This window comes from Glycine soja, chromosome 2 (genome assembly GCF_004193775.1).
Source record: "Glycine soja cultivar W05 chromosome 2, ASM419377v2, whole genome shotgun sequence".
In the NCBI taxonomy this organism is placed as follows: Eukaryota; Viridiplantae; Streptophyta; class Magnoliopsida; order Fabales; family Fabaceae; genus Glycine; species Glycine soja.
The window spans coordinates 22,657,781-22,729,869 of NC_041003.1; the positions used below are offsets into that span (position 1 = coordinate 22,657,781).

Here is a 72,089-nt window from a genome sequence, read left to right on the forward strand (position 1 = left end):
TTATCCTGAAATTGAGAGAAAATGATTATTAAACACACAAAATGGAAGTACTAAGTATTTATTACCTATCTTTAACAAAAAGTAATTACAACACTACAAAACAACCATAAATTGGAGGAGTTTGATACAATATACGCAAGTTTTATACACAAAAGTTAGTCGTGTTCACCGACTAACAATAACATCCTTCTAATTTCTTCCTTTCCATTTTATATTACCTTGTTCATGCTATTTTTTTTTATTGAGGCTGAACCATTGCAAAACTTAGGCCTTTATTTTCTTGTTTAAAAAAAGGGTAGAAACTTATTTTAAAAAAATACTATTTGGGCTGAATTGTTCATGCTATAATAGCTTTCAAAAATTCTTGAAGGTAATATAATTGGTTCTTAGAAGGTTTGAATTACCATTATGAAGTTTAATTCCTTCAAAAAAATCCCATTGTGTAGTTGCTGGAATTTTTTGTCCTTGTTCTAAGCCTTTGTTAGCCTAACCCTAAGCCTTTTCTTTGTCACAAATTGGTGGTTGAACTTTGTGTAAACTTTCTCTTGAATTGCTTTAGAACTCAAGGAGAATTCTAGAGTGGAAAAAGGCAAGAGTGTACAAAATTAAAAAAAAAAGCCATATTTGAGAGTTACACTTGAGTGTGGTGAGGTTCTATTTTCTTTATAACTATTATAATTTTTATTTTGAATATGTCAGGTGGTGGTGAACATCAATTAGATGGGGCACAAAGATTCTTGTTGGATGCTCTCAATTCTCAAATGCAAAACTATTGAGAGAGAACAACGAGGAGTTGTATGAAAGAATTGAGTGATTAGAGAATCGTGAACGTCATGAGGAAGAAAGGAGAGGAGGAAATGGTGGTGGTCCAAGGCCAAACCGAATTGAAGGAGTCAAGCTTAACATTCCTCCCTTTAAAGGCAAAAGTGATCCGGAGGCATATTTGGAGTGGGAGCTCAAGATATAGCATATCTTCTCATGTAACACCTATGAGGAGGCCCAAAAATTGAAGCTAGCAGCTGCGGAATTCTCGGATTATGCTCTTGTGTGGTGTAACAAATTGCAAAGGGAGAGAGAGCTAGAAATGAGGAGCCTTTGGTGGAAACTTGGGTTGAGATGAAAAGGATCATGAGGAAGCGGTATGTGCCGACAAGCTATACTAGGGACTTAAAATTCAAACTTCAAAAGTTGTCCCAAGGTAGCAAAGGCGTTGAGGAATACTATAAAGAAGTGGAGGTGCTCATGATTCAAGCCAAGATAGAAGAGGATGAAGAGGTAACTAAGGCTAGATTTCTTAGTGGTTTAAATAGTGATATCCGTGATGTTGTTGAGCTGCAGGAATTTGTTGAAATGGAGGATTTGCTTTACAAAACAATATGAGTAGAGCAACAATTGAAGAGGAAAGGTGTGGCCAAAATGAGTTCCACTAATTATGGCTCTTCTAGTTGGAAGGACAAGAGTAAAGAGGCTGCCACCTCTAATGCAACACCTATACCATCGAAAACTCCTCCAAAATTCCAAGAACAGTCTTCAAAAAAGAGTTGGGATGTGAAGTGTTTTCAGTGCCAAGGCTTGGGACATTATGCATATGAATGCCCTAACAAGAAAGCCATGATTTCTTAGAGATGGAGAGTACATTAGTGAGTCCGAAGTTGAAAAGGGAGAAGAGAGTGAGGATGATGAGAAGGAAGTGGAGAAAACACTAGAGGAAGAATTGTTGATGATTAGGCGGTTACTTGGCCATCAATTGAAGTCTTTGGAGGAAACTCAAAGAGAAAACATTTTCCACACTAGATGATTGATCAATGGCAAAGTTTGCATGGTGATCATTGATGGAGGGAGTTGTACCAATGTGGCAAGTGCAAGACTTGTGTCTAAATTGAATTTAGTCACAAAACCACATCCTAGGCTGTATAAGCTTCAATGGCTTAGTGAGGATGGAGAGGTGCAAGTAAGGAAGCAAGTGGAGTTGGATATTTCCATTGGGAAGTACAATGATAAGGTGCTTTGTGATGTTGTTCCTATGGAGGCCAGCCACTTACTCTTGGGGAGACCATGGCAATTTGATAAGAGGGCTAATCATGATGGTTTCATCAACAAGATCTCTTTCACGTATCAAGGCAAAAAGATAGTGCTCAAACCATTGAGTCCACAAGAAGTGTGTGAGGATCAAAGAAAAATGAGAGAGAAAATTCTTCAAGAAAAGAGATAAAAAGAAAAAGAGAGCCAAACACTTGAGAGTTCAAAAAGTGAGGACAAAAAGAGGGAAACACAAGAGAGAAAAAAGATGAGTGAAACACTTGAAGTGAGGGAGAATTTCAAGCTACAAAAGGAGAGGTCAAAAGGGTTGTTTCATTCAAAACAGCCCCTATACTTGTTGATTTGCAAAAATTATGTTTTGACCACTAACACTTTTGACAACTTTGCATTGCCTTCTAGTGTGAAAACTCTTTTGCAGGAATTTGAGGAGGTGTTTCCATCAAGTGTTCCAAGTATGCCATCATTGAGGGTAAATGAGCATCAAATTGATCTCATGCCGGGAGCTTCTTTGCCTAATAGGCCAGCTTATAGGAGCAACCCTCAAGAGACCAAGGAGATCCAAAGACAAGTGGAAGAACTCATTGGTAAGGGATAGGTAAGAGATAGCATGAGTCCATGTGCTGTCCCGGTAATTTTGGTTCCAAAAAAGATGGTTCTTGGAGGATGTGCTCCGATTGTAGAGCTTTAAACAATATTACCATTAAATATAGGTATTCAATACCTAGAATTAAATGATTTGCTTGATGAATTGCATGGTGCTTGTTTCTTTTCCAAAATTGATTTGAAAAGTGGTTACAATCAAATAAGGATTAAAAAGGAGATGAATGGAAAACCGCTTTCAAAACTAAATATGGATTATATGAATGGTTGGTTATGCCTTTCGGTTTGACTAATGCACCAAGCACTTTTATGAGATTAATGAACCATGTTTTGAGAGAATTCATTGGTAAATTTGTGGTGGTGTACTTTGATGATATCCTTGTTTATAGCACAACCCTTGATTTGCATGTTGCACACTTAAAATCGGTGTTGTGTGTGCTTAGGAAGGAACAATTGTATGCTAACCTTGAAAAATGAATTTTTTTGCAAAGGCCATGCTGTGTTTCTTGGGTTTGTAGTGAGTTTCAAAGGGGTTCTAGTTGATGAAGAAAAGGCAAGGATACCCAAGAGTGGCCTACACCTAAAAGTGTGACCGAGGTGAGAAGTTTTCATGGCCTAGCGAGTTTTTATAGGCGATTTGTGAAGGATTTTAGTACCTTGGCAGCACCTTTGAATGAGGTAATTAAGAAAAATGTTGTTTTTAAATGGGGGGAGAAACAAGAAGAAGCTTTCAATGCTCTTAAGCAAAAGTTAACCAATGCTCCCACACTTTCTTTGCCAAATTTTTCAAAATCTTTTGAAATTGAATGTGATGCTTCAAATGTTGGGATTGGGGCTATATTGTTACAAGAAGATCATCCAATTGCTTATTTTAGTAAAAAATTAAGTGGTCCTACCCTTAACTATTCTACTTATGATAAGGAGTTGTATGCCTTAGTGAGAGCGTTGAAAACAAGGCAACACTATCTTTATCCCAAGGAGTTTGTGATCCATAGTGACCATGAGTACCTAAAATACTTAAAGGGACATGGTAAGCTAAAAAAAAGGCATGCCAAATGGGTGGAATTTCTTGAGCAATTTCCTTATGTTATTTAACATAAAAAGGGAAAAGGAAATACTGTTGCGGATGCCTTGTCAAGGAGGCACTTTTTGCTTTCTATACTTGAAACAAAAATGATTGGATTTGATTGCTTGAAAGAAATGTATGAAGGAGATGACACCTTTGGTGAAATTTTCAAAAATTGTGAAAAGTTTTCTAAAGATGATTTTTATAGATATGAGGGCTACCTCTTCAAAGAAAATAAATTATGTGTGCCCAAGTGTTCTACTAGAAACTTGCTTGTGTGTGAAGCCCATGAAGGTGGGTTGGTGGGGCATTTTGGGGTCCAAAGGACCTTACATACATTGAAAGAGCATTTTTATTGGCCTAACATGAACAAAGATGTGCAGAAATTTTGTGAGTGTTGTATTGTTTGCAAAAAGGCCAAGTCAAAGGTAATGCCTCATGGTTTGTATACCCCTTTACCAATTTTGGATTCTCCATGGATTGATTTATCAATGGACTTTGTTTTAGGGCTTCCTAAAACAAGTAATGGTAAGGATTCCATATTTGTTGTTGTTGATAGGTTTTCTAAAATGGCTCATTTTATTCCTTGTAGGAAATTTGATAATGCTAATCATGTGGCAGATTTGTTCGTCAAAGAAGTGGTGAAACTCCATGGATTACCAAGAAGCATTGTTAGTGATAGGGACTACAATTTCCTAAGCCAGTTTTGGAGGATCTTATGGGGAAATTTGGGTACTAAGTTACTATTTTCTACTACTTGTCACCCTTAAATAAATGGACAAATAGAGGTTGTGAATAGGACTTTGGGTACGTTTTGAAAAAGAATCTTAAAAATTGGGAAGTTTGCTTACCTCACATTGAATTTGCTTATAATAAGGTTGTGCATAGCACCACTAGTTGTTCTCCTTTTGAGATTGTTTATGGTTTCAATCCACTAACTCCTCTTAATTTGTTTCCAATGCCTAATATTTCAATTTTTAAGCATAAGGAAGGACAAGCCAAAGCAGACTATATGAAAAAGCTCCATGAAAGAGTCAAGGCCCAAATTGAAAAGAGGAATGAGAGCTATGCTAGACAAGCAAACAAGGGGCACAAAAAGGTTGTTTTCCAACACGTAGATTGGGTTTGGGTTCAGATGAGAAAGGAGAGGTTTCCGGAGCAAAGAAAATCCAAGCTTCAACCAAGAAGGGATGGTCCATTTCAAGTACTTGAAAGGATAAATGACAATGCATACAAGATTGAATTGACCGGTGAGTATAATGTGAGTACTACATTTAATGTGTCTGACTTAAATCTTTTTGATGTAGATGGAGAAGCCGATTTGAGGACAAATCCTTTTGAAGAGGGAGAGAGTGATGAGGAAATGACAAGGACTAAGGGAAAGGAACCTTTAGAAGGACTTGGAGGACCTATGCCAAGGGCTAGAACAAAGAAGGTCAAGGAAGCTCTTCAACAAGTGTTAACCATGCTAATTGAATTTAGGCCCAAGTTACAAGTGGAGAAGCTTTGGATTGTCAATTGCACCATGTTCCAAGAAGAGTAGAGGGTGCCACCTTTGTTGAGTGGTTTTATTAGCATTTTGTTAGTTGAAATAAAGGCCTAAACTTTTGTTAAAGTGGCTGTCAATTTTCTTTGGATTTTCACCACCTATGGGCTTGTTTTAATTTAAAGAAATTAAGGTTTAATAAGGTGGAAACTCTAGGCTTGTGGCTGCCTCTTGGCTGACCAAGAGCTAAGCATTTTTCCATATGTTTTTGTTTCTTAATTCTAGTTTAATTAGGTATAATGACACCATCAAGTGGTGTTATTGGTGATCATTTGTCTTAATTCTATTTTTAATTAGGTATAATGGCACCATCAATTATTGTTGTTGGTGATCAATTCATCTTCTCACTTGTGTAAACAACTTGATGTCATTCCTATTTATGGGCTGCACATTTTCTAATAAAAAGCAGACCTTGAATTGAGTTTTAATCACCTTCTAAAGTGTGAGAGTGAATCTCCTTAGTTACTTGAATGATTCAAGAAATTGGTTTATCAAGGAACACCACCATGTGTGTGACACTAATTCCGGAGGAGTGATTCTTCCAACCACCTTCTTCATTCTCCTTATCCATTCCATTTTCTGAATTTCATACAAAAAAAGAAAAAAACCTTTGAAGATCCATCCTCAAACCTTGTGCAAATGGGTTTACATTACTTCCACTTGTAGCCAGAATGTCATCGCATCCTTCTATCCCTCTGCAAAGTGTACAAGGCATATATATATATTAGATAACACATTTTTATTTTAAAACAAAAAATAAATAACATTTTTAATAGAAAGTGGGTCTTTTAACTCTGCAATGGAAAAATGAATTACATCACCTTTGAAGGAAGGGGTTTTCTATGTTGTAACTTTGTCGTTCCTGCTCCTACCTAGATCAGCTTTATTCTCCTCTTGTGCAGATCCAAATTTCGTTCACAAAATGATATTCTTCAAATTTATGAGGTATTCATACGAAAATTGCAAATTTGAGATGAAATGAAGTGTATAGGCTTATTAGTTTTAGCTAGCTTCTATTTTTCTCTTTTATGATGACACTCCAATATATAGCACCATAAATTCAACTTTAACAAATATAGTATTATCTAGATTTCAAATTTCAATACCTGAAAGTTATAAAGAAGACCTTTGTGGTCCTGCAAGACTAAATATATTGTCTATTGTGATAGAAACATAATCTGATCTCAGACTTCCACCTCAAGGAAAATCAGGCAATTCCAAATCAAAGACATCTTCTGTGATTGCAGTTGGAAGGAATGGAGGTGCCTAGGAACAAGCTGTAATTTTAGGGTCAACCAATTCAATGTCAATAGAAATCATGGCATCTCCCATAATTGTGCAGGCCATAAATCATTTTAAGAACTAGGGACTCATTATCCATTTTTCTATGCACCTTTCAACCTTACAAACTTGTGCGCGTCTCACTAGTGATTTTGTAGTTTTCAGTACTTACTCATCACTCATTATTTATCATCTTTATATCAGGTACTTCTCAAACTATTTTCGAGAATTGCAAACAACATACTCTCTTCTATCGACTGAAATTTATTGGAAATAACAAAAAAATTGGGTCTCATGCCTTATTTAATGACCAATGGGGTGAGGATAAATATAGGAAGCCTTATCCCCAAGATGAAAGAGGCAACAACCTTAAAGTCTCGCCTAAGACTAGCCATTAAACTTGGCTTTTATTGGCAATTGCAACAAATTAATTTAAACACCACACATTTTTCATAGTGGAAACTGGAGCAATTTTAGGAACTTAAGCAAGTTGGGAAGAAAGTGCAGTGCACGCATGTGAGGAATTACTATACAAGCCTCCTGATATTTCGGTGAACATGTTATAATCCTTTTGAACAAGACATGCAGTTAGCCTTTTCTTATATGCAGTGTAGGATATTTACCTATAACTGTTTAACATGATCAAGTTCCAAGAAATACACAATTGTGAGTCCTTAGGAGCAAGCCAAGTTTGACAAAAAGGGTTCAAAACTTCCTTTACCTGTGACATGCATGATCTACATTGAGGATGGCACTGTATGCATAATGATGCAGCATGCAACATGCAATAGACCTCATGTTTTGAATAGTGGTTACCAAGCCTTGGATCAATTAATTCCTCAATGGTATATTCTTCCAACAGTGGTCGTGCCTGTTTAATATTCAAAAGTTTACACAATGTCTTTAGGCAAGGCTAGTCATAAAAAACAAAATAAATTCAAGCTTTTATGTTTGTCCATTGGAGTGTCATGAATGTTACTATTTACTCTCTTGAAATGGTTTCATCAACAATCCAATAACATAACAAGTTAGATATTCTCATACTCTTGACTTACCCACTCAGTAAGGCATTGCTGCCCCATTGGCCTAGTGAGATCCAAAACTTTTGTCCTTGTAACAAGCTCCAACAATACCACCTCAAAGGAATTAACATAAACTTTTTCAGTGATTTTGCCACTTTGAGCATATTCAGGAACCAGATACCTACATAGAAATGGCATAGGTTAGTTGTTATCTCACATTGCTTATACAAATTTGAGGATGAAATTGTTTCAAGATCAATACAACACTTACCCAAATGTTCCAATCACTCTAGTTTCCACACCTGTGTCTCCATTAGGCTGCTTGCCAGTCCAAAATCACAAACCTTACATGACATAATTCAGCACAATTACAATACTATTAGAAAATGAAGCAGACATTTGATGCATCTCAAAACACACACTTAAGATTATGATCTCTAGGAAACAGAAAAATTGATGACCCTTTTCCTTTCATATGTATTGTTTTTAAGCAGTCCACAATTACTTTAATGAAGAGAAAATTTGAGGCAAAAAAAAAACTATAGAGAGATGAACATTCAATAATGAAGGAAAGGTGTCTTTCAATATGTAAACTATGACACCATGTTGTACAAAGAAAGGAAAACAACCACCTACCACAGGTTCAAAATTATGAGTTATGAGAATATTGCTAAACCTTATGTCACGGTGGATAATACAACCCACTCTACACTCTTCATGAAGATATCGTAAACCTGGTATCTGTGATGAAAAACATATTTATGACTTTGCCATGACATGTAGTAGATATCTTCACTTTCTTTATAGTAAGTTGTAGCTCACAAAGAACCTTAGTAACATCTGCTACCCACAAATTAGGACATTGATTCATAACTTGGAATACTAATACTACCATTTATACATGTTAGTCATAACTTGGAGGCAAGTTGATATTTGCTTTGAGAAACAAAATCCTTCCCCAATATCCTGCCAGCAATTGACTTTGGAATAGTGTCAATGAAACTCACCTTTCTGACTTGGACTCACTTGAAAACTCTCCATTTTACTTTAAGTAACATATAAAAATAGTTAAAATGATCATAGGAAAGAGAGCTACGTGGCCTGCAACAAATTCAATGACTTGGTTTTCTGAGAGTTTAGAACTAGCTACTCTCACCACATATGCCCTTGGTATCAGTCCAATTTCTTCATCTTCAACTCTGCAAACATATCATTGTTACGACATGAGAAAGTCAGAAATAATGAAAAATGAAAGTGAAAATGTGATAGGGTAGCACATGGTATAAATGCTGCATTAACTACAAGGGGGTGACTTAGCACCACAAATTCCAGTTCTGCAGGAGCCACCTGACACAAGTAATTTGATACCTTGATATATATAACTAGAACAGTTTACTGATTTTCCAATTGAAAATTGAACTATTATGACTTTGAGTACCCGATGATAACCATTGTTATTCACCTTGTGCTTCTGGATGCCATCAACCATAGCTTGGAAGTCATATTTCTACATCAAAATTGTTGTAACCCCAACACACAACAATCCTAATCCAAAGAATACAAGTCCATAGATTTGAAACATTGGAATGAAGGCCAAGAAAACATCATCTTGGGATCCACTTACATCTGTGTCATACCCTAATTTCGTCCGGGGATAATTGTTTGTCAACATGCAGATTTTTGCTGATCAAGTTGAGCTGCTTAACATCAATCACTGCACAATCCTTAGGGTTTTGCAATGTTACGGAAAGAAATGAGCAAGCTACTTAGAATGGGGGCAATTTTTTGTCAACATGGGGTTTTTTTCCAGCCGAGTTAAGCTGCTTAATAGCAATAATGATGCGATCCGTAGGGTTTCACGACGTTTCGGAAGGAAATGGGCAAGAAACTCAAGATAGGGGCAAAATGGTCAATTTTTGGACATTCCTCAGCCCCTGGGCCCACTAGATGACTTAGGGGAGAAGCAACCAAGCTGGCCTGGGCGAGCAAGTTACTTATGGAGTAAGCCACCCGCTCACCTGGGCGACTTGGGTGGCAAGCTCTGTTCGATGGCTGACAAGTGCACCGGCTCGCGCAAGTAGTATAAAACGGTAAGAACCGTGTATCGAACTCTCAGGGAACTTGTTTTACTTGGTAAAGCTGTGGTTCAGTAAATAAGCATCTTGTTGTAAAAGGTTTGTGTGTAGTATGGACACATGTGTAAACTAACTAATCAAAACTAAATAAAAAGGTGAGCAGTGGTGGGTGCGAAGGCAGATGGTGAACATATTGGTCTTCCTACTGGGTGTCTGATGCTACTAAAGATGTTCTCTACCTAACAACATTCCTATGTTCTATGTTGTCTCCTGGACTGCTAAACCCCGATGTCTCGTGCATCTTTAGCCTAATCCTAGCCAAACGTCATCCTCAGATCCCTCTTGTTGGACTAAACTTGACCAGAACTGCATTAAGACATACATACCAACAACTAGGTTACCGTACCCCGATCCCTCATGAAAATACGATAAATTATCCCCGTCCTATCAAGTTCTAAGGATCAAACCATTTCCCAATGTTGAGTGACCCTAAATGAGCATGCATCTACATGATTAAGGCCAAAGCATACTAAAATGAAGTACTGATAGCACAGAGAACACATGCAACATCATTAGATAGATATAAGAGTATTAACATCAAGTACCCCGTAGGAAGAACCAACTGAGGATTTAGCTCTCCATAGCTGGGAAGCTTCTCTTACAAATATGAAAAAGAGAAAATGAAAGATTAGGAAGTACAAGTGGTGAGGATGTCTCCTTCACCTCTAGAAACCCCACAATCACTCAAACTCTCATCCAATACTCCGCATGATAACTTCCTCTTCAATCTCTGCTGTCCCTCAGGATCTTCACACCAGAATTTCTCTCCACCACTTAGCCACTTAGATGAATGCTTCCAAGAACAACGGAAATGCCAAAAATTTTAGAACTCCCTTCCATTTCTGATTGCAGGCTTTAAATAGTGTTGCTGATTTTTGGTTGTTCGCTCAGCCACATTTTGGTTTGCTTAGCTAATTTAAGTGACATTCGGCTTAGCGCGCCTCTTCTTCGCTCAGACTATAGGTGCAAGTGGTGCCCTTAGCGAGTTTGACTCTCACTTAGTGCACCTGTACAGGTCATCTTCTTCCAGGTTCTTCTATGCGCTCAGCCAATTATGCTGCGCCCAGCGGATCATGCGCTTAGTGATTGAGGTCATACCTGAATCAAATAAACATTAGAATGCAGTAACTAGGAAGTGATCCTAGGTCGTTTCCCAACGAGCAATGACTAACCAAATGTTCATAATATGCTTCGTTTTAACAGTAATAATTTGGGGGGGGGGGGATGTTTGTTTTGTGAATTTAAGAACAAGCATATTGGAATACAAAATTAATAGTATTAAAAACGTGTTATTTCCTCTGATTCAGAAGCCATTCTCTTATCCTAGGTTATGAGGATTTCACACCTAGTAGTTAACCACTTAATCCAACCTTAATTTAATTTACTGAGCGAAAATCAATTTAGGGTTGTCAATATGTTATTAAGCAACACATACACCAATTAACCCCTTGTTCATTAAGCACGAACGTAATTTAAGCACAGAGGCAATTAATCAAAAACGAAGCATGCACAGATTAACAGAACACATGTGGGTTAATTGGTGAAGGGAAAACCGACAGGAGAGCAACATTAAAAATAGAACCTCAAAGAGAGTTACGCTTCATCCTCAGAGGGAAACAACACTAGAAATTTAGCCTTCCATAAGTTCAAAAAAAGCAGAAAACGTAAATGAAACTAGAAGCAGAAACGTAAATGAAGCTAAAGGCCGAAAACGAAAATGAAACTAAAGGCAGAAGAAGGAATAGAAACAAAATTGCTATTAGAAGTAGAAAATGGAAAAATGCATTCACGTAAACAGTAATACAAAGCTCAAAACGTAAGACCCTAAAACTCCATGCACTCAGCTTGGGTATTTTCTCCTGAATAATAGAATAAAATTTACATGAATCCCAAGGCTACTATTTATAAGGGTCACTCAAAGTCACTGGGCCCCATTACATTATTTTGGCCTAAAACGAAATAAAAATAACTGAATGCAATAAAAAATGAAATTAGATGAAATCTAATAAAATTGTCTGCTCTCTTCAAGTCCAATCTGGCCCAACCTAATAGCTTATAATTATCCTAAAATTGAATTAAACACCAAGTTAGTCAAGTGGGCCCAATTGATAAAACTGAATAATAAATTTAACAATTAGAGTAAATTAGTAATTAAATTGGTGACAAAAAGGGTTAAAAAATAGGAGAAAATAATGGCACATCAAAATCCCTCATACTTAGCCTTTTGCACTCATGGGCAAAATGAAACAAAGAACAAAATCCAAGGATATCAAAGAGACACAGACAAAAATATTTACATATTTCTCAATGAACATCAAGGAATGAAAGGAATGGGTAACATCTAACATGGAGATCCAAAGAGTCAAGACATTCATGAAAATCATCCAAGCGACCCAATCATGACAAAATAGTTAATCAGCTCAAGTGATAAAGCCTCACAAAATATACACTTTATCTCTCAAGTGTCTAGGCTACTATTTACCCTCAAAGCACCCATGAAAACCAACACCACATAAACTTGGAAAGATTCTAAAATTGACAATCAACCCATAAACACAAGCACATGAGGATCAAAAGGTCTTTTAAGGTTGTAATGGGACCAAGGACAAGGTAGGGAAAAATATGGAATAAGTAGCTAAATCCCAAAGGAATAGAGGAGCAATGGGGAATAAGTGCATATTTAGAAAAAATAAGAAAACCTAAAGATAAAATTTAAACATAAAGAGTAGAATCAAGAGTCTCATCATTCCTTTTCTATTTAAGATCTTATTCACTCAACTTTATTGCTTTTCTTTTTCTTTTTCTAATTGATTCAACTTGAATTTTTTTTAAAGCGTAGCATTTGAGAAATAACATATCATTCAGCATGTCCAACATTTAACCAATATACAATGTACATCAAGTATGGCCCAAAATACATCGTGACGCATAGCCAACAAAACATGTTATCCAATGAAACAAAACCCCCCACACTTATTCCCAAAACAATTCCAAAGCTCCAAAATTTCTTAGAGTGTGTTTGGATGGAGGAATTTAAAATTTTGAGAAATTTTAAATTCTAAGAATTTCAAATACTTCAATTGAAATTATTTTATTTTCAAAATTTTTTGTTTGGATAAAAAAAGTTAAAATTATGAGGGTGAAAAAAAATTAATGAAAAAGAAAAGAAAAGATATGATTGGTGTACTAGTTATACGTGTTCCTCTGGGCCCGATCGATGTTCCACAATCTCAGACGGTGTTTTTTGAAGAAGACGGTAAGAAGAGAATTTCAATTTCTCACTTTTTAGAAGGAAATTGAAATTCCATATTTTTAGTTGTTTAAAATTCTGTTTTAAAATTCCAAAATTTTAAATTCTTCACAAAAAAAACATGCAAACAATGAATTCTAGATTACAAAAATTCAAATTCTCTAATAAATTACTTTCCTCAATTAAAATTCTCTATCCAAACATACTCTTAAGGTTAAGGTGAGATCATGGTTTTTCACTTAAGGCTTGTAATGAGCTTCAAAATAAAGAAAGGGAAACATAGGCTCAAAGGGCTATCAAAGGAATTAATTCAAGGTAAGTCCATTTGGCTAGAGGCTTATAAGAACAAAATTGCCTAAATCATTTCCAAATATGCATGTGAATTAGGAAGAATCAATAAGAATCAAGCCAAGGCTATTGTGCAAGCAATCAATGGGGCAAAACACACCAAATGATTATGATGATGGCTCAAATTCTCACAAAGGTAAAATTATCACTTTCAAATTGAGCTTTCAAAACTATCATGACATGTAGAGGAAAAACAAGGATTTCAAATCACAAAATGTCAAGAGACTTTTATTTTCAAAACAATTAGCCATTACTTGAACATAACCTATAATTCAAAGAAAAACATGCAAAGTTGTACATACAAACAGAATTGACCTAAAATATTAAACTAGAAACCCAACAAAACTAACAAAACCAAAGAACAGTCCCCCCATACATAAACAACACATTGTCTGTTGGATCGAGTGGCCTCAGAATAATTAAGAACGGGGGAGGGGGCGGGGTTTGAATTAATTATTCCTAAACCTTTACTAATTAAAAAATTACTCTTTTAAGGCTTTTACTAAATTGTTAAGAGAATAAGGAGTAGAAGAGAAACTTAATAGAAAGTAAAAGCGGAAATTAAATGCACAACGGAAAGTAAAAGAGTAGGGAAGAAGGAAACAAACACACAAGAGTTTTTATACTGGTTCGGCAACAACCCGTGCCTACATCCAGTCCCCAAGCGACCTGCGGTCCTTGAGATTTCTTTCAACCTTGTAAAAATCCTTTTACAAGCAAAGATCCACAAGGGATGTACCCTCCCTTGTTCTCTTTGAACCTAGTGGATGTACCCTCCACTAGAACTGATCCACAAGAGATGTACCCTCTCTTGTTCTCAGTCAAACCCAAGTAGATGTACCCTCTACTTGTACCACAAAGGATGTACCCTCCAATGTGTTAAGACAAAGATCTCAGGCTGTTAAACCTTTGATACTTTGTGAATGGGGATACAAAAGAATTCTCAGGCGGTTAGTCCTTTGAACACTTTTGTATTTGGGAATGGGAAGAATCAAAAGAATTCTCAGACTATGTCATTTTGAATTCTTTGACAAGGGAGAAGGGAGACACAAAAGAATTCAGGCGATTAGTCCTTCGTTCTTTTGGAAAAGGGAGAAGAGAGACACAAAAAGAATTCGGGCGGTTAGTCCTTGGCGAATTCTTTTTGGCAAAGGGAGAAGAGAATGAAAAGATGAATAGCACAAGTTTTCAAGGTTTAGAAAACTAGAAAACTTCAGAAAGCTTTTGGTAGAAAGAAGAAGAAGAAGTTCAAAGAGATTCAAGGCTTGTAAAGAATTGATTGGAAAAGTATTTAAGATGCTTGAAATGCAAAACAAAGCCTTGTTTTTATAGACTCTTCATGTCTGGTCAAGAAGACCATTTAGAAGAGTTATAACTTTTAGAAAAACTTAAAACCAATTTGAAAAAGTCAAAACCTTTTTGAAGAGTTACATCTTTTGATTTATTCAGAAACAGTCACTGGTAATCGATTACCGAATAAGTGTAATCGATTACACAAAGCTTTTGAGTGAAAGGATGTGAATCTTCACATTGAAATTTGAATTTCAACGTTCAAGGGCACTGGTAATCGATTACCAAAACATTGTAATCGATTACAACTTTTTGAAAATAATTGGAACGCTGTAAATTCAATTTGAAAACTTTTTCAAAACAATTTTGCTACTGGTAATCGATTACAACAATCTGGTAATCGATTACCAGAGAGTAAAAACTCTTTGGTAAAGGGTTTTGTCAAAAACTCATGTGCTATTCAAAGTTTTAAAAAACTTTTTAATACTTATCTTGATTGAGTCTTCTCTTCATTCTTGAATCTTGAGTCTTGAATCTTGATCTTGATTCTTGAGATCTTGAGCCTTGAATCTTTCTTGATTCACTTGAGTTGTTCTTTGATTGATCTTTGAGCTTTTTGTCATCATCTTTTGTTATCATCATTGTTATCATCAAAACACCTTTGAATCACCTTTGATTCACCATGAAACTTTGCTTCTACAATCTCCCCCTTTTTGATGATGACAACTTATGAAATCAAGAAACAGACACACACTTTTTCCTAGTCGATCACTCACATAAATTCTCCCCCTTTGTTTTTGAATCTATGCTTATCTTAACATTAAGTTGATTACTCATGTGAGTTCTTGATTTAATCCTTATTTCTCTCCCCCTTTGGCATCAACAAAAATCCAAAGTGCGTAACAAGTATGAAACATACATATACTACTAATCATTCACAAGACAATTATGGAAGAATATAAACCAATCATGAAGCAAGAAACATGAATAGATCAAATATATATATAAAAACAACATAAATGACATACACAAGAATAGAAAAACAATCAAACAAGATATCTTAACCATTCATCAATATTAGAAAGATAATACTTCATAGAATGTCATATAATCCAGAAAGTCATTCATAATAACCAAATAAAAGTGCATACCTCTAGTCATATATCATTAAAGTAATTAAGTTTAAAAACACACAATCATAAACAACCAAGAGCAAGTCAATATAATCATCATGTTCTGTCATACTAAGCAAGTATTAAAAAAATACTTAAGTGTTCAAATGTCATAAAAACATAGCCAAATACAAGGTTTCAAACCATAAAGAGCCTTTTGCAATTTATAGACATGATTTGGTTTATCCGGGATTTCAAAACCTGGGGGTTGTTCAACATATACTTCTTCTTGAATTAAGCCATTTAGAAAAGCACTTTTAACATCCATTTGATAGAGCTTAAAATCCATTATGGATGCATATGCTATGAGCATTCTAATGGCTTCTAATCTTGCAACTAGAGCATGTGTTTCTTCATAGTCTATTCCCTCTTCTTGATTATACCCTTTTAATACTAACCTAGCCTTATTTCTAATAATTATGCCATGTTCATCTAATTTATTTCTAAAAACCCATTTTGTTCCTATGACAGGATAATTTTCAGGTTTTTCTACTAGTGTCCACACATTGTTTCTTTCAAATTGATTTAGTTCTTCTTGCATAGCAATTGTCGCAACCTACCCTTCGGCGGGATGGCGACGCGTGACTCGCGGGATGCGTGTTCCACGAAAGGAATACGCGCGGAGTCGCCACCAACGTTTATTTGAGGAAAACGTCGGAAAAACCGGAAAAGACGCGATCTACGAACTTTTTAGTGAAAGGTTCGGGAGTTGTATTTACGCACGGGGAAGGTATTAGCACCCCACACGCCCGTCTCAAGGGACGGCAGCCTTTAATCGAATGTGCAAACATGACTTTGATTTTTATGTTCCCTTTTATGTTCTTATATCCTTTATACCCTTTTTCATATTTTTCTTTTTTGCGGTCGACAAGGGTGTTTCCCTTTGCTCCTACGTATTCCTCAATTTGGGATGAGAAAATCAGACCTACGTAGTTCTTTCGGAACAAAGTGTTTGGTTAAGTTGTTTTTGTCTTTTTTGCAAAATATGTTTTTATTGAACAAAAGGTCATTTAAGGTGTTGGACCATTAAACGGTCTTTTGTTTTTGAAAGGAGAGAAACGTTAAGGCATTGGACCATTAACGATCTCTTGTTTTTGAAAGGAGAGAAACGTTAAGGCGTTGGACCATTAACGATCTCTTGTTTTTGAAAGGAGAGAAACGTTAAGGCATTGGACCATTAACGATCTCTTGTTTTTGAAAGGAGAGAAACGTTAAGGCATTGGACCATTAACGATCTCTTGTTTTTGAAAGGGGAGAAACGTTAAGGCGTTGGACCATTAACGATCTCTTGGGGTGGTCGACAAAAGCGGGGCTTTTGCTCCTACGTATCCTCAATGAGGAACTCAGACCTACGTAGTTCTTTCTTATCAAGTGATGCCTTTTTTACTTAAGTGGTGATCATTTTAAGGCATTGGACCTTAAAAATGATCCATTTTACTTAGTGAGAAATTGAAATGACAAACTTCAAAAGCCTATTTTTGTGGACGAGCTTGACTAGGCGAGTTGATTTTAGCCTTAGTTTCACCTTAGTTATTAATCAATTCGATTAAGAATGAGAAATCCCAAAGAGAAAACGTCCGATTGATTTTCCGCTTTATTTTACTAAAAAGATATTTTTTGATTATTATATTATTTTTTTACCTCTTTTTGATTTCCAACGTGGTTACGGCACGACCGAACGGTCGGAATTGATTTTAACCGAAGTTAACGGATAATATCATTCAAACGTTCGGTGGAAATTTATTTTATTTTTTAGTTAAGCGAGAAATGACTTAAGTAAAACGGCTTAAGCACGTCAAGAGGGGGTATAAAAAGTAAACAAAACGAGAATAAAAATGCACGAAACACAATGTGGACCACCATGGGTACATAGAATGAATCGAAAAGCTTGGTTCGAGGTACTTACCCGTTGAAGATCGAAGAACGATGAAGAACGAATGAAGAACGGTCGAAGAACGGTCGAAACCTTTGCGAGATTCCTCACGGAAAACGTTACGGAAACGTTTCGGAAGTGCCTCGGCTTAGATTTTCTTCACGGAAACAATTTTTCCAAGCAAATTCGAAAGAGAGAGAAGTGCCTAAGGGGCTGGACCCCTTCCTTCTTGCTTTCCTCCCCTATTTATAGCAAAATAGGGGAGGTGGTTGCCGCCCAGCTCGCCCAGGCGAGCTCAGCTCGCCCAGGCGAGCAGGGTTGCTTCCTCCAGAAGCAACCGCCTTCTGGAGGAATCTTCTGGAGGGCCCAAGTGGGCCTGGGTGCTATTTGCACCCCCATTTTTACTAAGTACACCCCCCTCTGCTGTTTTTTTGGTGATTCTTTTTTCGTAAAGTTACGGAAACTTACGAATTTCGTAACGATACTTGTTTTCTTTCCGTAATGTTACGGAACCTTGCGGATTACATAATCATCCCCTTTTTGACTTACGGAATGTTACGGAACCTCACTTAATTATGCAACGATGCTTCCATTTGATTTCCGGTGTGTCACGGAAACTTACGGATTGTGCATCAATATTTTTTTGGTTTTTCGGCATGTCCTGAAATTTCACAAATTGCCTAATGATGGGTGCCAAGCACCTCACGAGGACCAAAGAATGGTCGCACGTCATCGAGCAAAGGTCCCCGGACGAAATTAGGGTATGACAGTTGCCCCTCTTTACTTGTCTTTTATTGGAGATAAAAGGAAAGTAAAGATAAGACACTAATTTCGTTCCTCTTGACTTGGCGAGAGTCGCGGGTGACCATAAAATCTCCACATGCAAATGACTTGTTGTTCCCAAAATCACAATTTGCCTAATGATGGGTGCCAAGCACCTCACAAGGACCAAAGAATGGTCGCTTGTCATCAAGCAAAGGTCCCCGAAAATCAATGTATGACACTAATTTCGTTCCTCTCGGTTGACGAGAGTCGCGGGTGACCATGACTTGTCGCTCCTAGAATTTCACAAATTGCCTAATGATGGGTGCCCAGCACCTCACAAGGACCAAAGAATGGTCGCATGTCATCAAGCAAAGGTCCCCGAAAATCAGTGTATGACACTAATTTCGCTCCTCTCGGTTGACGAGAGTCGCGGGTGACCATGAAATTTCCGCATGTAAATGACTTGTTGTTCCCGGAGGAACAAAAGGTGCAGAAGACTATGTCAGTCTCTGCATGCTATCAAGCGTTCTGTCTTATAGATAGCAAAAGAATGTTTATACGGATAACCACTCGGGTATTTCCGCGTATCATCGGGCCCGCCGCCTCTGGATGATACAAGGGTGCAGAATGACCAAACTTGGTCTCTGCTTGTCATCGGGCCCGCCGCCTCTGGATGACAAAAGGGTGCGAATAACCATAAGGTATCTCCGCGTATCATGGGTGCAGAATGACCAAACTTGGTCTCTGCTTGTCATCGGGCCCGCCGCCTCTGGATGACAAAAGGGTGCGAATAACCATAAGGTATCTCCGCGTATCATGGGTGCAGAATGACCAAACTTGGTCTCTGCTTGTCATCGGGCCCGCCGCCTCTGGATGACAAAAGGGTGCGAATAACCACAAGGTATCTCCGCGTATCATGGGTGCAGAATGACCAAACTTGGTCTCTGCTTGTCATCGGGCCCGCCGCCTCTGGATGACAAAAGGGTGCGAATAACCATAAGGTATCTCCGCGTATCATGGGTGCAGAATGACCAAACTTGGTCTCTGCTTGTCATCGGGCCCGCCGCCTCTGGATGACAAAAGGGTGCGAATAACCATAAGGTATCTCCGCGTATCATGGGTGCAGAATGACCAAACTTGGTCTCTGCTTGTCATCGGGCCCGCCGCCTCTGGATGACAAAAGGGTGCGAATAACCATAAGGTATCTCCGCGTATCATGGGTGCAGAATGACCAAACTTGGTCTCTGCTTGTCATCGGGCCCGCCGCCTCTGGATGACAAAAGGGTGCGAATAACCATAAGGTATCTCCGCGTATCATGGGTGCAGAATGACCAAACTTGGTCTCTGCTTGTCATCGGGCCCGCCGCCTCTGGATGACAAAAAGGGTGCGAATAACCATAAGGTATCTCCGCGTATCATGGGTGCAGAACAACCAAACTTGGTCTCTGCTTGTCATCGGGCCCGCCGCCTCTGGATGACAAAAAGGTGCGGATAACCGTAAGGTATCTCCGCAGGCTACCAGCTCTTGAGTTATGGCAACAAAAGGCGGTGTGGTCGACAAAAGCGAGGCTCTTGCTCCTACGTATCCTCCAATGAGGAACTCAGACCTACGTAGTTCTGGATAACTTGTGAGACTTGAAAAAGTCTCGTTGTTTTCTCCACTAAAATGCAAACATGCTTTAGCAAAGAGACAAATATTCCAACTGATTTAGAGCAGCATATGCTTTTTTGAGTGAAAAACAATGCGCCTACCGGGGAAGGAGAGTCCGCTGATGAAATCTCCCATAACCATAAATGAGATTTTGGATGTTAGCATTTCGTTTCTAAATGACCATTTAGAGGAAACACTGGGTTCGACAAAAATAGAAGAAATCCACTCAAAGTGTATCAATCTCGCACAGGTAAGTGTTTCATCCTAATTCCGAACCATAGATATGCCATGACTTGACTTTGCAAATTATTTCCTATCAAACCAAAAATTACATGCGTGATCATGGATCAATAGGGCTTCCCTTGGGAATGGGGTCTTTTGGTGGTTTCTTCTTTCGGCTTTTGTGTGTTTTTGGCTTTTGATTTTCCTGGCTTTTTCTTTTTCTGTTTTTTTTTTGTTTAGTGCGGGGCGAGAAAAAAGGATCGCTAGCGCACGGGATTTTGGTTGGTAATTAAAGGGAGAAGACCATTTTAGGTCGTGGTTTCCTTTCCTTCCTCTTTTGTTCATTTGGTGACAATTCTGTATTGTTCAGATATTGTCCGATCCAAAGACCTCTCTACACATTTCTTCTGGTTTCTTTGACCAAGAGCTTCCTTCTTTTTTACTTTCTTCCATTCTTTGGTTGGGAATTTTCTTTTTTTTCTTTTTTCTTTCTCCCACTCTTTGATTGGGAATTTCCTTTCTTTTCTTTTTTCTCTTTCTCCCACTCTTTGATTGGGAATTTCCTTTCCTTCCTTTTTTGCTTTCTCTTTGATTGGGAATTTCCTTTCCTTCCTTTTTTGCTTTCTCTTTGATTGGAAATTTCCTTTCCTTCTTTTTTTTTTTGCTTCCGAGGGTAAGGTTTATGGTGAGTCAGGATTTTGGCTCAAGGCTTGTAGAATGGCTAGACATGATACATGTCAGGGTTTGGTTTGGTTCAAGGATAAAAAGGGATGCCCCACATTATTTCCAGGACACAAATGCAAAAATGATGATTTGGAAATTTTATGCAAAACTGGTTATGCATGCACCTATGTGGACACTCAAGTGTCAAAATTTTATGGTCATGTGATGCTAGGGCTCAGGATTTATTTCCTCTATTTTAAATCAACCCAATGTTTCCAAAATATGTTCTTTTATCAATTTGTGCATTCATCCGAGTCCATTTTGGGCGTCCGGGAAAACTTTCACAGCATTCACCCTTCAGGTGTATACACATTTTTTTTCAAAAATAGGTTATGATCAATGAATTTTTTCAAAGAAAAGTTGGAAGTCATCTCTTTTCAAAAGCATGTTGGCTTTTCAGCTAGACAACTTATTTTTCTTTTTTCTCTTTTTTTCATTTGTTCATTTCTTTTTTTTTTTTTTTTTTTTTCATGAGGTATTTTGCTACCTAAACATGTGCATATTTTGTGAGGTATTTTTGCTATATACATGCATATCCAAGGTATCTTGCCACCTAAACATACATATATATGTTTTGCGAGGTATTTTTTTGCTACATACACGCACATCTAAGGTATCTTTCTACCTAAACATACATATATATATTTTGTGAAGTGTTTTTTTGTTTACATACATGCATATCTAAGGTATCTTTCTACCTAAACATACATATATATGTTTTGTAAGGTATGACTACCTTCCGAGCTTGTGCTCGTTTTATTTAAATTCCTAGGATCATGAGCAACTAGGTGTGTCCTACTATGAAAAGTGATCAAATAACAAGCATAGATTCAAAAGGTACTAGGTTGCCTCCTAGTAGCGCTTCTTTAACGTCTTTAGCTGGACGCCTTATGACTTGTCAGTCACTGACCTAGTACTTTGCTTACCTTTGGCTTTGGACTTGGTAGCCTGCTGGTCGGCCATGTGTCGTAGGCAACGCTCTAACCTTTTTGCGGATGAGCTGAGGTGAACTCTAGAGGTGGTGGCGGTGTGTCTATTGCCCGCTACCGGCCATCCCAATGCTGCTGTGGTGTTTCGCCCTGCGCCTGCCTAGGGACGCAATACTTCTTGATGAAAGCTCGATCAGTAGGGGGCCTGATGCCCTTGCTGGAGCTTACAGGTACTCTGTAGAACTGACAGAGACCCGTAATTAGAGCTTGACAACTCCAAGACCCTGTTGGACTTCTTCGGGTCCACTGGGTGTCTTGCAGGTGCGATCCCTGCAAACAATTGATGAAATCAGAAATCAGTTGAGCGATGTGCATACTTACCTATGATGACATAACCTTGCCGGGGGGGTACGGGCACCCTGTAGGACTGATAGAGGCCCGTAACCAGAGCTGGAAACCCCAGGGCCCTGTTGGACTTTTCCGGGTCCACTGGGTGTCTTGTGGGTGCGATCCCTGCAAATAATAGATGGTATCAGAAATCAGTTGAACTATATGCATACTTACCCATGTCGGGACGACACAAACCAACTGATACTTTTGCAGGGGGAGATTGGCGTTGCGGTCGCTGGGCAGAATGTTGCTAAGTAGCAATGTCATCTATATCTGTGTAAGAGTGGTCATGTCGGTGCGCATGATCCGCACTCGTCTCTTTGCAGCGGCACGGGTGAAATCTTGCCCCAGTATGCATAGTAGCAGTGTGATAGCCTCCCTCTCTAGTTGTGCTCGCACAGTTGGCCCTCCTCCAATATCAGGGGGTGGCCCAGGAACCGTAAAAAGGAAACTACTGGTCCCTTAACCGGGAGTGCAAGTCTCGGTTAAGCATTTAAGGACAGAGGACCTTAAATTATCTTAAGGTGTGGATATGGAGCCCACTGAAAGTGAGGACGCGTAGTCCTCTAAAGGCGAGGGCGTGTAGCCCTCTGAAGTTCAGGACGTGTCGCCTTTCGAAGGCGAGGGAGTGTAGTCCTATGATGGCAAGGACGTGCAATCCTCTGAAGGTGAGGGCATGCCCCCCTTTGAAAATGGGGAACATGTAGTCCTCTGATGGCGAGGACGTGTAGTCCTCTAAAGGTGAGGACGTGTAGTCCTCTGAAGGTGAGGGCATGTAGCCCTACAAAGGTGAAGGCACATGACCCTTTGACGGCGAGGACGTGTAGTCCTCTGAAGTTGAAGGTACATGACCCTTTGAAGGCGAGGACGTGTAGTCCTCTGAAGGTGAAGGTAACTAGTACCCAAGGTGAGGGCGTGTAGCCCTCTCAAGGCGAGGACTTATAGTCCTCTGGAGGTGAGGGCGTGCAGCCCTCTGGTGGTGAGGACGTGTAGTCCTCTCAACGGTGAGGGTAACTAGTACCCAAGGTGAGGGCGTGTAGCCCTCTCAAGGCGAGGACGTGTAGCCCTCTGAAGACCAGGGTACTAGTACCCGAGGGTCCATCCTTATGAGAAAGCAAGAGATCGACTCATCGAGAGAGCCGGTCATCCCAAATTCAAAAGATTTGGACATTTAGATGTAGGGAATCTATGTAGTTAACATGATTTTGAGGGATGCAGATGCATGCAACCTTTGTTGTGAAATTTGGGTAAATGCGGACTTTATATGAAACAATGCAATGTAATGGAAAGTTGTACAATGTTCATGACATTCTTTCCCTATTTTGTGATTTTGATTTTGATTTAATTTTTTTTTTTTTTTTGGAAAACACAGATTGACTGTCCTTTTGAAAGAGGTGATAATTCATGCAACCTCATCCTATCTTTTTTTGCAAATCTCCCCGGGAACTCCCTCAGAGTGTGTGTTCTGTTTGATCTAGTCACTTGACCATTTTGGAGTGACGGCAATGGAGTCGTTTGATGTTTGACCAATCCATTGAAATCCTAGGGTTTGTTCCCCCTTTTTTTGTTAAAAACATCGATGGGTGAGAACTTTTGATCGGCCCCTATGTTCACTTGAGGCTCATGCACGGTGCCCCTCATTGCCCCAGTGTAAGGCTTTGAGGTATCAATCGTTGCCTTTCGTCATGACCTTGTAGGAGGGAACCTATTGGGTGAGAACTTCTAATCTGCCCCTAGGTTCGCTTGAAGTTTTTGCATGGTGCCTTTCGTTGCCCCAGTGTAGGGCTTAGAGGTACCAATTGTTGTCTTGTTTTCACGACCTCGTAGTGAGGAAGAATGAAAGAAGCAGTTGATTCTTGCAAAAAAGAATTTTCCAAGGACGAGAAATAGTTGAAGGATCTTTCGATGGATTAAGTCAAATGACTCCAATGTAGAAGCAAGATGTTTTGATGTTTTGATGATGCCAAAGGATCAAGTGCTTCCAAGTTTTATTCAAGACAAGAATCCAAGAATCCAAGAAAATCAAGATATATGATCAAGTTGATCTCTAGAATCTTAGGAAGAAGTTTCCAAATTGAAAAAGCAAAAGGTTTGGCCAAAGACTTCTATCCAAATCATTTTAAATTGAGATTTACTCTTTGGTAATCGATTACCAGCAGTTTGAAAATGTTTTAATTCAAATTTTTAAAACCTGTAATCGATTACATAAGTCTTATAATTGATTACCAGAGGGGATTTTCAGAAAATAATTTCCAAGAGACATATCTATTCAAATGTTTTATGAATGGCCATTCAAATGTTTTAAAGAGAGTTTTCATTGCCCAAACAGTTTTATCCTCTCGAAAGATCAAGAGTTTTTCTGAACTGAAATGTCTTATCCTCTCAAAAAGATTCCTTGGTCAACCACTTGCTTATTCAATAAGGAATTTTTTATTGATCTTCATTTTACAATCTACCTCTTTTATGAGAGACCTCTTCTTCTCTTCTTCTTATTTCTGAAAAGGGATTAAGAGACCGTGGGTCTCTTGTTGTAGGGGATTCTTGAACACAAGGGAAGGGTTATCCCTGTGTGCATTGTTAATCCGAAAAGAGAGATTGATAGTTCAATTGGGGAATAGTCTTTGCATCTTAATTCAACCCCCCTTTTTCTTAAGGTAACTGAGGCCATTTGTCCAACATCCTATTCTTGATAACTCACTTCTCTCTAAAAAGACAAAATGAGGTCACATGAACGTCTATATTTTTACTTGAAAACACAGTCAATCAAATGCCTTTTTATTTTTTATTTTGAAACTTATTTTTTATTTTGAAACTTATTTGTTTTGAACTTTGCTCGTTGTTTTACGGCACCCCCACCAACGTGCAAGATGAGTAATCTCTGATTGAACGGTCTTGGAAGTCAACACTCAGGAGCGCAGGTTGCTTGAGCAAACAGACCAATGGCTTACACCCACATTCCGGTGAAAGTTGAATAAGCAAACATGCGTTTGTGAGAGGATGAGGGACAAAGATATCAACTTTATCCATTTCATTTAACATTGTAGCTGTGGTTTACAATAATGGCATAAACTTGGAAACCCTGATGAGTCATTAGGGACACCTAACAACAGCTTTCAAAATTGCCCCATGTGTGGCATCTCTTGTCAATGTCAGGATTTACACGCAATTCTCCTCAAATTTCAGCCAGCCCGCATCAATTAGACCTTGCACCTTACTCTTCAGAGCCCTACCATGCTCAATGGAACGCCCCGGGGCTTCTCCGTGACAAGCACACGTTGCGTTCGAGTCGTATCCTCAGAAAAATGGAGGTTGAGGAACCTTGGTTGGGGTTATGGCTACCATTGAATTATCAAGTAGATATGGGATCAAGTTTAGCATAGGATACTGGTATTGGGGTGAATTCTACAGGCTTTCTGGCTGCAAAATTCACTTCTTGGTTGGTGTTTTTGGTTTGTGCTAAAGGTGGTGTTCGTCATTGGAAGTGCGGTAGACAGACTTTGTGGTAGATTTAGGGATGGCCTTTGTGGATAACTGGGTGGTGGGTAAGGAGAAAGTTTGTTATTGGCTGAGTAAAGATATTGTTGGGTTGGTGGGAAATTTGGCCGTACAGGAATGGCAGTCACAGCATGGGTTTCTCCCTCATCCTCACCCTCTTTATTTGCCCCAGTTTTCTCATTCGTCTAAGCAGGATGATTAAATTTGCCTCTTTTCAGATCCACTTCGATCCTTTCACTGGCGAAGACCAAATCCGCAAAGCTTTGAGGGTGCGTAGCCCACCATCTTTTCATAGTAGAGTATCGATAATGTGTCTACCATCACGATTATCGTCTCCCTTTCCATCATTGGGGGTGCCACTTGGGCCGCCAGATCCCTCCACCTTTTGGGCGTGTTCTTTGAAAGATCCGTCCCCCTTTTTGCAAATGTTCTGTAGTTGCATCCTATCCAGAACCATATCAAAATTGTACTGACACTGCTTAATGAAGGCAACCATTAGGTCCTTCCAAGAATGGACTCAAGAAGGTTCCTAAGTTAGTATACCAGGCGACAGTTGTCCTAGTAAGACTTTCTCAGGAAAAATGTATCAACAGTTTCTCATCTTTTGCGTATGCCCCCATCTTCCGACAGTACATCTTTAGATGGTTCTTGGAGCGAGTAGTCCCCTTGTACTTGCCAAAGTCCGGCACCTTGAACTTGGGAATGACCATGTTTGGGTATTAGGAACAACTCTTCTAGGTTAGCAAAGGCATAATCTTCACCTCCTTCAATGGCCCTGAGCCTTTCCTCTAGGTGATCCAACTTTCCCATTCCTGCCATAGTCATGAGGGTTTTTAACCGCTGTGGAATGCAAGAGGTGCAGTTGTGGGTGATACTGAGGGCCCTCCAAAGGGTTTTGTAGGGGTATACCACCAACTGCTTGCCCTTCAGTGGTATATCCGAGCCAAGGCTCGAAGTCGGCTAGATTGTGATGGGGAATTTCATGGGTCTCTTCCACAGTTTAAGAGACATGTGCATGATCAGTTTGGGGTTGCTGGCTTTCAATGGGTATAGGAGTGGAGTTATTGACATTCTTATTGGGAGTGTACGCCACATTGGGTGGCGTATAGTTGAGAGGCAAGCCATATGACGGGAAGGCGTGCTCATTTTGAATTTGCACATCATGGGGGCCGCCCATACTTCCTAAATCTTTGCCTACCATATTTGAGGTTGGACGATTCATTTGCTTGAGGCCAGATGGGGACGTCGGGTTCACCTTAGCAACAACGCTGGTAGCGGCAATTGCAACCGCATTGGCTTCCATTATCTTCTTCACGCTCATCATGGCCTCCATCATTGTGGCCATTTTCTCTTTAATGGCCTCCATGTCGGCCTTCATCTTCTCTTGTATCTCCTCTACTTCACCCATTACTCTAGCTCCAGCACGAGTTCGGTAAGGGCGCCGTAAAGCGTGTCCTTTTCTTTTTGATAAGTTCATTTTATTTTATTTTTCAAGGAAAGAATGCAACGAGCAATGCAACCAATGAAAAGCATGGATGTATGCGAATGATGTACAGTTGAAGTATTGCGAATGTTTACGCAGGATATGGGGTTGAATCAATTTAGATTTTCAACATGGTCCATGACATCTTTGTCAAAGTGAAACTGGAAGTAACAAGGACATCAACAATCCTAAATATGTTTGGCAGTAGATGAAGCAGTGATGTGACTCGATTCATCTTTTGCCCCAATTTTGCAAGACGGTTACTTCCATATTTCAACTTGACTTGATGAACCTTTTTGTAAAAGCATGAGCTTGGTTCAACCCCGTATCCCAGGGAATGGCAATTTTGATCGCCAATACTTCAACAACGTTTCATAGGGATGAAAGACTCGAGAATATGCATGCTATGCATGGAAAATGTAATTATGAGATTGAGGTGCCCGAAGAAACACCCTTTCTTAGTTAAACATGCATCAGGTACCATGTTCAATCATTTTGTTTTTAAGTGAAATGGGTTTATGATCCCAACATGGTTGGCTCATGGTACCGAATATATGCAACTAAGAATGCAGCGTGAATTTTCGTACTTCCCCTTTTTTTTGTTTTTGTTTTGTAGAGGAAAATACAAGGATCATGTATGAGCAAACAAAAAGTATGTTGAACGCATATGATGATGCAATGACTCATGCAAAATGTGAGGCTGGAATATGATAACGGACAAATGCAGGATATGTCCATTATGATGTTATGAAGAGATGCTTATGCGATGTATGATATGAATGCATTTTACGGACACGAGAGCCCGGAAAATTATCTCTTCTTACTTGCGCATTTGGGGGCGCAGTGCCCCATGTGTACAATTAAGGAGGTGATATGGACCTTCCGGCTTCCCGTGACAAAGGACGAGACCAACATACAATGCATGCTAGAGATAAAATGCGGGAGTGACTTGATTTGCACAAGCTTTTTGGAGTAGAAACATGGGACCAACTCATTTTATTTCAAAAAGGAAGTCGTATCTAGTCAAGGTCTTAGAGACCATACAAGTTTCCTAACGATTTCTAATTATGTAGGCCATTAAGTCTATCATATGCTGACAATAGCCGAGAAGCCCATGAATCTCTTCGGGGGCGGAGTGGGTGTCTGCCATCGCCTTGGCCTTGGCTAACAATCGGGGAAGTTCTTGACTCCCGTTCAAGGTAAGAGCAAACCGATCCATCCACATGGTTGCCTCTTGGTGTAAAGAGTCGATCACCCTTCCTCTAGCCTCTTTTTCCGCGTATACTTGGGCATATTCGTCCGCAATCCTATGCTCGTGGGCCGCGGCTAGACCTAACTCTTCTTGGTATTTGGCGATGATAGCTAGCATGTTGGTCTCCGTCTCGCATAAACGCTGAGACAAGCTTCTTTTGGACCTTGAACAGGCAACTAACTCCTCTTTCAAAACCATGCTATGTGCTCGCGACCGGTCCCTTTCTTCCTTTCGCAACTTGAGTTCACTATTGCTACCCCATAGAGCTCCGCGAAATTTGTTCCGGCCATACTCTTCCTTGCGAGCCCTCTTGGTCTCTTGTTCAAGGGCTCTTGCGGTAATTGCATTCTCTTCCCGTAACCCGGCACACTCCTTCCGAACGTGTGTAGCGGCCAACTTGAACTTCTCCTTGGCAAGTTTTGCCTTTCCTAACTCGCTTTTGAGAGCTTGGACTTCTTCGTCCTCTTCCGGTGCTTCAAAACTCTCTTTGCTGACGACTTTTAACTTGGCGAGCCAATCTAAACCTCGTATGCGAACTTTCAGCCATTCGTGGTACCCACCAATGATGCCATTACGAATGCCTCTAAGCTCTTGATCTTTCCTTAACGGGGTTTCCCATGCCTTATGGATTCTTTGTATAGTCTTGGAATTTTGTGCGCCGAGATCCCTCACAAGGAAAGGAGACATGCTTTCTTCCGTCGGTGCTCCCCTCACGGGGTACCCTAGTTGTCTTATAGCGAGCGCGGGATTGTAGTTAATACAACCCCTCGTTCCTACCAGCGGAATGTTTGGGTATCTTCCACATGAGAAAAGGACTCCTTCTTTCCCTTCCTTCCATCGGGGGAACCAACTGATTGTTCTACCTCCTATCCCGGCCAAGAGCTGGTCCCAATCTATTCTCCTCTTTTCAGTACACGAGCGATGGCTCAGGAGCGGACATGGATGTCTTGTGTCTTGTTGGAACAAGTGTGAAACCAACCAAACACAGAGGGCGGGTAAGCAACAGATGATCCGTGCGCTACTCTTTTCGCACCTTCGGTCAAATGTGTCAAATAGATCTGCCAAGACAGCTACCACCGGACTTTCCTTGCTATGGTGGTAGGCAAGGAAAGCGTCGATTGCTACTAGGTCTACCAAACCATCCACGTTTGGAAAGAGGACGACCCCAAAAATTAGCAAAGCTAACACATCCATAAACGGGACCCAGTCTCCTTGATTGGCCATACCCCTCGCCTTGTCTTCTAGGTACTTCTGTGGTAGGCCCGCTATGCCGTTCCGAGTCTGTTTTATGCGGTCCAAACCTCTTGCTGAATCCTTGACCACAGTTGCAATTCTGCTCAAAGAGGGGAGACACCCGGAGGAAAGATATGGTTTTCTTCCCCCGAGAGGACATCCTAGAATTTCCTCAAATTCTTCAATGGTTGGTACTAATTGGAAGTCTGCGAATGTGAAGCACCTCAAAGGCTGGTCGTAGTATTGGGTAAGTGATGCAATGGCTTCTATGGACACCTCTGCTATGGTCAACTCTAAGATCTTTCCGTAAGTCTTGCGGAAGGCTTGCATTTGGAGGGGTTCCATCAACCGCCCTAATTCCTTGATGCTGGTGGTATCTAGGCTTTTGACCTTGACTTGGTAGAACCTCTTGCCGGTTTGATTTGTTCCCATGCTTACTAAAGTGAGACAAAAGCTGGTGCAAATCAAAACTCCGATATCTCATGGGTGGGATGGATGAATGCATGATGGAATGCATATGACACAGATGCAATCTAGGAATGCGGGGGTCCGGGGAATTTGTCCCCTTCTTAGATACGACGTCTAGGGGTAGCAAAATGCCCCAACGCACGTTTTTAAGAAGGCGACACGGACCCTCCGTTGGTTTGTTTACAGTAGGGATCAAGACAGAACCCATATGCAATGCCTATGCAAAAGACACAATGCGGGAATGTACACAATATGACAATATTTACTGAACATAAGCAAAAGGGTATATGATACTCATGCATGGCAGTATGAAAAATGGCACGCAGCGTGTTTGCTTCGTGCCCCTATTTAAGGGACCTATAAGGGAGAGAACTAACTAGGCTTTTAGCAATAATCCCCAAGGTAGTTATATCTCTCTTGATGGTTTCTAGAGGTATCATCCCCTTTGAAGAACATATTGTAGCAGTAGGGACTACTAGCAAGAATAGGTTTTCAAAGAGAAAAGCTCTAGATGAGGGTTCACTGTAATCAAGCAAGTCGGAGACCTAGCATGATCACAGATTCACCTCCACTCCTTATGCTCCCATGAACCCGGGTATAGGGCCCTTTTTCACTCACAGTGTGTGCAAATAGTGTTGGTGTTTGTGTGCATCAAATGAATAAATATTTACCTCATGCATACATTTAAAACGCACTAAAAGCAACAAAGAGTTTATATACACAAGAACATAATGAAAGGAAGCCAACAAAGGGGTAAGTCACGGTAAAACATTGCACAAAATTAAATGGCCTAACTCTCTAAAAACAGTCCCCAGTGGAGTCGCCAACTGTCGCAACCTACCCTTCGGCGGGATGGCGACGCGTGACTCGCGGGATGCGTGTTCCACGAAAGGAATACGCGCGGAGTCGCCACCAACGTTTATTTGAGGAAAACGTCGGAAAAACCGGAAAAGACGCGATCTACGAACTTTTTAGTGAAAGGTTCGGGAGTTGTATTTACGCACGGGGAAGGTATTAGCACCCCACACGCCCGTCTCAAGGGACGGCAGCCTTTAATCGAATGTGCAAACATGACTTTGATTTTTATGTTCCCTTTTATGTTCTTATATCCTTTATACCCTTTTTTATATTTTTCTTTTTTGCGGTCGACAAGGGTGTTTCCCTTTGCTCCTACGTATTCCTCAATTTGGGATGAGAAAATCAGACCTACGTAGTTCTTTCGGAACAAAGTGTTTGGTTAAGTTGTTTTTGTCTTTTTTGCAAAATATGTTTTTATTGAACAAAAGGTCATTTAAGGTGTTGGACCATTAAACGGTCTTTTGTTTTTGAAAGGAGAGAAACGTTAAGGCATTGGACCATTAACGATCTCTTGTTTTTGAAAGGAGAGAAACGTTAAGGCGTTGGACCATTAACGATCTCTTGTTTTTGAAAGGAGAGAAACGTTAAGGCATTGGACCATTAACGATCTCTTGTTTTTGAAAGGAGAGAAACGTTAAGGCATTGGACCATTAACGATCTCTTGTTTTTGAAAGGGGAGAAACGTTAAGGCGTTGGACCATTAACGATCTCTTGGGGTGGTCGACAAAAGCGGGGCTTTTGCTCCTACGTATCCTCAATGAGGAACTCAGACCTACGTAGTTCTTTCTTATCAAGTGATGCCTTTTTTACTTAAGTGGTGATCATTTTAAGGCGTTGGACCTTAAAAATGATCCATTTTACTTAGTGAGAAATTGAAATGACAAACTTCAAAAGCCTATTTTTGTGGACGAGCTTGACTAGGCGAGTTGATTTTAGCCTTAGTTTCACCTTAGTTATTAATCAATTCGATTAAGAATGAGAAATCCCAAAGAGAAAACGTCCGATTGATTTTCCGCTTTATTTTACTAAAAAGATATTTTTTGATTATTATATTATTTTTTTACCTCTTTTTGATTTCCAACGTGGTTACGGCACGACCGAACGGTCGGAATTGATTTTAACCGAAGTTAACGGATAATATCATTCAAACGTTCGGTGGAAATTTATTTTATTTTTTAGTTAAGCGAGAAATGACTTAAGTAAAACGGCTTAAGCACGTCAAGAGGGGGTATAAAAAGTAAACAAAACGAGAATAAAAATGCACGAAACACAATGTGGACCACCATGGGTACATAGAATGAATCGAAAAGCTTGGTTCGAGGTACTTACCCGTTGAAGATCGAAGAACGATGAAGAACGAATGAAGAACGGTCGAAGAACGGTCGAAACCTTTGCGAGATTCCTCACGGAAAACGTTACGGAAACGTTTCGGAAGCGCCTCGGCTTAGATTTTCTTCACGGAAACAATTTTTCCATGCAAATTCGAAAGAGAGAGAAGTGCCTAAGGGGCTGGACCCCTTCCTTCTTGCTTTCCTCCCCTATTTATAGCAAAATAGGGGAGGTGGTTGCCGCCCAGCTCGCCCAGGCGAGCAGGGTTGCTTCCTCCAGAAGCAACCGCCTTCTGGAGGAATCTTCTGGAGGGCCCAAGTGGGCCTGGGTGCTATTTGCACCCCCATTTTTACTAAGTACACCCCCCTCTGCTGTTTTTTTGGTGATTCTTTTTTCGTAAAGTTACGGAAACTTACGAATTTCGTAACGATACTTGTTTTCTTTCCGTAATGTTACGGAACCTTGCGGATTACATAATCATCCCCTTTTTGACTTACGGAATGTTACGGAACCTCACTTAATTATGCAACGATGCTTCCATTTGATTTCCGGTGTGTCACGGAAACTTACGGATTGTGCATCAATATTTTTTTGGTTTTTCGGCATGTCCTGAAATTTCACAAATTGCCTAATGATGGGTGCCAAGCACCTCACGAGGACCAAAGAATGGTCGCACGTCATCGAGCAAAGGTCCCCGGACGAAATTAGGGTATGACAGCAATTATCCAATTATAATCTATTATGGCTTCATTTAAATTTTTAGGTTCAATTATAGACACAAAAGCCATGTTATTACAAAAATCTTTAAGAGAATGTCTAGTTGTTACCCCTTTTGAGATATCACCAATAATGTTGTCGAGGGGATGATCTCTTGAGGCTTTCCATTCTCTAGGAAGTTCATTATTTGCTCTAACTCCATTATCTTGAGAATCCTCATTGCTTCCTTCATCTTTTTCTTTAGAGTCATTTCCATGAATATGTGTATCTTCTAAGGAATCTGAAATATCATCTAAAAAAACCTTCCTTAGAAGAATGGCATTAGACTCATCAAAGGAAACATGTATAGACTCTTCAATTGTCATTGTTCTTTTATTATATATTCTATAAGCTTTACTATGCAGAGAATATCCAAGAAAAATATCTTCATCTGACTTAGCATCAAATTTTCCTAAGTTATCTTTTCCATTATTCAATACAAAACATTTACAACCAAAGATATGAAGATGTGAGATGTTTGGTTTTCTGCCATTGAACAATTCATATGGAGTTTTCTTTAAAATGGGTCTTATTAAAGCCCTATTTAAAATGTGGCATGCAGTGTTAACGGCTTCAGCCCAAAAGAATTTTGGAAGAGCAGTATCATTCAATAAAGTTCTAGCAATCTCTTCCAAAGATCTATTTTTCCTTTCAACAACACCATTTTGTTGAGGGGTTCTTGGTGCAGAAAAGTTATGCTCAATCCCATGCTTATCACAAAATAATTCAAATTCTTTATTTTCAAACTCACCCCCATGATCACTCCTAATAGATATAATCTTGAGATTTTTCTTATTTTGAATGATTTTTGCAAGTTTTCTAAATTCTTGAAATGCATCATTCTTATGAGTGATAAAAAGAGTCCATGTGTATCTAGAATAATCATCAACTATAACAAGAGCATAGTAACTTCCTCCAAAACTCATGATTCTGGAAGGACAAAACAAATCCATATGTAGTAATTGTAAAGGTTGCGTAGATGAAACAATGATTTTAGATTTGAAAGAAACTCTAGTTTGTTTTCCCTTTTGACATGCATCACATAGCCTATCTTTTTCAAATCTTAGTTTTGGCAAACCAACAACTAAATCTTTTTGATATTAATCTATTTAAGTGTTCCATGTTTATATGTGCAATCCGTTTATGCCACAACCATGGATCATCATCTTTACTTAGAAAACATTGATTAATATCTAGTTTTTGACTTAAGTCTATCATGTAAACATTGTTGACTCTAAACCCTATATGCTTTATATTTGTATCATGTTCATGTTCAATGACACACTTTTGAGAATCAAATGATACCAGATAACCTTTGTCACATAATTGACTCACACTAAGCCGACTATGTTTAAGACCTTCAACAAGTAGAACATTTTCAATGGAGGTTGAAGAATTTGTACTTATTTTTCCAACTCCAAGAATTCTACCTTTGTTGTTGTCACCATAAGTTACATGTCCGCTTTTCTTGGGAGAGATATGTGTGAATTTTGATGCGTCTCCCGTCATATGTTTTGAGCATCCGCTATCTATGTACCACTTTTTCCTCAAGGGTTCCTACAAAATCAAGGTTGTGACTTAGGTACCCAAACTTTATTGGGTCCTGTAGTGTTAGTATGAATAACGGATCCTTTTGGGACCCAAATCATTTTAATATTGTTACAATTCCTTCTAAAATAGCATGTAGATGTGCCATGCCCTTTTCTTCCACAATAAAAACAAGTAACGAAAGGGGAATTATATTTTTGTGAAGAAGAAAACAAATTTTTGTAAAATTTTTGTTGTTTTTCTGGTTTGTATCCAAGTTCTGCTTTATCAAAAATACATCTTTGATTTCCTAATATGACATCCAAGTTATTTTTGCCAATAGAAAATTTAGCAAGTGAATTTTTTAAATCTTTAATTTCTTTTACATACTTGCTACAACATTTACATGAATCAGATATAACTTTTTCATCAAGAATAGTAGAGACATGAATTTTATCATTTGATTTGGAATTTGAAACTTCAGTTTTAAGATGATCTAATTCTTTATTTAATTTTGAAATTTCATTTTCCAAATTTGAAATTGTTTTCTTAGAGGATGAAACTAACTTTACAAGTTTAATTGATTCTTTATAAAAATCAACAAATGCATCTTGTAATTCATCAAAAGAAATGGATAAGTTGTTATTTGAAGATGTTACCTGTTCATCGCTTTCATAACTTTTTGCCATTAGACATAGATTTATCTCTTCATTCTTTGAATCCTCAGATGATTCCATATCATTGTCATCCCACGTGATGTAGGCCTTCTTCATCTTCTTTTCACTAAAATTTTTCTTTTCAGATTTCTCCATTCTTTTCTTGAAGATTGGGCAATCAACTCTCAGATGTCCAGGTTGATTACATTCAAAGCATTTTAGAGTAGAGGATGAATCTTCTATCCTTCTTTTAGGTTTAAAATTTGGTCTCTTTTGATTTCCTCTGACTCTCAGGAACTTGTTGAACCTTTTTACAAAAAGACTAATATCTTCATCATTATTCAAGTCAATTGAATCTTTTTTATCACTGTCTTCTTGGATTGCAGATGAGGCTTTAAGAGCGATTCCCTTCTTCTTCTTATCAGTTTCTTCATGTTGATTTAATCTCAATAATTCCATTTCATGCTCCTGCAATTTTTCAAATAACGTAGCAAGAGACATACTGACAAATCTTGAGATTCTGTGATGGCTGTTACCTTTGGTTGCCATTCTCTATTAAGACATCTTAAAACTTTATTTACTAGATCTTCATTTGGAAAAGTTTTTCCTAGAGATGCAAGATGATTAACTATGTGTGTGAACCTCTTTTGCATGTCTTGTATACTTTCATTTACATTCATCCTAAACAGTTCATATTCATGAGTTAATGTGTTTATCCTAGATCTTTTAACATCTGTTGTGCCTTCATGTGTTACTTGTAAGGTATCCCACATATCATTAGCACTTTTACAATTTGAAACCCTAAAATATTCATCTATTCCTAGGGCAGATGTAATAATATTTTTGGCCTTTAAATTATATTGTACTAATCTTCTTTCTTCCTCAGTCCAATCTGCTCTAGGTTTTTATATTGTTGCACTTTCAACCATTATAGAGGGAACATAAGGTCCTTGTTCTATGGCTTCCCAAATATTTAAATCTATTGCCTCTATAAAGATTTGCATGCGGGTTTTCCAATAGTGGTAACCCACTCCATTAAAGATGGGAGGTCTATTTATAGAATTTCCCTCGGGAAACAAGTAGTTTGATGAGGCCATAATTCTTGAAGCTTCTAAACTTTATACAAGAATGAAGCTCTGATACCACTTGTTGGACAAGTGGCCTCAGATATCTTAAGAAGTGGGGGGGGGGGGGGTTGAATTAAGATATCACAAACTTTTCCTAATTAAAATATTCTATTTTGATTTTAACCCGTAACCCTAGATTCCTTAACAGTAAACTCTTAAGAAAATATGGAAGATAAACTTACTGAAAAGAAAGAATAAATAATAAGCAATTGAAGGAGTTTAAGGGAAGAGAGATTGCAAACTCAGATTTATACTGGTTCGGTCACACCCTTGTGCCTACGTCCAGTCCCCAAGCAATCTGCTTGAGAGTTCCACTATCTTGTAAAAGCCTATTACAAGATCTGAACCACACAAAAACAACCCTTCCTTTGTGTTCAGATTTCTTTCCAACAAGAGACCCTCGGTCTCTTAATCCCTTTTCAGAATAAAGAAGAAGAGAAGAAGAAATCTCTCTTGAAAGAGATAGATTGAACAATTTGAGCACTCAAATAATTCCTTATTGAATCACAAGTGTTTTGGCCAAGGAATTTGTAAGAGGATAAAACGATTTTGCTTTTTAAGAGGATAAGACCTTTTTGTTCTGAAAACTCTTAGCAAATTCGTGTCTCAAGTCACATATATATAGGCCTTTGATGGCCATTCAAGAACCAAATGAAAAGATGTGACTGTTGAGAATATTTTTTGAAAATCTCCTCTGGTAATCGATTACAGTATGTGTGTAATCGATTACAAGCTTTAAAATTTGAATTAAAACGTTCAATAACTGCTGGTAATCGATTACCATATATGTGTAATCGATTACACATTGCAAATTTTGAATTCAAATTTTAATAGCTGTTGTAAATCATTTTTGGCCACTGGTAATCGATTACATCCTCTGGTAATCGATTACCAGAGAGTAAATCTCTTGAAAAAGACTTTTTAACTTAAATTTCTTGGCCAAACCTTTTGCTACTTCAATTAGGAATTCCCTTCCTATCTAATATACCCTTCCTAAGACTCTAGAGACTGTCTTGATCATCCATCTTGAATATCTTTAATTTCTTATGTGATCCTTTGGCATCATCAAAACATTCAGCTTGATCCTTTGTCTACAATTTTCTATTTACCACAAAAATAATTTAACTGTAAATACTAATCATACCTTAATTTATAGAGATGACTTAGATGTTACCTCTTTTGAGATTTTACTGATATTGTTGTCGTCGTATGTAACATGTCCACTTTTGGGGGAAATGGTTGTAAACTTGGATACATCTCCCATCATATTCTTGGAACATCCACTGTCAATGTATCATTTCTTCCTTACATAATCTTCTTTGTTATTCTCATCAGATTTTGTCATGAGACACAAGTTGACTTGGTCTTCATAATGATCTTTGAATAACCTGTTCCTGAAAATACTTTGGAAAGACAAAGAATCTAAAGAGGCCATTAATCTTGAAGTTGTTAGACTTTCTACAAGAAACCTGCTCTGATACCACTTGTTGGATCGAGTGGCCTCAGAATAACTTAGAAGGGGGGGTTGAATTAATTATTCCTAAACCTTTACTAATTAAAAAATTACTCTTTTAAGGCTTTTACTAAATTTTTAAGAGAATAAGAAGTAGAAGAGAAACTTAACAGAAAGTAAAAGCGGAAATTAAATGCACAACGGAAAGTAAAAGAGTAGGGAAGAAGGAAACAAACACACAAGAGTTTTTATACTGGTACGGTAACAACCCGTGCCTACATCTTGTCCCCAAGCGACCTGCGGTCCTTGAGATTTCTTTCAACCTCGTAAAAATCCTTTTACAAGCAAAGATCCACAAGGGATGTACCCTCCCTTGTTCTCTTTGAACCTAGTGGATGTACCCTCCACTAGAACTGATCCACAAGAGATGTACCCTCTCCTGTTCTCAGTCAAACCCAAGTAGATGTACCCTCTACTGGTACCACAAAGGATGTACCCTCCAATGTGTTAAGACAAAGATCTCAGGTTGTTAAACCTTTGATACTTTGTGAATGGGGATACAAAAGAATTCTCAGGCGGTTAGTACTTTGAACACTTTTGTATTAGGGAATGGGAAGAATCAAAAGAATTCTCAGACTGTGTCATTTTGAATTCTTTGACAAGGGAGAAGGGAGACACAAAAGAATTCAGGCGGTTAGTCTTTCGTTCTTTTGGAAAAGGGAGAAGAGAGACACAAAAAGAATTCAGGCGGTTAGTCCTTGGCGAATTCTTTTTGGCAAAGGGAGAAGAGAATGAAAAGATGAATAGCACAAGTTTTCAAGGTTTAGAAAACCAGAAAACTTCATAAAGCTTTTGGTAGAAAGAAGAAGAAGAAGTTCAAAGAGATTCAAGGCTTGTAAAGAATTGATTGGAAAAGTGTTCAAGATGCTTGAAATGCAAAACAAAGCCTTGTTTTTATAGACTCTTCATGTCTTGTCAAGAAGACCATTTAGAAGAGTTATAACTTTTAGAAAAACTTAAAACCAATTTGAAAAAGTCAAAACCTTTTTGAAGAGTTACATCTTTTGATTTATTCAGAAACAGTCACTGGTAATCGATTACCTAATAAGTGTAATCGATTACAGAAAGCTTTTGAGTGAAAGGATGTGAATCTTCACATTGAAATTTGAATTTCAACGTTCATGGGCACTGGTAATCGATTACCAAAACATTGTAATCGATTACAGCTTTTTGAAAATAATTGGAACGTTGTAAATTCAATTTGAAAACTTTTTCAAAACAATTTTGCTACTGGTAATCGATTACAACAATCTGGTAATCGATTACCAGAGAGTAAAAACTCTTTGGTAAAGGGTTTTGTCAAAAACTCATGTGCTATTCAAAGTTTTGAAAAACTTTTTAATACTTATCTTGATTGAGTCTTCTCTTCATTCTTGAATCTTGAGTCTTGAATCTAGATCTTGAACCTTGAATCTTTCTTGATTCACTTGAGTTGTTCTTTGATTGATCTTTGAGCTTTTTGTCATCATATTTTGTTATCATCATTGTTATCATCAAAACACCTTTGAATCACCTTTGATTCACCATGAAACTTTGCTTCTACATTGTCCTCAATGTAGCACAATTAAAAGATTAAAAGCAATTAAACCATCAAATAGAATCAGACAAGTGTAATAAAAGCAAAGAAGGAGATAGGAAAAGAAAAACTTCTTAAGTCATGGTGGAGGAAAAGTAGGGTGGAGTAAGGAAGTCTCTTCTACCATTGCGTCCACTAAAGAAGGGTTTGTGAGGAATGGCTTAAGTCGGTGTCCATTGACCTTGAAGCTCTTGTTTGTGGTTTGATCTCAACTGTACCATAAGGAAAAACATTAGTAACAACAAAAGGACCAATCCACTTAGACCTCAACTTACCACTCATGAGTCTAAGCCTAGAATTATACAATAACACTTTTTGCCCAACCATGAAGTCCTTCTTAATTATCATGCTATCATGGAACTTCTTGGTCTTTACTTTGTAGAACTTGGTATTCTCATACGCTTCTAGGAGGATCTCATCTAACTCACTCAGTTGCAACTTTCTTTCCTCACTAGCTTGATCCATAGAGAAGTTGTAGGTCTTCACTGCCCAGTATGCTTTGTGCTCAATCTCCACTAGAAGATGACATGCCTTTCCAAAGACAACCTGATAAGGAGACATTCCTATGGGTGCTTTGTAGACAGTCCTATGTGCCCAAAGAGCATCATCAAGCCTGGTACTCCAATCTTTCCTGCTTGGCTGCATAATCTTCTCTAAAATTCTCTTGATCTCCCTGTTAGAAATTTTTGCTTGTCCATTGGTTTGGGGGTGGTATGGTGTGGATACCCTGTGTACAACCCCGTACTTTTTAAGCAAGGCATGCATTGATTTGTTGCAAAAATGGGTTCCTTGATCACTAACGATTGCTTTAGGTACTCCAAACCTGCAAAACAGATTAGATCTGACAAAATCTACAACAACCTTAGCATCATTAGTTCTAGTGGGCTTGCCTTCCACCCATTTTGAAACATAATCAACTGCAAGGAGAATATAAACATATCCAAAAGAGACAGGAAAAGAGCCCATGAAATCTATGCCCCAGACATCAAACACCTCACAGAATAGCATGGGTTGCTGAGCCATTTGTTGTTGCCAAGTAAGTGCACTTCCTGCTCTCTGACACTGCTCACAAGTGCTACAAGTCTTCCACGCATCTTTAAAGATGGTGGGCCAATAAAAGCCACAGTCAAGCACTTTGCGAGCTGTCCTTTGAACACCTAAATGACCTCCCGTTGCGGAAGAATGACAAAACTGCAGGACTGAGTCAGTCTCATGATCTGGAATGCATCGTCTAATGACCTGATCATTTCACAATTTCCACAAGTAGGGGTCATCCCAAATAAAATGCTTAGCATCACTTTTAATTTTATCTTTTTGAGCCTTAGATGCTAAGGGAGGAAAAATAGAAGCAACTAAATAATTTACAATGTTAGCAAACCAGGGAGTAGAAAAAGAATCAGAAATACTATACAATATATACAAATGATCATCTGGGAAATCATCCCGAATGGGTGAGTCCTCATCAGACACATGTTTGATCCGACTCAAATGATCAACAACTAAATTTTGCGATCCGCTCCTATCACGGATCTCCAAGTCAAACTCTTGGAGCCAGAGCATCCATTGGATCAACCTAGGCTTTGAATCAGCCTTCTTCAACAAGTACTTTAGAGCTGCATGGTCAGTATAAACAATAATGCGAGTACCAAGCAAATAAGAATGAAATTTTTCAAGAGCAAAAACTATGGCTAGTAGCTCTTTCTCAATAGTAGCATAATTCGATTGGGCAACATCTAAAGTCCTAGAAGCATAATATATCACCATAGGCAATTTATCAATTTTCTAAGCAAGGACAGCCCCCAATGCATAATTTGATGCATCACACAAGCTCAAAAGGGGTTGTCCAGTCGGGTGTCTGGATGATGTGGGTGGTAGTCAGTGCTCTTTTGAGGCAATCAAAAGCCTCTTTGCATTTATCATTAAAGTCAAACTCCACCTCCTTTTGCAACAAGTTGGATAGTGGAAGGGCTACTTTGCTAAAATCTCTAATAAAGCGCTTGTAGAATCCTGCATGACCAAGAAAAAATCGCACCTCTCGCACGCAAGAGGGGTAAGGCAATTGTGAAATAACATAAATTTTTGTATGATCTACTTCAATGCCTTTATTGGAAACAATGTGGCCTAAAACTATACCTTGCTCAACCATAAAATGACATTTTTCAAAATTTAGAACAAGGTTAGTTTCAATGCATCTATTCAAAACCTTTTCCAGACTATCCAAACAAACATCAAAAGAGGATCTTTATACAGTGAAATCATCCATAAACACCTCTATGCAATTTTCTAAAAAATCACTGAAAATACTGATCATGCACCGCTGGAAGGTACCAGGGGCATTGCACAGGCTGAAAGGCATCCTCCTATAGGCAAAAGTGCCGAAGGGGCAGGTGAATGTGGTCTTTTCCTGATCCTCAGGAGCAATAGTGATTTGCATATAACCAGAAAAACCATCAAGGAAACAGTAGTGAGATTTACCTGCCAAGCGTTCAAGCATCTAGTCAATAAATGGCAGGGGAAAATGGTCCTTTTTGGTAACCTGGTTCAGCCTCCTATAGTCGATGCAGACTCTCCAACTGTTCTGCACCCGAGTAGGAATCAGCTCCTTCTTCTCATTTTTTATCATGGTGAGGCCGGTTTTCTTCGGGACTACCTGGATGGGACTCACCCATTGGCTGTCAGAGATAGGATAAATGATTCCAGCTTGCAAAAGCTTGGTTACCTCCTTCTTCACTACATCAAGAATCACCGGGTTGAGTCTTCTCTGTGGCTGTCTTACTGGTTTAGCCCCATCCTCTAAATTTATCCGATGCATACATGTGGATAGGCTAATACCAGGAATGTCCACCAGGGTCCAGCCTATAGCCTTCTTATGCTTCTTGAGAACTGATAACAGCTTCTCCTCTTGCTCATCAGCAAGGGAGGCAGATATAATTACTGGAAAACTTTTGCTATCATCGAAGTAAGCATATTTTAAATTTGATGGCTGAGACTTCAATTCTGGTGTGGGCGGCTGGATAGTGGTAGAAAGAGATGATTTCTCAGCCTGTACCTCATAAAGAAAGTCAGAGGTATATGAACTTCCTGAAGCATGGTTAGTCCTATCTGACTCTAGAAAATCAATCTCAAGAGATAAAACATCACCAGACATGTAATCAATATCAAATTCAGATTCACTCTCAGCATCAAATTCAAACATATGATGAAATACAAATTCAGATTCAATGCATGAAGAGTGACAGGCATGCAGATTAGAATGAAGATCAGTCATGTATTCATCAACAATATGGTCAATTATATTAGCACGAAATACAGAAAGATCTTCAGATGGGTGTTTCATAGCATCAAGAATATTAAAATGAATAGTTATATCACCAAACTCCATAAATAGTGTGCCTGCATATACATCTATCTTAGTTCTAGCAGTTTTCATCAAAGGTTTGCCTAGAATGATGGGAACTGATCCTTGAGAAAATCCCTCCTCCATATTCAAAACATAAAAATCAACAGGGAAAATTAGTTCACCAACTCTAACTAAGACATCCTCTATAAACCAGAAGGATAGGCAACACTTCTATTAGCTAAATGAATCACCACATCAGTTGAATGCAAAGGACCAAGAGATAGAGAATTAAAAATAGACAGAGACATAACACTAACAGAAGCTCCTAAATCTAGCATGGCATTGTCAAACTTACTGTTCCCTATAATACAAGGTATGCAGAATGTACCTAGATCCTTACATTTTTCAGGGATTTAGGGAACAGATTTACCAATCAATGCGGAGACATTTCTGCCCATGCTAATTCTTTCACTCCCTTTAAGCTTCCGCTTATGAGTGCACAACTCTTTCAAGAATTTAGCATATCTTGGAATTTGCTTTATTGCATCCAGCAGAGGTATGTTTACCTCTACTCTTCTAAATGTTTCCAAGATCTCTTTCTCTGCCTCTTCCATTTTTTTGTTGGAAATTGCTCTTGGAGGGAATGGAAGAGGGATATGCTACTGTTGTAAGTCAGAATTACCAATAGAAGATTCACCTGCATAGAAATTGTTAGGCAACTTACTCTTTAAATTTTTGTCATCATCTTTTTCTGGAGTAGAGTGAAGTTGGGCAGGTTCATTTGCGGATGAGGAAGATGCTACTGGTTGAGGTCCTTGATACTGCTTTCCCGACCTCAATGTAATGGCACTCATATTTTTGGGATTCTGGACAGATTGAGAACGCAGCTTTTCAGAGTTTTGTGATTGAGCTTCGTTCAGTTGGGTGGCCATCTGCCCCATCTGATTTGTTAAACTCTGAATTGAGGCTCTAGTCTCCTGCTGAAACTGCATGTTCTGTATTGTCATTTGCCTCACTAATTCTTCCAATGAAGGTTGAGGAGGGGCCTCAATAGTGGATTGTTGTCTCTGTTGATGCTGTCGTTGTTGTTGTTGTTGTTGCATTAGAAGAGGAATGTATGGTCTACTTGGACCAGCAACATTTTGGAGGGAAGGAGCAGGCTGTTGTTGTTGCTGTTGAGGGCTAGACCATCTGGGATTAGGGTGATTCCTCCATCCGGGATTGTATCTGTTGCTGGAGAGGTCATAATTGTTCTACTGCTGAGGTTGATTTTGCTGCTAAGGTTGAGGAGGTCTATTGTAGATGTTTGCAGCATAAGCTTCAGGCTGTTCAATTGCTCCAGATTGCTGCACAGAAGGGCAAAGGTTTGTATGGTGGTCGGCAGAGGAGCATAAATCACAGAGTCTTGCGACATGTACAGATTTTTGATTCATGGCCAGTTGGGTTACCAGGTTAACCAAGGCGTCTAGTTTACCTTCAAGCTTCTTAATTTCAGATGATGAAAATGAGTTTGTAGCTACCTGATGCACTCCTCCAATGACTATAGCATCATTTCTGGCGCTAAACTATTGGGAGTTGGAAGCCATCTTCTCAATTAAATTCCTGGCTTCAGCAGGGGTCATGTCTCCAAGGGCTCCACCACTAGCAGCATCAATCATACTTCTCTCCATATTATTGAGTCCTTCATAAAAATATTGGAGAAGAAGCTGCTCAGAAATCTGGTGGTGAGGGCAACTGGTGCATAGTTTTTTAAATCTCTCCGAGTATTCATATAGGCTCTCTCCACTGAGTTGCCTCATGCCTGAAATATCCTTTCTGATGGCCGTGGTCCTAGAAGCAGGAAATTTTTTTTCTAAGAATACTCTCTTGAGGTCATCCTAGCTCGTGATGGACCTTGGAGTAAGGTAATATAGCCAGTCCTTTGCCACTCCCTCTAAAAAATGAGGAAAGGCCTTCAGAAAGATGTGATCTTCTTGGACATCTAGAGGTTTCATGGTGGAGCAGACAATATGGAATTCTTTCAGATGTTTATGAGGGTCATCACCTGCAAGACCATGAAACTTGGGCAACAAGTGGATCAGTCCAGTTTTAAGAACATATGGGACATCCTCATCAAGGTATTGAATGCACAAGCTTTCATAAGTGAAATCAGGTGCATCCATTTCCCTTAGAGTCCTCTCACGAGGTGGAGGTTGAGCCATATTTTCAAAATGTTCAAAATCAGAATGCTCAAAATTATAATGCTCAAAATTAGGATGTTCAAAATCACCAACCACAGAATGCTCAGACTCACCAATAACAGAATGCTCAGGATGCTCAAAAGGTACAAAATGTTCAGGGTAATCAAGATGCACAATATGCCTAACTAATCTATGAAATGTCCTATCTATTTTAGGATGAAAGGGTTGTAAGTCACCTGGATTGCCTCTAGTCATGCACTATATGCAGCAGTTCATGCGTTTCTCAGACAGGGCAAAAGAGGTGGGTTAAAACTACAGCTATACTAAAAAAATATTCAAGTGTGCTAAAATTTTGTGAGCAACACCCTAAAATCATAAAAAGATAGCACACAAATTTTTATAAAAAAATTCAAAGTCTAATTATGGAAACTACCTAAGGAAAGTTTAGAAAAATAAAACAATAAAACTTGAAAAATAAAAAAAAAAACTAGTAAACAGGTGATTTTGGCTAGTTAGAGACCTTAACTTGCTCGGTTGCCACGGTATGGGAAATTTTTTTCTACCCCAAATACATATATAATAATAGTCATTCTGATACCCGGAGCAAAAGTTATGGCCGTTCGAAGTTTTGCTAAACACAAGTTCTCAAATTTTTTTGAATCTCTCAAATCTGGCCACACCAAGTGTTCCTGGTATTTTTCACACAAAATATGAGTTAAAAGAACCTACCACACCAAAATTCAGCCAAAAATAACAACCCTAACCATCAAAACAAAAATCGCCAATTAAATTGTAAGCAGTAGTCACTAATGTAATGTTGTGTGAACTGTAACACAGAATCAGTCTCTAATTCCGTCACTAAGCATCATTCACAGCAAACATAAAACTGTAATAGGGGAAGCGCTGAATAAGGGGTACTACTAAATTGCAAAACAGAACAACGCACTAACACAACACACTAACACAACACTAAGCCAACACAAACACACTAAACAAAAGAATTAAACGTAAAACAACTAAACAGAAAACACGAATCACTAGCTATTATGAACTTTTGGACCACTGCTCCCCGGCAACGGCGCCAAATTCGATCGAGGTCGTACCCGAATCAAATAAACATTAGAATGCAGTAACTAGGAAGTGATCCTAGGTCGTTTCCCAACGAGCAATGACTAACCAAATGTTCATAATATGCTTCGTTTTAACAGTAACAATTGGGGGGGGGTGTGTTTTTTTTTGTGAATTTAAGAACAAGAAGATTGGAATACGAAATTAATAGTATTAAAAACGTGTTGTTTCCTCTGATTCAGAAGCCATTCTCTTATCCTAGGTTATGAGGATTTCACCCCTGGCAGTTAACCACTTAATCCAACCCTAATTTAATTTACTAAGCGAAAATAAATTTAGGGTTGTCAATATGTGATTAAGCAACACATACACCAATTAACCCCTTGTTCATTAAGCACAAACATAATTTAAGCACAGAGGCAATTAATCGAACACAAAGCGTGCACAGATTAATAGAACGCATGTGGGTTAATTGGTGAAGGGAAAACCGATAGGAGAGCAATATTAAAACAAAACCTCAAAGAGCGTTACGCTTCATCCTCAGAGGGAAACAACACTAGAAATTTAGCCTTCCATAAGTTCAACAAAAGCAGAAAACGTAAATGAAATTGGAAGCAGAAACGTAAATGAAGCTAAAGGCCGAAAACGAAAATGAAACTAAAGGCCGAAGAAGGAACATAAACGAAATTGCAGTTAGAAGCAGAAAATGGAAAAATGCATTCATGTAAACAGTAATACAAAGCTCAAAACGTAAAACCCTAAAACTCCATGCACTCAACTTGGGTATTTTCTCCTGAATAATAGAATAGAATTTACACGAATCCCAAGGTTGCTATTTATAAGGGTCACTCAAAGTCACTGGGGCCTATTACATTATTTATGCCTAAAACGAAATAAAAATAACCGAATGCAATAAAAAATGAAATTAGATGAAATCTAATAAAATTGTCTGCTCTCTTCAAGTCCAATCTGACCTAGCCCAATAACTTATAATTATCCTGAAATTGAATGAAAAACACCAAATTAGTCAAGTGGGTCCAATTGATAAAATTGAATAATAAATTTAACAATTAGAGTAAATCAGTAATTAAATTGGTGACAAAAAGGGTAAAAAACGTGAAGAAAATCCAAGCCGAGACACTTCCGTAACGCTTCCGTGACGTTTTCGTGGGTGATTTCGCGAAGATTTTCAACCGTTCTTTGTCGTTCGTCGTTCATTTTTCATCGTTCTTCGGTCTTCAACCGGTAAGTTCCCGAAATCGAACTTTTCAATTCATTCTATGTACCCTTAGTGGTCCTCATTTGTTTTGTGTACTTTTATTTTCATTTCACTTACTTTCCGTACCCCCTTTTTGACGTGCTTTAGTCATTTATTTAAGTCATTTTCTCGCCTAATAAAAAATAAAATAAATTTCCACCGATCATTCGTATTGTAACATCCTTTAATTTCTATTAAAATGAATTCCGACCGTTCGATCATGCCATAACCACGTTTAAAACCAAAAAAAGAGGCAAAATAATAATATAATAATAAAAAAAATATCTTTTAGTAAAATAAATCAAAAAAATCAATCGGACGTTTTTCTTTGGGATTTTCCTTTCTTAATCGAATTAACTAATAACCAAAGTGAAACTAAGGCTAAAATCAATTCATAAATCAAACTTTTGTCATCACCTAAAAAGCCATTTTTAAGGTCCAACACCTTAAAATGGTCTTTTCCACCTTTATTGTTTAAACATAGATTTCTAAAAAAGGCCTAAAATCAACACGTAGTTTTATTACCTCTTGCAAAAAAATAATAACAAGAGATCATTAATGGTCCAATGCCTTGATGTTTTCTCTCCTTTCAAAAGAATCGAAAGATTGTGTAATGGTCCAACGCCTTAAATGACCTTTCATTCAATAAAAACATACTTTGCAAAAAAGATAAAAAAGAACTTAACCAAACGCTTTGTTCTAAAAGAACTACGTAGGTCTGATTTCCTTATCACAATTGAGGAATACGTAGGAGCAAGGGAAACACCCTCGTCGACCACAAAAAGATAAAAATATAAAAAGGCATAAAAAGACATAAGAACAAAAAAAGGGAAAATAATATAAATTGAAGTCATATTTGCACATTGGATTAAAGGTTGTTGTCTCATGTGACGGACGTGTGGGGTGCTAATACCTTCCCCGTGCGTAAATACAACTCCTGAACCCTTCATTTAAAGTTCGTAGACCACGTCTTTTCTGGTTTTTCCGACGTTTTCCTCAAATAAACGTTGGTGGCGACTTCGCGCGTATTCCTTTCTTGGAAGACCCATCCCGCGAGTCACGCGTCGCCCTCCCGCCGAAGGGTAGGTTGCGATAGTTGGCGACTCCACTGGAGACTGTTTTTAGAGAGTTAGGCCATTTAATCTAGTGCAATGTTTTATCATGACTTTCTCCTTTGTTGTTTTCCCTTTATTTTTCTTATGTTCGTGTATATATAACTCTTTGATGCTTTTAGTGCGTTTTAAAATGTATGCATGAGGTAAACATTTATTCATTTGATGCACACAAACACCAACACTATTTGCACACACGGTGAGTTGAAAAAGGGCCCTATACCCGGGTTTGTGGGAACATAAGGAGTGGAGGTGAATCTGTGATCATGCTAGGTCTCCCACTTGCTTGATTAAAGTGAACCCTCATCTAGAGTTTTTCTCTTTGATAACATATTGTTCCTAGTAGTCCCTACTGCTGCAATATGTCCTTCGAAGGAAATGATACCTCTAGAGACCATCAAGAGAGATATGACCACCTTGGGAATTATCACTAAAAGCCTTGTTAGCTCCCTCCCATATAGGTCCCTTGAATAGGGACACGGAGCGGACACGCTGCGTGCCATTTTTCACACTGCCATGCATAAGTGTCATGTAACCTTTTGCTTATATTTTGTGAATATTGTCATACTATGTACATTCCCGTGTTGCACCTTTCGCATATGCATCACGCACGGGTGCTGTCTTGATCCCCTCTCTTTGGAAAACAAACGAAGGGTCCGTGTCACCTTCTTAAATACATACGTCGGGCACTTTGCCACCCCAAGACGTTGTATCTAAGAAAGAGACAACTTCCCGGGCTCCCGTGTTCATAAATTGCATTTGTATCATACACATTTCTTCATGCATTCATCCACTCCACCCATGATAGATGTCGGAGTTTTGATTCACGCCGATTTTGTTTCACGTTAGTAAAACATGGGATCAAGTCAAACACCTTCGCTTAAAAAGAGGTTCTATCAAGTCAAGTTCAAGAGCCTAGGAATCACCAGTTTAAAAGAGCTAGGGTAGTTGATGGGTCAGCTCCAGCGGCAAGCTTTTTGCAAAGCTTACGGTAAAATCTGGGACCTAGTCATGGTAGAAGTCTCCACAGAGGCCATTGCTTCCTTCGCCCAGTATTATGATCAGCCATTGAGGTGCTTCACCTTTGGGGACTTCCAGCTATCACCCATGGTAGAAGAATTTGAAGAGATCCTAGGATGTCCTCTAGGGGGAAGGAGACCATACCTCTTCTTAGGGTTATATCCCTCATTAGCTAGAATTTCTAAGATAGTCCAAATCTCGGCACAGGAATTAGACTGCAGAAAGCAAGTCGAAAATGGGGTGGTTGGAATACCGAGAAGGTGTTTGGAGGAAAAAGCAAGAAACTTGGCAGGCAAAGGCGAATGGGCCCCGTTCATAGACATTGTCGTGATGTTGATCTTCGGAGGAGTCTTCTTTCCAAATGTGGAAGGGTTGGTGGACCAAGCAGTAATCGACGCTTTTCTCGCTTATCATAGCCACAAGGAAAGCCCGGTTATCGCTATATTAGCCGACCTATATGACACCTTCGACTGAAGATGTGAGAAGAGCAGTACGAGGATTGTTTGCTGTACTCCAGCTCTTTATGTATGGTTGGTTTCACACCTTTTTCGCCAAGAGGTGAGGCATGCTTGCCCGCTAGAAAGTCACCACTCATGCACAGAGAAAGGAGGCGCGAATTGGGACCAACTCTTAGCAAACAAAGAAGGAGCGTCTATCAAATGGTTCCCTCGATGGAAAGAAGGAAGAACCAGAGTTCTTATTTCGTGTAAAGGATTTCCGAATGTTCCCTCGATGGGGACGAGGGGTTGCATCAGTTACAATCCCGTTCTTGCTATAAGACAACTTGGCTACCCTATGAGAGGGGCACCACTAGAGGAAGAAATCGCGCCTGTCATTTCACGAGGTTTCAATAAGACCAACATGGAGACGCTTTAGAAGGTCCGCAAGGCATGGGAGGTGGTGCGAAAGAAGGACAAAGAACTTAGGGGCAGTAAGAATGGGCCCATCCGTGGCTATAGTAAGTGGTTGAGAGCCCACGTGCAAGGTTTGGATTGGCTCCCGAGTTTGAGAACCGCAAAAAGGGAGGAAGTTGAGGCACCGGAGGAAGACGAAGAGGTGCAGGCCCTTAGAGCAGAACTCGAGCAAGCCCAAATAGTCAAAGAAAGGTTCAAATCAGTAGCTCTGAAGATCCGAAAGGAGAATGCCGAACTAAGAGATATAAATATAGCTACCACCAAGGCCTTGGAACAAGAGATCAAGAGGGCTCGTAGGGAAGAGCACGGCCGGAACAAGTTTCGAGGGGCTCTGTGGGGCAGCAACAGCGAGCTTAAGCTCCGGAGAGAGGAAAGGGACCAATCCCGAGTAGACAGTTTGATCTTAAAAGATGAGTTGAAGGTTTGCTCAAGGTCCAAAAGAAACCTGTCTCAGTGGTTATGCGAGATAGAGACCAACATGTTAGCTATCATCAGCAAGTACCAAGAAGAACTAAATCTAGCCACGGCCCACGAGCATAGAGTGGCAGACGAGTATGCCCAGGTGTACGCGGAAAAGGAGGCTAGAGGATGGACCAATTTGCTCTTACCTTGAACGAGAGTCAAGAACTTCCCCGTTTGCTAGCCAAGGCCAAAGCAATGGCAGACACCTACTCCGCCCCCGAGGAGATCCATGGACTTCTCGACTATTGTCAGCATATGATAGATCTAATGGCCCATATAATTAGAAACCGCTAGGAAGCTTGTATTGTCGTTAAGATCTTAACTAGTTATAACTTTTTGAATAAAATGAGTTTATCCCATGTTGTTACTCCAAAAGTCAGTGCGAATCAAATCACTCCTGCATTTTATCTCTAGCATGCATTCATTATTCTTTACCTACTCCTCACGTTTGGTTTTTTAGGAAAAACACCATAACTAAACGCGCCCCAAGGCATCCCTATCGCACCAGATCCAAATCTAGAACGATGGGTGATCAAGAGGAGACACAGGAACAGATGAAATCCGACATGTCGGCTTTGAAAGAACAAATGGCTTCCATGATGGAGGCCATGTTAGGAATGAGACAACTTATGGAGAAAAACGTGGCCACCACTGCTGCTGTTAGTTCAGCTGTCGAAGCAGACCCAACTCTCCTAGCTATCGCGAACCATCCTCCCCCAAACGCGGTAGGACGAGAAAGGAGCACACTGGGGCACAACAGCAACCCCCATTTGGGATACAACCGGGTGGCTTACCCTTATGGATTATCGCCTAATTACACGCCGCTAGTCATGCATGATGATGTGGGTCATGCCTCTTCCCCCATCCTTGAGGGGGAGCCTCCTTGACAGCCCGACGAGGTCCAAGAAGATCATTGAGAGTATGCCCAAGGGGATGTCGACTTCTACCCCCCGATCCCCATCGAGGGGCCGGCCCCCAACACATTGCCTCAGCCCAACCTCACAGCACAACCAATATTTTTGTCCACAGAAGGACCACCCCCGGCGGCCGAAGAAAGAAGGAAACTCGATCTCCTCGAGGAGAGATTGAGAGTTGTTGAAGGCTTTGGTGACTATTCGTTCACGGACATGACAGATCTTTGCTTGGTACCGAATGTCGTCATCCCCCCAAAATTCAAAGTGCCTGATTTCGACAAGTATAATGGGACTACTTGTCCTAAGAACCATCTCAAGATGTATTGTCGCAAGAAGGGGGTGCACTCTAGGGATGAAAAGTTGTTGATACACTTTTTCCAAGATAGCTTGGCTGGAGCCGTGGTTGTTTGGTACACTAATCAGGAAGCTTCCCCCATCCATACTTGGAAGGACCTTATTACTGCTTTCCTAAGGCAATATCAGTATAATTCCGATATGGCTCCCAATCACACTCAGCTACAAAATATGATTAAGAAGGAAGGTGAGACCTTTAAAGAATACGCACAGCGGTGGAGAGACCTGGCAGCACAAGTGGCCCCTCCCATGGTCGAAAGGGAGATGCTTACCATGATGGTAGACACCTTGCCAGTGTTTTACAATGAAAAGTTAGTAGCCTACATGCCTTCCAGCTTCGCGGACTTGGTATTTGCCGAGGAAAGAATCGAAGTAGGGTTGAAAAGAGGGAAGTTCGATTACGTTTCCTCCACAAGTGCCAATTGTCGCAACCTACCCTTCGGCGGGAGGGCGACGCGTGACTCGCGGGATGCGTGTTCCACGAAAGGAATACGCGCGGAGTCGCCACCAACGTTTATTTGAGGAAAACGTCGGAAAAACCGGAAAAGACGCGATCTACGAACTTTTTAGTGAAAGGTTCGGGAGTTGTATTTACGCACGGGGAAGGTATTAGCACCCCACGCGCCCGTCCCAAGGGACGGCAGCCTTTAATCGAATGTGCAAACATGACTTTGATTTTTATGTTCCCTTTTATGTTCTTATATCCTTTATACCCTTTTTATATTTTTTCTTTTTGTGGTCGACAAGGGTGTTTCCCTTTGCTCCTACGTATTCCTCAATTGCGATGAGGAAATCAGACCTACGTAGTTCTTTTTGGAACAAAGTGTTTGGTTAAATTGTTTTTGTCTTTTTTGCAAAATATGTTTTTATTGAACAAAAGGTCATTTAAGGTGTTGGACCATTAAACGGTCTTTTGATTTTTAAAGATGAGAAACGTTAAGGCGTTGGACCATTAACGATCTCTTGTTTTTGAAAGGAGAGAAACGTTAAGGCATTGGACCATTAACGATCTCTTATTTTTGAAAGGAGAGAAACGTTAAGGCATTGGACCATTAACGATCTCTTGGGGTGGTCGACAAAAGCGGGGCTTTTGCTCCTACGTATCCTCAATGAGGAACTCAGACCTACGTAGTTCTTTCCTATCAAGTGATTCTTTTTTATTTTAAGAGGTGATCATTTTAAGGCGTTGGACCTTAAAAATGATCCATTTTACTTAGTGAGAAAATGAAATGACAAACTTCAAAAAGCCTATTTTTTATGGACGAGCTTGACTAGGCGAATTGATTTTAGCCTTTAGTTTCACTTTAGTTATTAATCAATTCGATTAAGAATGAGAAATCCCAAAGAGAAAACGTCCGATTGATTTTCCGCTTTATTTCACTAAAAAGATATTTTTTTTTTTATTATTATATTATTTTTTACCTCTTTTTGATTTCCAACGTGGTTATGGCATGACCGAACGGTCGGAATTGATTTTAACCGAAGTTAATGGATAATATAATTCAAACGTTCGGTGGAAATTTATTTTATTTTTAAGTTAAGCGAGAAACGACTTAAGTAAAATGGCTTAAGCACGTCAACAGGGGGTATGAAAAGTAAACAAAACGAGAATAAAAATGCACGAAACACAATGTGGACCACTACGGGTGCATAGAATGAATCGAAAAGCTTGGTTCGAGGTACTTACCCGTTGAAGATCGAAGAACGATGAAGAACGAATGAAGAACGGTCGAAGAACGATCGAAACCTTTGCGAGATTCCTCACGGAAAACGTTACGGAAACGTTTCGGAAGCGCCTCGGCTTAGATTTTCTTCACGGAAACAATTTTTCCAAGCAAATTCGAAAGAGAGAGAAGTGCCTAAGGGGCTGGACCTTTTTCTTCTTGCATTCCTCCCCTATTTATAGCAAAATAGGGGAGGTGGTTGCCGCCCAGCTCGCCCAGGCGAGCAGGGTTGCTTCCTCCAGAAGCAACCGCCTTCTGGAGGAATCTTCTGGAGGGCCCAAATGGGCCTGGGTGCTATTTGCACCCCCATTTTTACTAAGTACACCCCCTCTGCTGTTTTTTGGTGATTCTTTTTTCGTAAAGTTACGGAAACTTACGAATTTCGTAACGATACTTGTTTTCTTTCCGTAATGTTACGGAACCTTGCGGATTACATAATCATCCCCTTTTTGACTTACGGAATGTTACGGAACCTCACTTAATTATGCAACGATGCTTCCTTTTGATTTCCGGTGTGTCACGGAAACTTACGGATTGTGCATCAATATTTTTTTGGTTTTCCGGCATGTCCCGAAATTTCACAAATTGCCTAATGATGGGTGCCAAGCACCTCACGAGGACCAAAGAATGGTCGCACGTCATCGAGCAAAGGTTCCCGGACGAAATTAGGGTATGACAGTTGCCCCTCTTTACTTGTCTTTTATTGGAGATAAAAGAAAAGTAAAGATAAGACACTAATTTCGTCCCTCTCGATTTGACGAGAGTCGCGGGTGACCATAAAATCTCCACATGCAAATGACTTGTTGTTCCCAGAATTTCACAAATTGCCTAATGATGGGTGCCAAGCACCTCACAAGGACCAAAGAATGGTCGCATGTCATCAAGCAAAGGTCCCCGAAAATCAGTGTATGACACTAATTTCGCTCCTCTCGGTTGACGAGAGTCGCGGGTGACCGTGACTTGTCGTTCCTAGGATTTCACAAATTGCCTAATGATGGGTGCCAAGCACCTCACAAGGACCAAAGAATGGTCACATGTCATTAAGCAAAGGTCCCCGAAAATCAGTGTATGACACTAATTTCGCTCCTCTCGGTTGACGAGAGTCGCGGGCGACCATGAAATTTCCGCATGTAAATGACTTTGTTGTTCCCGGAGGAACAAAAGGTGCAGAAGACTGTGTCAGCCCCTGCATGCTATCAAGCGTTCTGTCTTACAGATAGCAAAAGAATGGGTGCGAATAACCATAAGGTATCTCCGCGTATCATGGGTGCAGAATGACCAAACTTGGTCTCTGCGTGCCATCGGACACGACCGTGTCTGAATGGCAAAGGGGTGCGGATAACCGTAAGGTATCTCCGCGTATCATGTGTGCAGAATGACCAAACTTGGTCTCTGCTTGTCATCGGGCCCGCCGCCTCTGGATGACAAAAGGGGTGAGAATAACCATAAGGTATCTCCGCGTATCATGTGTGCAGAATGACCAAACTTGGTCTCTGCGTGCCATCGGACACGACTGTGTCTGAATGGCAAAGGGGTGCGGATAACCGTAAGGTATCTCCGCGTATCATGTGTGCAGAATGACCAAACTTGGTCTCTGCTTGTCATCGGGCCCGCCGCCTCTGGATGACAAAAGGGGTGCGAATAACCATAAGGTATCTCCGCGTATCATGTGTGCAGAATGACCAAACTTGGTCTCTGCGTGCCATCGGACACGACTGTGTCTGAATGGCAAAGGGGTGCGGATAACCGTAAGGTATCTCCGCATATCATGTGTGCAGAATGACCAAACTTGGTCTCTGCTTGTCATCGGGCCCGCCGCCTCTGGATGACAAAAGGGGTGCGAATAACCATAAGGTATCTCCGCGTATCATGTGTGCAGAATGACCAAACTTGGTCTCTGCTTGTCATCGGGCCCGCCGCCTCTGGATGACAAAAGGGGTGCGAATAACCATAAGGTATCTCCGCGTATCATGTGTGCAGAATGACCAAACTTGGTCTCTGCTTGCTATCGGACACGACTGTGTCTGAATGGCAAAGGGGTGCGGATAACCATAAGGTATCTCCGCGTATCATGGGTGCAGAATGACCAAACTTGGTCTCTGCGTGCCATCGGACACGACTGTGTCTGAATGGCAAAGGGGTGCGGATAACCATAAGGTATCTCCGCGTATCATGGGTGCAGAATGACCAAACTTGGTCTCTGCTTGTCATCGGGCCCGCCGCCTCTGGATGACAAAAGGGTGCGCGTCACATGACCTCAGGGTCAGTATGACAAAGATTATGGGGCGGCCGACAAAAGCAAAGCTCTCGCTCCTACGTATCCTCCAATGAGGAACTCAGACCTACGTAGTTCTGGATAACTTGTGAGACTTGAAAAGTCTCCATCGGAAAATGATGACATCTCCGGAAAGGGCGCAGATGACCATATTGGTCTCTGCTCGTCAATCACACTTGGGGTCACTGAATGACGAGGTGCGGATAACCGTAAGGTGTCTCCGCGGGCTACCAGCTCTTGAGTTATGGCAACAAAAGGCGGTGTGGTCGACAAAAGCGAGGCTCTTGCTCCTACGTATCCTCCAATGAGGAACTCAGACCTACGTAGTTCTGGAAACTTGTGAGACTTGAAAAAGTCTCGGTGTTTTCTTCGCTAAAATGCAAACATGCTTTAGTAAAGAGATAAATATTCCAACTGATTAGAGCAGCATACGCTTTTTTTGAGTGGAAAACAATGCGTTTACCGGGGAAGGAGAGTCTGCTGATGAAATCCCCCATAACCATAAATGAGATTTTGGATGTTAGCATTTCGTTTCTAAATGAACATTTAGAGGAAACACTGGGTTCGACAAAATAGAAGAAAATCACTCAAAGTGTATCAATCTCGCACAGGTAAGTGTTTCATCCTAATTCCGGACCATAGATATGTCATGACTTGACTTTGCAAATTATTTCCTATCAAATCAAAAATTACATGCGTGATCATGGATCAATAGGGCTTCCCTTGGGAATGGGTTCTTTTGGTGTTTTTTTTTTTTTTTTTTTTTTTTTTTCGGCTTTTGTGTGTTTTTGGCTTTTGATTTTCCTGGCTTTTTCTTTTTCTGTTTTTTTTGTTTAGTGCGGGGCGAAAAAAAGGTCGCTAGCGCACGGGATTTTGGTTGGTAATCAAAGGGAGAAGACCATTTTAGGTCGTGGTTTCCTTTCCTTCTTTTTTTGTTCATTTGGTGACAATTCTGTATTGTTCAGATATTGTCCGGTCCAAAGACCTCTCAGCACATTTCTTCTAGTTTATTTGATCAAGAACTTTCTTTCCTTCCTTTTTTACTTTCTCCCATTCTTTGGTTGGGAATTTTCTTTCTTTTCTTTTTGCTTTCCCCCACTCTTTGATTGGGAATTTCCTTTCTTTTCTTTTTTCTCTTTCTCCCACTCTTTGATTGGGAATTTCCTTTCCTTCCTTTTTTGCTTTCTCTTTGATTGGGAATTTCCTTTCCTTCCTTTTTTGCTTTCTCTTTGATTGGAAATTCCCTTTCCTTCTTTTTTTTTTTTTTTTTTTTTTTTTTGCTTCCGAGGGTAAGGTTTATGGTGAGTCAGGATTTTGGCTCAAGGCTTGTAGAATGGCTAGACATGATACATGTCAGGGTTTGGTTTGGTTCAAGGATAAAAAGGGATGCCCCACATTATTTCCATGACACAAATGCAAAAATGATGATTTGGAAATTTTATGCAAAACTGGTCATGCATGCACCTATGCGGACACTCAAGTGTCAAATTTTTATGGTCATGTGATGCTAGGGCTCAGGATTTATTTCCTCTATTTTAAATCAACCCAATGTTTCCAAAATATGTTCTTTTATCAATTTGTGCATTCATTCGAGTCCATTTCGGGCGTCCGGGAAAATCTTCACAGCATTCACCCTTCAGGTGTATACACATTTTTTTTTTTTTTTTAAAAAAAACTAGCTATGATCAGCGAATTTTTTCAAAGAAAAGTTGGAAGTGATCTCTTTCAAAAGCATGTTGGTTTTTTAGCTAGATAACCTTTTTTTTTTCTCCTTCTTTTTTTTATCATTATCATTTGTTTATTTCTTTTTCTTGTTTGTTTTTTTTTCTTCTTCTTCTTTTTTTCATGAGGTATTTTGCTACCTAAACATGTGCATATTTTTGTGAGGTATTTTTGCTATATACATGCATATCCAAGGTATCTTGCCACCTAAACATACATATATATGTTTTGTGAGGTATTTTTTGCTACATACACGCACATCTAAGGTATCTCTCTACCTAAACATACAAATATATATTTTGTGAAGTAATTTTTTGTTTACATACACGCACATCTAAGGTATCTCTCTACCTAAACATACATATATATATTTTGTGAAGTATTTTTTTGTTTACATACATGCATATCTAAGGTATTTTCACTACCTAAACATACATATATATATTTTGTGAGGTATGACTACCTTCCGAGCTTGCGCTTGTTTTATTTAAATCCCCAGGATCATGAGCAACTAGGTGCGTCCTACTATAAAAAGTGATCAAATAACAAGCATAGATTCAAAAGGTACTAGGTTGCCTCTAGTAGCGCTTCTTTAACGTCTTTAGCTGGACGCCTTACGACTTGTCAGCCACTGACCTAGTACTTTGCTTACCTTTGGCTTTGGACTTGGTTGCCTATTGGTCGGCCATGTGTCGTAGGCAACACTCTAACCTTTTTATGGATGAGCTGAGGTGAACTTTAGTGGTGATGGCGGTGTGTCTATTGCCCGCTACCGGCCATCCCAATGCTGCTGTGGTGTTTCGCCCTGCGCCTGCCTAGGGACGCAGTACTTCTTGATGAAAGCTCGATCAGTAGGGGGCCTGATGCCCTTGCTGGAGGTTACAGGTACTCTGTAGAACTGACAGAGACCCGTAATTAGAGCTTGACAACTCCAAGACCCTGTTGGACTTCTTCGGGTCCACTGGGTGTCTTGCAGGTGCGATCCCTGCAAACAATAGATGAAATCAGAAATCAGTTGAGCGATGTGCATACTTACCTATGATGATGTGACCTTGTCGGGGGGGTACGAGCACCCTGTAGGACTGATAGAGGCCCGTAACCAAAGCTGGAAACCCCAGGGCCCTGTTGGACTTTTCCGGGTCCACTGGGTGTCTCTTGGGTGCGATCCCTGCAAACAATAGATGGTATCAGAAATCAGTTGAACTATATGCATACTTACCCATGTTGGGACGACACAGACCAACTGATACTTTTGCAGGGGGAGATTGGCATTGCGGTCGCTGGGCAGAATGTTGCTAAGTAGCAATGTCATCTATATCTGTGTAAGAGTGGTCATGTTAGTGCGCATGATCCGCACTCGTCTCTTTGCAGGCACGGGTGAAATCTTGCCCCGGTATGCATAGTAGCTGTGTGATAGCCTCCCTCTCTGGTTGTGCTCGCACAGTTGGCCCTCCTCCAATATCAGGGGGTGGCCCAGGAACCGTTAAAAGGAAATTACTGGCCCCTTAACCGGAAGTGCAAGTCTCGGTTAAGCATTTAAGGGCAGAGGACCTTAAATTCTTTTAAGGTGTGGATGTCGAGCACACTGAAAATGAGGACACGTAGCCCTCAAAAGGTGAGGGCGTGCAGCCCTCTCAAGGCGAGGAGGTGCAGTCCTCTGGAGATGAGGGCATGCACCCTCTGCTGGCGAGGACGTGTAGTCCTTTCAAGGTGAGGGCGTGTAGCCCTCTGACGGTGAGGGCGTGCAACCCTCTGATGGTGAGGACGTGTAGTCCTCTCAAGGCGAGGACGTGTAGTCCTCTAAACAGCGAGGGTAACTAGTACCCAAGGTGAGGGCGTGTAGCCCTCTCAAGGTGAGGACATGTAGTCCTCTAAAGGTGAGGGCGTGCAGCCCTCTGATGGTGAGGACGTGTAGTCCTCTCAAGGCGAGGACGTGTAGTCCTCTCAACGGTGAGGGTAACTAGTACCCAAGGTGAGGGCGTGTAGCCCTCTCAAGGCGAGGACATGTAGTCCTCTAAAGGTGAGGGCGTGCAGCCCTCTGATGGTGAGGACGTGTAGCCCTCTCAAGGCGAGGACATGTAGTCCTCTGATGGTGAGGGTAATTAGTACCCAAGGTGAGGACGTGTAGCCCTCTCAAGGCGAGGACATGTAGTCCTCTGATGGTGAGGGCGTGCAGCCCTCTGATGGTGAGGACGTGTAGTCCTCTCAAGGCGAGGACGTGTAGTCCTCTCAACGGTGAGGGTAACTAGTACCCAAGGTGAGGGCGTGTAGCCCTCTCAAGGCGAGGACATGTAGTCCTCTAAAGGTGAGGGCGTGCAGCCCTCTGATGCTGAGGACGTGTAGTCCTCTCAAGGCGAGGACGTGTAGTCCTCTAGAGGTGAGGGCGTGTAGCCCTCTGATGGTGAGGGTAACTAGTACCCAAGGTGAGGGCGTGTAGCCCTCTCAAGGCGAGGACGTGTAGTCCTCTGGAGGTGAGGGCGTGTAGCCCTCTCAAGGCGAGGACGTGTAGTCCTCTCATGGTGAGGACGTGTAGTCCTCTCAAGGCGAGGACGTGTAGTCCTCTAGAGGTGAGGGCGTGTAGCCCTCTGATGGTGAGGACGTGTAGTCCTCTCAAGGTGAGGGCGTGCAGCCCTCTGATGGCGAGGACGTGTAGTCCTCTCACTGGTGAGGGTAACTAGTACCCAAGGTGAGGGCGTATAGCCCTCTCAAGGCGAGGACGTGTAGTCCTCTGAAGGTGAGGGCGTGCAGCCCTCTGATGGCGAGGACGTGTAGTCCTCTCAAGGTGATAGGTACAAGTACCCAAGGGTCCACCCTTATGAGAAAGCAAGAGATCGACTCATCGAGAGGGCCGGTCATCCCAAATCCACAAGTTTTGGACATTAGATGTAGGAAATCTATGCAGTTAACAATTTTTGGGGATGCAGATGCATGCAACCTTTTTCGTGGAATTTTGGTAAATGCAGACTTCATATGAAACAATGCAATGTAATGGAAAGTTGTACAATGCTCATGACATTCTTTCCCTATTTTGTGATTTTGATTTTGATTTAATTTTTTTTGGAAAACACAGATTGACTGTCCTTTTGAAAGAGGTGATAACTCATGCAACCTCATCCTATCTTTTTTGCAAATCTCTCCGGGAACTCCCTCAGAGTGTGTGTTCTGTTTGATTTAGTCACTTGACCATTTTGGAGTGACGGCAATGGAGTCGTTTGATGTTCGATCAAACCATTGAAATCCTAGGGTTCGTCCCCCCTTTTTTTTTTTTTTTTTTTTTTTTTTTTGTTTAAAAACATCGACAGGTGAGAACTTTTGATCTGCCCCTATGTTCACTTGAGGCTCATGCACGATGCCCCTCATTGCCCCAGTGTAAGGCTTTGAGGTACCAAGTGTTGTCTTGTCTTCACGACCTCGTAGTGAGGAAGAATGAAAGAAGCAGTTGATTCTTGCAAAAAGAATTTTCCAAGGACGAGAAATAGTTGAAGGATTTTTCAGCTGATGGATTTAAGCAAGATGTTTTGATGTCTTGATGATGCTAAAGGATCAAGTACTTCTAAGTTTTATTCAAGACAAGAATCCAAGAAAGTCAAGATATATGATCAAGTTTGATCTCTTAGAATCTTTAGGAAGAAGTTTCCAAATTGCAATAAACAAGAGGTTTGACCAAAGAATTCTATCATTTCAAATTGAGATTTGCTCTCTGGTAATTGATTACCAGTAGTTGAAAATGTTTTAATACAAATTTTTAAAACCTGTAATCGATTACATAAGTCTTGTAATTGATTACTAGAGGGGATTTTCAGAAAATAATTTCCAAGAGACATATCTATTCAAATGTTTTATGAACGGCCATTCAAATGTTTTAAAGAGAGTTTTCATTGCCCAAACAGTTTTATCCTCTCGAAAGATCGAGAGTTTTTCTGAACTGAAATGTCTTATCCTCTCAAAAAGATTCCTTGGTCAACCACTTGTTTATTCAATAAGGAATTTTTGATTGATCTTCATTTTACAATCTACCTCTTTTACGAGAGACCTATTATTCTCTTCTTCTTATTTCTGAAAAGGGATTAAGAGACCGTGGGTCTCTTGTTGTAGAGGATTCTTGAACACAAGGGAAGGGTTGTCCCTATGTGCATTCGAAAAGAGAGAGTGAAAGTTTAATTGGGGAATAATATTCGTATCTTAATTCAATCCCCTCTTCTTCTCAAGGTAACTGAGGCCATTTGTCCAACATCCTATTCTTGATAACTCACTTCTCTCTAAAAAGACAAACTTTCCAGGATGATAAAATGAGGTCCCATGAACGTCTTGAAAGCACAGTCAATCAAATGTTTTTTTTTTTTTTTTTTTGAAACTTATTTTTTATTTTGAAACTTATTTGTTTTGAACTTTGCTCGTTATTTCACAGCACCCCCACCAACGTGCAAGATGAGTAATCTCTGATTGAACGGTCTTGGAAGTCAACACTTAGGAGCGCAGGTTGCTTGAGCAAACAGACCAATGGCTTACACCCACATTCCGGAGAAAGTTGAATAAGCAAACATGCGTTTGTGAGAGGATGAGGGACAAAGATATCAACTTTATCCATTTCATTTAACATTGTAGCTGTGGTTTACAATAATGGCATAAACTTGGAAACCCTGATGAGTCATTAGGGACACCTAACAACAGCTTTCAAAATTGCCCCATGTGTGGCATCTCTTGTCAATGTCGGGATTTACACGCAATTCTCCTCAAATTTCAGCCAGCCCGTATCAATTAGACTTCACACTTTATGCTTCGGGGTCATACAATGCTCAATGGAATGCCGTAGGGCTCCTCCATGACAAGCACACGTTGCGTTCGAGTCGTATTCTCGGAGAAATGGAGGTTGATGAACCTTGGCTAGGGTTATGGCTACCATTGAATTATCAACTAGATATGGGAGCAAGTCAGCATAGGACACTGGAATTGGGGTGAATTCTACAGGCTTTCTCGCTGCAAAATTCACTTCTTGGTTGGTGTTTTTAGTTTGTGCTAAAGGTGGTGTTCGTCATTGGAAGTGCGGTAGACAGACTTTGTGGTAGATTTAGGGATGGCCTTTGTGGATAACTGGGTGGTGGGTAAGGAGAAAGTTTGTTATTGGCTGAGTAAAGATATTGTTGGGTTGGTGGGAAATTTGGCCGTACAGGAATGGCAGTCACAGCATGGGTTTCTCCCTCATCCTCACCCTCTTTATTTGCCCCAGTTTTCTCAGTCGTCCTAGTAGGATGATCAATTTTGCCTCTTTTCGGACCCACATTGATCCTTTCACTGGCGAAGACCAAATCTGTAAAACTTGAAGGTGTGTAACCCACCATTTTTCATAGTAGAACACCGGTCACGTGTCTACTATTATTGTGATAATCTCTTTCTCTGTTTTTGGGGGTGCTACTTGAGTTGCCAAGTCTCTCCATCTTTGGGCGTATTCTTTGAAAGATTCGTGCCCCCTTTTTGCACACTTTTTGTAGTTGCATCCTATCCGGAGCCATATCAGAATTGTACTGACACTGCTTAATGAAGGCCACCATTAGGTCCTTCCAGGAATGGACTCGGGAAGGTTCCAAGTTAGTGTACCAGGTAACAGCTACCCCAGTAAGACTTTCTTGGAAGGAATGTATCAGCAATTCCTCATCTTTTGCATATTCCCCCATCTTCTGACAGTACATCTTTAGATGGTTCTTGGAGCGAGTAGTCCCCTTGTACTTGCCAAAGTCCGGCACCTTGAACTTGGGAATGACCATGTTTGGGTATTAGGAACAACTCTTCTAGGTTAGCAAAGGCATAATCTTCACCTCCTTCAATGGCCCTGAGCCTTTCCTCTAGATAATCCAACTTTCCCATTCCTGCCATAGTCATGAGGGTTTTTAACCGCTGTGGAATGCAAGAGGTGCAGTTGTGGGTGATACTGAGGGCCCTCCAAAGATTTTTGCAGGGGTATACCACCAACTGCTTGCCCTTCAGCAGCATATCCGAGGCAAGGCTCGAAGTTGGCTAGATCGTGGTGGGGAATTTCATGTGTCTCCTCCATGGGTCGAGAGACATGTGCATGATCAGATTGAGATTGTTGGCTCTTAATGAGTATGGGAGTGGAGTTATTGACATCCTCATTGGGAATGTACACCACATTGGGTGGTGTATAGTTTGGGAGGCAAACCATATGGCGGGAAGGCGTGCTTGTTTTGAATTTGCACATCATGGGGTCATCCGTACTTCCCAAATCTTTGCCTACCATATTTGAGGTTGGATGATTCATTTGCTTGAGGCTAGATGGGAGCATCGGGTTCACCTTAGCGACAGTGCTAGTAGCGGCAACTATAACCGCATTGGCTTCCATTATCTTCTTCATGCTCATCATGGCCTCCATCATTGTGGCCATTTGCTCTTTCATGGCCTCCATGTCGGCCTTCATCTTCTCTTGCACCTCCTCTGCTTCACCCATTACTCTAGCTCTAGCACGAGTTCGGTAAGGGTGCCGTAAAGCGTGTCCTTTTCTTTTTGATAACAATGATTAAGTTCATTTTTTATTTTATTTTATTTTTCAAGGAAAGAATGCAATGAGCAATGCAAGCAATGAAAAGCATGGATGTATGCGAATGGTGTACAGTTGAAGTATTGCGAATTTTTACACAGGATATGGGGTTGAATCAATTTAGATTTTCAACATGGTCCATGACATCTTTGTCAAGGTGAAACTGGAAGTAACAAGGACATCAATAATCCTAAATATGTTTGGCAGTAGACGAAGCAGTGATGTGACTCGACTCATCTTTTGCCCCAATTTTGCAAGACGGTTACTTCCATATTTCAACTTGACTTGATGAACCTTTTTGTAAAAGCATGAGCTTGGTTCAACCCTATAATCCAAGGAATGGCAATTCTGATCGCCAATACTTCAACAACATCTCATAGGGATGAATGACTCGGGCATACTTTAAGCTTATGCACGGAAAATGTAATTATGAAATTGAGATGCCCGAAGAAACACCCTTTCCTAGTTAACCATGCATTAGGTACCATGTTCAATTATTTTGTCTTTAAGTGAAACGGGTTTATGATCCCAACATGGTTGGCTCGTGGTGCCTAACACATGGAACTAAGAATGTAGTGTGAAGTTTCACGCTTCCCCCTTTTTGTTTTTGTTTTGTAGAGGAAAACGCAAGGATGAGCAAACATGAAAACAAATGGTATGCAATTTTGCAGATCAAAAAGTTTGTTGAACGCATATGCATGATGATGCCATGACTCATGCAAAATGTGAGGCCGGAATATGATAACGGACAAATGCAGGATATGTCCATTATGATGTTATGAAGAGATGCTTATGCGATGCATGATATGAATGCATTTTACGGACACGAGAGCCCGGAAAATTATCTCTTCTTACTTGCGCATTTGGGGGCGCAGTGCCCCATGTGTACAATTAAGAAGGTGATATGGACCTTCCGGCTTCCCGTGACAAAGGACGAGACCAACATACAATGCATGCTAGAGAAAAAAAATGCGGGAGTGATTTGATTTGCACAAGTTTTTTTTTTTTGGAGTAAAACATGGGATCAACTCATTTTATTTCAAAAAGGAAGTCGTATCTAGTCAAGGTCTGAGAGACCATACAAGTTTCCTAACGATTTCTAATTATGTGGGCCATTAAGTTTATCATATGCTGACAATAGCCGAGAAGCCCATGAATCTCTTCGGGGGCGGAGTAGGTGTCTGCCATTGCCTTGGCCTTGGCTAACAATCGGGGAAGTTCTTGACTCCCGTTCAAGGTAAGAGCAAACCGATCCATCCACATGGTTGCCTCTTGGTGTAAAGAGTCGATCACCCTTCCTCTAGCCCTTTCGCGTATACTTGGGTATATTCGTCCGCAATCCTATGCTCGTGGGCCGCGGCTAGACCTAACTCTTCTTGGTACTTGGCAATGATAGCTAGCATGTTGGTCTCCGTCTCGCATAAACGCTGAGACAAGCTTCTTTTGGACCTCGAAGAGGCAACTAACTCCTCTTTCAAAACCATGCTATGTGCTCGCGAGTGGTCCCTTTCTTCCTTTCGCAACTTGAGTTCACTATTGCTACCCCATAGAGCTCCGCGAAATTTGTTCCGGCCATACTCTTCCTTGCGAGCCCTCTTGGTCTCTTGTTCAAGGGCTCTTGCGGTAATTGCATTCTCTTCCCGTAACCCGGCACACTCCTTCCGAACGTGTGTAGCGGCCAACTTGAACTTCTCCTTGGCAAGTTTTGCCTTTCCTAACTCGCTTTTGAGAGCTTGGACTTCTTTGTCTTCTTCCGGTGCTTCAAAATTCTCTTCGCTGACGACTTTTAACTTGGCGAGCCAATCTAAACCTCGTATATGAACTTTTAGCCATTCGTGGTACCCACCAATGATGCCATTACGAATGCCTCTAAGCTCTTGATCTTTCCTTAACGGGGTTTCCCACGCCTTATGGATTCTTTGTATAGTCTTGGAATTTCGTGCGCCGAAATCCCTCACAAGGAAAAGAGACATGCTTTCTTCCGTCGGTGCTCCCCTCATGGGGTACCCTAGTTGTCTTATAGCGAGCGCGGGATTGTAGTTAATACAACCCCTCGTTCCTACCAGCGGAATGTTTGGGTATCTTCCACATGAGAAAAGGACTCCTTCTTTTCCTTCCTTCCATCGGGGGAACCAACTGATTGTTCTACCTCCTATCCCGGCCAAGAGCTGGTCCCAATCTATTCTCCTCTTTTCAGTACATGAGCGATGGCTTAGGAGCGGACATGGATGTCTTGTGTCTTGTTGGAACAAGTGTGAAACCAACCAAACACAGAGGGCGGGTAAGCAACAGATGATCCGTGCGCTACTCTTTTCGCACCTTCGGTCAAATGTGTCAAATAGATCTGCCAAGACAGCTACCACCGGACTTTCCTTGCTATGGTGGTAGGCAAGGAAAGCGTCGATTGCTGCTAGGTCTATCAAACCATCCACGTTTGGAAAGAGGACGACCCCAAAAATTAGCAAAGCTAACACATCCATAAACGGGACCCAGTCTCCTTGATTGGCCATACCCCTCGCCTTGTCTTCTAGGTACTTCTGTGGCAGGCCCGCTATGCCGTTCCGAGTCTGTTTTATGCGGTACAAACCTCTGGCTGAATCCTTGACCACAGTTGCAATTCTGCTCAAAGAGGGGAGACACCCGGAGGAAAGATATGGTTTTCTTCCCCCGAGAGGACATCCTAGAATTTCTTCAAATTCTTCAATGGTTGGTACTAATTGGAAGTCTCCGAATGTGAAGCATCTCAAAGGCTGGTCGTAGTATTGGGTAAGTGATGCAACGGCTTCTATGGACACCTCTGCTATGGTCAACTCTAAGATCTTTCCGTAAGTCTTGCGGAAGGCTTGCATTTGGAGGGGTTCCATCAACCGCCCTAATTCCTTGATGCTGGTGGTATCTAGGCTTTTGACCTTGACTTGGTAGAACCTCTTGCCGGTTTGATTTGTTCCCATGCTTACTAAAGTGAGACAAAAGCTGGTGCAAATCAAAACTCCGATATCTTATGGGTGGGATGGATGAATGCATGATGGAATGCATATGACACAGATGCAATCTAGGAATGCGGGGGTCCGGGGAATTCGTCCCCTTCTTAGACACAACGTCTAGGGGTAGCAAAGTGCCCCAACGTACGTTTTTAAGAAGGCGACACGGACCCTCCGTTGGTTTGTTTACACAAGGGATCAAGACAGAACCCATATGCGATGCCTATGCAAAAGACACAATGCGGGAATGTACACAGTATGACAATATTCACTGAACATAAGCAACAGGGTATATGATACTTATGCATGGCAGTGTGAAAAATGGCACGCAGCGTGTTTGCTCGTGCCCCTATTTAAGGGACCTATAAGGGAAAGAACTAACTAGGCATTTAGTGATAACCCCCAAGGTAGTCATATCTCTTTTGATGGTTTCTAGAGGTATTATCCTCTTTGAAGAACATATTGTAGCAGTAGGGACTACTAGCAACAATAAGTTTTCAAAGAGAAAAGCTCTAGATGAGGGTTCACTGTAATCAAGCAAGTCGGAGACCTAGCATGATCACAGATTCACCTCCACTCCTTATGTTCTCACGAACCCGGGTATAGGGCCCTTTTTTCACTCACAGTGTGTGCAAATAGTGTTGGTGTTTGTGTGCATAAAATGAATAAATATTTTACTTCATGCATACATTTTAAAACACACTAAAAGCAACAAATAGTTTATATACACAAGAACATAAAACAAATAAAGGGAAACCAACAAAGGAGAAAGTCATGATAAAACATTGCACAAGATTAAATGGCCTAACTCTCTAAAAAAAGGTCCCCAGTGGAGTCGCCAACTGTCGCAACCTACCCTTCGGCAGGAGGGCGACGCGTGACTCGCGGGATGCGTGTTCCACGAAAGGAATACGCGCGGAGTCGCCACCAACGTTTATTTGAGGAAAACGTCGGAAAAACCGGAAAAGACGCGATCTACGAACTTTTTAGTGAAAGGTTCGGGAGTTGTATTTACGCACGGGGAAGGTATTAGCACCCCACGCGCCCGTCCCAAGGGACGACAGCCTTTAATCGAATGTGCAAACATGACTTTGATTTTTATGTTCCCTTTTATGTTCTTATTTCCTTTATACCCTTTTTATATTTTTTCTTTTTGTGGTCGACAAGGGTGTTTCCCTTTGCTCCTACGTATTCCTCAATTGCGATGAGGAAATCAGACCTACGTAGTTCTTTTTGGAACAAAGTGTTTGGTTAAATTGTTTTTGTCTTTTTTGCAAAATATGTTTTTATTGAACAAAAGGTCATTTAAGGTGTTGGACCATTAAACGGTCTTTTGATTTTGAAAGATGAGAAACGTTAAGGCGTTGGACCATTAACGATCTCTTGTTTTTGAAAGGAGAGAAACGTTAAGGCATTGGACCATTAACGATCTCTTATTTTTGAAAGGAGAGAAACGTTAAGGCATTGGACCATTAACGATCTCTTGGGGTGGTCGACAAAAGCGGGGCTTTTGCTCCTACGTATCCTCAATGAGGAACTCAGACCTACGTAGTTCTTTCCTATCAAGTGATTTTATTTTAAGAGGTGATCATTTTAAGGCGTTGGACCTTAAAAATGATCCATTTTACTTAGTGAGAAAATGAAATGACAAACTTCAAAAAGCCTATTTTTTATGGACGAGCTTGACTAGGCGAATTGATTTTAGCCTTTAGTTTCACTTTAGTTATTAATCAATTCGATTAAGAATGAGAAATCCCAAAGAGAAAACGTCCGATTGATTTTCCGCTTTATTTCACTAAAAAGATATTTTTTTTTTTATTATTATATTATTTTTTACCTCTTTTTGATTTCCAACGTGGTTATGGCATGACCGAACGGTCGGAATTGATTTTAACCGAAGTTAACGGATAATACAATTCAAACGTTCGGTGGAAATTTATTTTATTTTTAAGTTAAGTGAGAAACGACTTAAGTAAAATGGCTTAAGCACGTCAACAGGGGGTATAAAAAGTAAACAAAACGAGAATAAAAATGCACGAAACACAATGTGGACCACTACGGGTGCATAGAATGAATCGAAAAGCTTGGTTCGAGGTACTTACCCGTTGAAGATCGAAGAACGATGAAGAACGAATGAAGAACGGTCGAAGAACGATCGAAACCTTTGCGAGATTCCTCACGGAAAACGTTACGGAAACGTTTCGGAAGCGCCTCGGCTTAGATTTTCTTCACGGAAACAATTTTTCCAAGCAAATTCGAAAGAGAGAGAAGTGCCTAAGGGGCTGGACCTTTTTCTTCTTGCATTCCTCCCCTATTTATAGCAAAATAGGCGAGGTGGTTGCCGCCCAGCTCGCCCAGGCGAGCAGGGTTGCTTCCTCCAGAAGCAACCGCCTTCTGGAGGAATCTTCTGGAGGGCCCAAATGGGCCTGGGTGCTATTTGCACCCCCATTTTTACTAAGTACACCCCCTCTGCTGTTTTTTGGTGATTCTTTTTTCGTAAAGTTACGGAAACTTACGAATTTCGTAACGATACTTGTTTTCTTTCCGTAATGTTACGGAACCTTGCGGATTACATAATCATCCCCTTTTTGACTTACGGAATGTTACGGAACCTCACTTAATTATGCAACGATGCTTCCTTTTGATTTCCGGTGTGTCACGGAAACTTACGGATTGTGCATCAATATTTTTTTGGTTTTCCGGCATGTCCCGAAATTTCACAAATTGCCTAATGATGGGTGCCAAGCACCTCACGAGGACCAAAGAATGGTCGCACGTCATCGAGCAAAGGTTCCCGGACGAAATTAGGGTATGACACCAATGCTAAGAGAATCGGAGCAACTAGGGAAAAAAAGGAAGGAAGGAGATACCCATGTCGTTACTTCGGCACCCGCATGGGTCAAGCCCCCGCAGACCTCTCATGGTACGCATCAGAACGCGCAAGATCATTCGAGCTTTTCAGCTCACGCCAGGAACTCTTCCAATTCAGCACCTATACAGCCTAAGGCGCCAGCCCCCATCTAGAGGGAGGCCCCCCAAGCTCTGGCTCCAACCATGACTCGCCCGGCCAGTAATGCCCACTTTGGCGCCGGTTCCAACGCGATGAGGAACTTTGCCTTGAAGCCAATTCCAGAATTCACCCCACTCCCAATGACGTACGAAGACCTCTTGCCGTCCCTCATCACCAACCAAATGGCCGTAATAACTCCCGGGAAGATCTACCAACCCCCTTTCCCAAAGTGGTACGATCCTAACGCAACTTGCACGTACCATGGGAATACCCTGGGGCATTCCATCGAAAAATGCCTGGCCGTTAAATAAAAGGTCCAACATTTGATAGATGTCGGATGGCTGACATTTCAAGAGGATCGGCCCAACGTAAAAACCAACCCGCTCGCCAATCATGGAGGGGGAGCGGTTAATGCCATTGAGTCAGATAGGCCGCGCAGGTCTAAGCCTTGAAAGGACGTGGCGACCTCTAGGAGGTTTATCTTTGAGGCCCTACAAAAGGGAGGTGTAATTCCCCACGGTGGGCATGAAGAGGATTCTTGTTTGTTGCATCCCGGCGAGCTACATAACATGGAAACATGTTTAGCAGTTGAGGAATTGTTGCAACGAATGATAGATCAAGGCCGACTGGAAGTCGGCGAGGAGGGGAGGGAAGAGCAGCATGTATGTATGCAGTCCGTGGATGAGAGAAGTTTTGGAAGGCCTAAACCTTTGGTGATATATTTCACCAAGGACGCAGCTTCACAAAAGCCCCGATACCCCTCAGCAGCTAAACCTGTTCCTTTCCCATACCAAAATAGCCACGTAGTCCCGTGGAGGTATACACCTCCGAGTGAAAGGAAAGAAGAAGCCACCGACAACAGCTCGTTGTCGCCCAAGGTAACCAATATCACGGGGTTGAGCGGTGTGACCCACAGCGGTCGTGTGTTTGCACCCCCCGACCTGCTGACACAACCCGTAAACGTTAAGGGGAAGGCAAAGGTGGTGAAAGAACAAAATGACAAGACGACCCTCACTCCGAAAGAGGATATTCCAGTGAAAGGTCTTCCAGAGAAAAGGGATGGCTGCGGCAAGAAGGAAGTGTCGCTAGAGGAAGCAAGCGAGTTTCTCTGCATTATTCAGCAGAGCGAGTTCAAGGTCATTGAGCAGCTCAACAAAACCCCGGCCAGGGTCTCTCTTTTGGAATTACTCATGAGCTCTGAGCCTCATCGAGCTTTGCTAGTAAAGTCTTAAACGAAGCTCACATGGCCCAAGATATCTCTTTAGAAGGCTTTGGAGGGCCCGTCAATAATATCACTGCCAAAAATTATCTCGCCTTTGCTGAAGAAGAAATCCCCGCTGATGGGGAATGTTCTGTTACAAGGTGATGTCCTTTTGACTCAAGAATGCTGGGGCAACTTATCAGCGGGCCATGGTAGCTTTGTTCCACGATATGATGCACCAAGAGATTGAGGTCCATGTGGACGACATAATTGCCAAATCTAAGACCAAGGAGGAACACCTTGTCAACCTACGGAAGTTGTTCGAAAGGCTTAGGAAGTACCAATTGAGGTTAAACCCCGCTAAGTGCACTTTCGGGGTCAAATCAGGGAAATTGCTAGGTTTCATCGTAAGCCAGAAAGGGATAGAG

At 40.6% G+C, this 72,089-nt stretch overlaps 1 protein-coding gene across 1 annotated transcript; it reads right to left on the reverse strand.

The window, feature by feature from the left end:
* Nucleotides 1-5,727: 5,727 nt before the first annotated feature.
* Nucleotides 5,728-49,877, reverse strand: LOC114373881 (proline-rich receptor-like protein kinase PERK15). The gene is made up of 6 exons (XM_028331450.1): nt 49,699-49,877; nt 8,652-8,754; nt 7,827-7,873; nt 7,589-7,736; nt 7,350-7,404; nt 5,728-5,831 (listed from the first exon to the last, which is right to left on the reverse strand). Exons 1-6 carry the CDS (start codon nt 49,875-49,877, stop codon nt 5,728-5,730), a joined length of 636 nt encoding a protein of 211 aa, XP_028187251.1.
* Nucleotides 49,878-72,089: the final 22,212 nt, after the last annotated feature.

Coding starts and splice junctions, on each gene's coding strand:
- LOC114373881 (XM_028331450.1), bottom strand. CDS start 49,877: ATGTCTATGAACGGGGCCCATTCGCCTTTGCCTGCCAAGTTTCTTGCT. Junction 7,874..8,651: donor TTGAATTTGTTGCAGGCCAC/GTAGCTCTCTTT, acceptor ACTGGCAAGCAG/CCTAATGGAGACACAGGTGT. Junction 5,832..7,349: donor ATTAATTGATCCAAGGCTTG/GTAACCACTATT, acceptor TATGAAATTCAG/AAAATGGAATGGATAAGGAG.